At 45.9% G+C, this 71,469-nt stretch overlaps 4 protein-coding genes and 1 long non-coding RNA gene across 6 annotated transcripts; 2 read left to right on the top strand and 3 right to left on the bottom strand.

The window, feature by feature from the left end:
- Positions 1 to 17,360: 17,360 nt before the first annotated feature.
- On the top strand, positions 17,361 to 18,615 carry LOC123115632 (uncharacterized). The gene is made up of 2 exons (XM_044536746.1): positions 17,361 to 17,718; positions 18,120 to 18,615. The coding sequence occupies exons 1-2, from the start codon at positions 17,406 to 17,408 to the stop codon at positions 18,227 to 18,229; spliced, it is 423 nt and encodes a 140-aa protein (XP_044392681.1). The 5' UTR covers positions 17,361 to 17,405; the 3' UTR covers positions 18,230 to 18,615.
- A 17,919-nt stretch (positions 18,616 to 36,534) lies between these two features.
- On the bottom strand, positions 36,535 to 37,512 carry LOC123115631 (uncharacterized). Its single transcript, XM_044536745.1, has 2 exons — positions 37,190 to 37,512; positions 36,535 to 36,920 (listed from the first exon to the last, which is right to left on the bottom strand). The coding sequence occupies exons 1-2, from the start codon at positions 37,417 to 37,419 to the stop codon at positions 36,632 to 36,634; spliced, it is 519 nt and encodes a 172-aa protein (XP_044392680.1). The 5' UTR covers positions 37,420 to 37,512; the 3' UTR covers positions 36,535 to 36,631.
- A 9,820-nt stretch (positions 37,513 to 47,332) lies between these two features.
- Positions 47,333 to 50,017, bottom strand: LOC123110343 (uncharacterized). 2 transcript variants are annotated; one of them, XM_044530839.1, is made up of 3 exons: positions 48,644 to 50,017; positions 48,209 to 48,271; positions 47,333 to 47,708 (listed from the first exon to the last, which is right to left on the bottom strand). In XM_044530839.1, the coding sequence occupies exons 1-2, from the start codon at positions 49,932 to 49,934 to the stop codon at positions 48,222 to 48,224; spliced, it is 1,341 nt and encodes a 446-aa protein (XP_044386774.1). In that variant the 5' UTR covers positions 49,935 to 50,017; the 3' UTR covers positions 47,333 to 47,708; positions 48,209 to 48,221. The 2 variants fall into 2 exon arrangements, with proteins under 2 accessions (XP_044386774.1, XP_044386775.1); XM_044530840.1 differs by lacking the exon at positions 48,209 to 48,271.
- A 12,486-nt stretch (positions 50,018 to 62,503) lies between these two features.
- Positions 62,504 to 69,241, top strand: LOC123110341 (meiosis-specific protein PAIR3). The gene is made up of 11 exons (XM_044530837.1): positions 62,504 to 62,691; positions 63,402 to 63,482; positions 63,592 to 65,241; positions 65,359 to 65,506; positions 66,412 to 66,555; positions 66,631 to 66,694; positions 66,774 to 66,923; positions 67,062 to 67,120; positions 68,028 to 68,162; positions 68,658 to 68,749; positions 68,830 to 69,241. The coding sequence occupies exons 2-11, from the start codon at positions 63,450 to 63,452 to the stop codon at positions 68,896 to 68,898; spliced, it is 2,544 nt and encodes an 847-aa protein (XP_044386772.1). The 5' UTR covers positions 62,504 to 62,691; positions 63,402 to 63,449; the 3' UTR covers positions 68,899 to 69,241.
- Positions 67,761 to 70,402, bottom strand: LOC123110342 (uncharacterized). Its single transcript, XR_006453313.1, has 2 exons — positions 70,132 to 70,402; positions 67,761 to 69,904 (listed from the first exon to the last, which is right to left on the bottom strand). It is a non-coding gene; the product is annotated as an uncharacterized lncRNA (long non-coding RNA).
- Positions 70,403 to 71,469: the final 1,067 nt, after the last annotated feature.

Here is a 71,469-nt window from a genome sequence, read left to right as displayed (position 1 = left end):
AAGTGAGTTGGATGCACACCCACTTAGTTTCTTTTTGAGCTTTCATACACTTATAGCTCTAGGGCATCCGTTGCATGGCAATCCCTACTCACTCACATTGATATCTACTGATGGGTATCTCCATAGCGCGTTGATACGCCTAGTTGATGTGAGACTATCTTCTCCTTTTTTGTCTTCTCCACAACGACCATTCTATTCCACCTATAGTGCTATGTCCATGGCTCATGCTCATGTATTGCGTGAAGATTGAAATTTTTTGAGAACATCAAAAGTATGAAACAATTGCTTGGCTTGTCATCGGGGTTGTCCATTGTGTGACGAAGATAGAGCATAGCCAGACTATATGATTTTGTAGGGATAGCCTGCTTTGGCCATGTTATTTTGAGAAGACATGATTGCTTTGTTAGTATGCTTGAGAGTATTATTGTTTTCATGTCAATATTAAACTTTTGTTTTGAATCTTATGGATCTGAATATTCTTGCCATAATAAAGAAGATTACATTGATAAATATGTTAGCTACCATTCCACATCAAAAATTCTGTTTTTATCATTTACCTACTCGAGGACGAGCAAGAATTAAGCTTGGGGATGCTTGATACGTCTCCAACGTATCTATAATTTTTGATTGTTCCATGCTATTATATTATCCATCTAGGATGTTTTATATGCATTTATATGCTATTTTATATGATTTTTGGGACTAACCTATTAACCTAGAGCTCAGTGCCAGTTTCTGTTTTTTCCTTGTTTTTGAGTATCGCAGAAAACGAAAACCAAGCGGAGTCCATGACCTGAAATATTATGGAGATTATTTTTGGACCAGAAGAATCCCACGGAGCATTGGAGATGAACCAGAAGAGTCCCGAGGCACCCACGAGGGTGGGGGAGCGCCCTACCCCCCTGGGCGCACCCCCCTACCTCGTGGCTGCCTCGGAGACCCCCCTGACTTGTTCCCGACGCCAAAACCTCTTATATATACAGAAACCCCCAGAACATAACCTAGATCGGGAGTTCCGCCGCCGTAAGCCTCTGTAGCCACCAAAAACCAATTGGGACCCTATTCCGGCACCCAGCCGGAGGAGGATCCCTCACTGGTGGCCATCTTCATCATCCCAGCGCTCTCCATGACGAGAAGGGAGTAGTTCACCCTCGGGGCTGAGGGTATGTACCAGTAGCTATGTGTTTGATCTCTCTCTCTCTCTCTCTCTCGTGTTCTTGATTTGGCACGATCTTGATGTATCGCGAGCTTTGCTATTATAGTTGGATCTTATGATGTTTCTCCCGCTCTACACTCTTGTAATGGATTGTGTTTTCCCTTTGAAGTTATCTTATCGGATTGAGTCTTTAAGGATTTGAGAACACTTGATGTATGTCTTGCATGTGCTTATCTGTGGTGACAATGAGATATTCACGTGATCTACTTGATGTATGTTTTGGTGATCAACTTGCGAGTTCCGTGACCTTGGGAATCTATGCATAGGGGTTGGCACATGTTTTCGTATTGACTCTCCGGTAGAAACTTTGGGGCACTCTTTGAAGTTCTTTGTGTTGGTTGAATAGATGAATCTGAGATTGTGTGATGCATATCGTATAATCATACCCACGGATACTTGAGGTGACATTGGAGTATCTAGGTGACATTAGGGTTTTGGTTGATTTGTGTCTTAAGGTGTTATTCTAGTACGAACTCTACGATAGATCGAACTGAAAGAATAGCTTCGTGCTATTTTACTACGGACTCTTGAATAGATAGATCAGAAAGGATAACTTTGAGGTGGTTTCGTACCCTACCATAATCTCTTCGTTTGTTCTCTACTATTAGTGACTTTGGAGTGACTCTTTGTTGCATGTTGAGGGATAGTTATATGATCCAATTATGTTATTATTGTTGAGAGAACTTGCACTAGTTAAAGTATGAACCCTAGGCCTTGTTTCCTAGCATTGCAATACCATTTACGCTCACTTTTATCATTAGTTACCTTGCTGTTTTTATATTTTCAGATTACAAATACCCATATCTACCATCCATATTGCACTTGTATCACCATCTCTTAGCCGAACTAGTGCACCTATACAATTTACCATTGTATTGGGTGTGTTGGGGACACAAGAGACTCTTTGTTATTTGGTTGCAGGGTTGTTTGAGAGAGACCATCTTCAACCTACGCCTCCCACGGATTGATAAACCTTAGGTCCTCCACTTGAGGGAAATTTGCTATTGTCCAACAAACCTCTGCACTTGGAGGCCCAACAACGTCTACAAGAAGAAGGTTGTGTAGTAGACATCAGGCGTCGGAACATTGAGACTGAAAGGTCGAGCGTGAATCATATAGTATATGATCAACATGGTATGTTCACCATTGAAAACTACTCCATCTCACGTGATGATCAGACATTTTTTAGTTGATTTGGATCACGTGATCACTTAGATGATTAGAGGGATGTCTATCTAAGTGGGAGTTTGTAAGTAATATGATTAATTGAACTTAAACTTATCATGAACTTAGTCCTGATAATATTTGCATATCTATGTTGTAGATCAATAGGTCGCAAATAGCTTCCCCATTTTATTTATGATATGTTCCTAGAGAAAACTAAGTTGAAAGGTGATAGTAGCAATGATGCGGACTTGGTCCATGATCTGAGGATTATCCTCATTGCTGCATAGAAGAATTGTGTCCTTGATGCACCGCTAGATGACAGACCTATTGCAGGAGCAGATACAGACATTATGAACGTTTGACAAAGCTCGGTATGATGACTACTTGATAGTTTAGTGCACCATGCTTTACGGCTTAGAACCGGGACTTCAAAAATGTTTCGAACGCCATGGAGCATATAAGATGTTCCAAGAGTTGAAATTGGTATTTCATACTCAAGCCCGTGTCGAGAAGTATGAGACCTCTCATAGTACTTTGCCTACAAAATGGAGGAGAATGGCTCAACCAGTGAGCATGTGCTCAGATTGTCTGGGTACTACAATTGCCTGAATCAAGTGGGAGTTAATCTTCAAGATAAGATAGTAATTGACAAAGTTCTCTAGTCACTATCACCAAGTTACTAGAACTTTGTGATGAACTATAATATGCAAGGATGACGAAAGTAATTCCCGAGATCTTCGCAATGTTGAAATTGGCGAAGGTAGAAATCAAGAAAGAGCATCAAGTGTTGATGGTTTACAGGACCACTAGTTTCAAGAAAAAGGGCAAAAAAAATAGAAAGGGAACTTCAAGAAGAATGACAAACAAGTTGTCACTCCCGTGAAGAAACGCAAAGCTAGACTCAAGCCTGAAACAGAGTGCTTCTACTGCAAAGGAAATGTTCACTGGAAGTGGAACTGCCCCTAGATACTTGGCGGATAAGAAGGATGGCAAAATGAACAAAGGTATATTTGATATACATGTTATTGATGTGTACTTTACTAGTGTTTATAGCAACCCCTCGGTATTTGATACTAGTTCAGTTGCTAAGAGTAGTAACTCGAAACGGGAGTTGCAAAACAAACAGAGACTAGTTAAGGGCGAGGTGACGATGTGTGTTGGAAATGATTCCAAGGTTGATAAGATCACCATCACACACTCCTTTTACCTTCGGATTAGTGTTGAACCTAAAATAAATGTTATTTGGTGTTTGCATTAAGCATGAATATGATTGGATCATGTTTATTGCAATATGTTATTCATTTAAGTCAAATAATAATTTTTGTTCTATTTACATGAATAAAAACCTTTTATGGTCATACACTCAATGTAAATGGTTTATTGAATATCGATCGTAGTGATACACATATTCATAAATATTGAAGCCAAAAGATCCAAACTTAATAATGATAGTGCAACTTATTTGTGGCACTGCCGTTTAGGTTATATTGGTGTAAAGCGCATGAAGAAACTCCATGCCGATGGACTTTTGGAATCACTTGATTATGAATCATTTGATGCTTGCGAACCATGCCTCATGGGCAAGATGACTAAGACTCCATTCTCCGGAACAATGGAGCGAGCCACTAACTTATTGGAAATAATACATACCGATGTATGCGGTCCAATGAGTGTTGAGGCTCACGGCGGGTATCATTGTTTTCTGACCTTCACAGATGATTTGAGCAGATATGTGTATATCTACTTGATGAAACACAAGTCTGAAACACTTGAAAAGTTCAAAGATTTTCAGGGTGAAGTAGAGAATCATCATCACAAGAAAATAAAGTTTCTACGATCTTATCGCAGAGGCAAATATTTGAGTTACGAGTTTGGCCTTCAATTAAAACAATGTGGAATAGTTTCACAAATTCATGCCACCTAGAACACCACAACATAATGGTGTATCCGAACGTCATAACCGTACTTTATTGGATATGGTGCAATCTATGATGTATCTTACCGATTTACCACTATCGTTTTGGGGTTATGCATTAGTGACAGCTGCATTCACGTTAAATAGGGCACCATCTAAATCCATTGAGACGACACCTTATGAATTGTGGTTTGGCAAGAAACCCAAGTTGTCGTTTCTTAAAGTTTGAGGCTGTGATGCTTATGTGAAAAAGCTTCAACCTGATAAGCTCGAACCCAAATCGGAGAAATGTGTCTTCATAGGATACCCAAAAGAGACTGTTGGGTACACCTTCTATCATAGATCCGAAGGCAAGATCTTTGTTGCTAAGAATGGATCCTTTCTGGAGAAGGAGTTTCCCTCGAAAGAAGTGAGTGGGAGGAAAGTAGAACTTGATGAGGTAATTGTACCTGCCCCCGAATTGGAAAGAATTTTATCACAGAAATCAGTTCTAGTGATGCCTACACCAATTAGTGAGGAAGTTAATGATGATGGTCATGAAACTTCAGATCAAGTTACTACCGAACCTCGTAGGTCAACCAGAGTATGTTCCGCACCAGAGTGGTACGGTAATCCTATTCTGGAGTTCATGTTACTTGACCATGACGAACCTACGAACTATGAGGAAGCAATGATGAGCCCAGATTCTGTGAAATGGCTTGAGGCCATGAAATCTGAGATGAGATCCATGTATGAGAACAAAGTGTGGACTTTGGTTGACTTGCCCGATGATCGGCAAGCCATAGAAAATAAATGGATCTTCAAGAGGAAGACGGACGCTGATAGTTGTGTTACTATCTACAAAGCTAGACTCGTCGAAAAATATTTTTTACAAAGTTCAAGGTGTTGACTACGATGAGATTTTCTCACTCCTAGCGATGCTTAAGTTTGTCCGAATCATGTTAGCAATTGCCGCATTTTATGAAATTTGGCAAATGGATGTCAAACCTGCATTCCTTAATGGATTTCTTAAAGAAGAGTTGTATATGATGCAGCCATAAGGTTTTGTCGATCCTAAAGGTGCTAACAAAGTGTGCAAAGCTCCAGCGATCCATCTATGGACTGGTGCAAGCATCTCGGAGTTGGAATATACGCTTTGATGAGTTGATCAAAGCATACAATTTTATACAGACTTTCGGTGAAGCCTGTACTTACAAGAAAGTGAGTGGGAGCACTACAGCCTTTCTGATAAGTATATGTGAATGACATATTTTCGATCGGAAATGATGTAGAATTTTCTGGAAAGCATAAAGGAGCGTTTGAAAGGAGTTTTTCAAAGAAAGACCTCGGTGAAGCTGCTTACATATTGAGCATCAAGATCTATAGAGATAGAACAAGACGCTTGATAAGTTTTTTCAATGAGTACATACCTTGATAAGTTTTTGAAGTAGTTCAAAATGGAACAGTCAAAGAAAGAGTTCTTACCTGTGTTGCAAGGTGTGAAGTTGAGTAAGACTCAAAGCCCGACCATGGCAGAAGATAGAGAGAGAATGAAAGTCATTCCCTATGCCTCAGCCATAGGTTCTATAAAGTATGCCATGTTGTGTACCAGACCTATTGTATACCCTGCCTTGAATTTGGCAAGGGAGTACAATTTTGATCTAGGAGTAGATCACTGGACAGCGGTCAAAATTATCCTTAGAGGACTAAGGAAATATTTCTCGATTATGGAGGTGATAAATAGTTCATCGTAAAGAGTTACGTCGATGCAAGCTTTGACACCAATCTGGATGACTCTAAGTCACAATCCGGATACATATTGAAAGTGGTAGCAATTAGCTAAAGTAGCTCCGTGCAAAGCATTGTTGAGGGAGTCCCGGATTAGGGGGTGTCCGGATGGCCGGACTATGACCTTTGGCCGGACTCCCGGACTATGAAGATACAAGATTGAAGGCTTTGTCCCGTGTCCGTATGGGACTTTCCTTGGTGTGGAAGGCAAGCTTGGCGATACGGATATGTAGATCTCCTCCCATTGTAACCGACTCTGTGTAAAGCTAGCCCTCTCCGGTGTCTATATAAACCGGAGGGTTTTAGTCCGTAGAACGAACAACAATCATACCATAGGCTAGCTTCTAGGGTTTAGCCTCTCTGATCTCGTGGTAGATCTACTCTTGTACTACCATATCATCAATATTAATCAAGCAGGAGTAGGGTTTTACCTCCATCGAGAGGGCCCGAACCTGGGTAAAAACATCGTGCCCCTTGTCTCCTGTTACCATCCGCCTAGACGCACAGTTCGGGACCCCCTACCCGAGATCCACCGGTTTTGACACCGACATTGGTCCTTTCATTGAGAGTTCCTATGTGTCGTCACTTCTAGGCCCGATGGCTTCTCCGATCATCAACAACGATGCGGTCCAGGGTGAGACTTTTGTCCCCGGACAGATCTTTGTATTCGGCGGCTTTGCACTGCAGGCTAATTCGCTTGGCCTTTTGGAGCAGATCGAAAGCTACGCTCCTGGCCATCAGGTCAGATTTGGAAGCTTAAACTACATGGCTGACATCCGCAGAGACTTGATCTTCGAAGGATTCGAGCCACAACCAAGCGCGCCGCACTATCACGACAGGCATGATCTAGCTCTGCCGCCGAACAGTGCCCCAGAGGCCGTCACAGTGTCCGCTCCGACCTTTAGCCCGGAGCCGACTGCGCCGATCGAGGACGGATGGTTGGACACCGCCTCGGAGGCTGCAATTTCTACGGTGATCAAGCCGAATACCAGCCCTGTCCTTTGCGAAGCTTGTGACTCCAAGGTGCCGGACTCCTTTCCGGACTCCGAACCTTCCGCACCCCTGCCGATCGAACCCAATTGGGCGCCGATCATGGAGTTCACCGCTGCGGACATCTTTCAGCACTCGCCCTTTGGCGACATCTTGAATTCATTAAAGTCTCTCTCTTTATCAAGAGAGCCCTGGCCGGACTACGGTCGGCAAGGTTGGGATGCGGACGACGAAGAAATTCGAAACCCACCCACCACCCACTACGTACCCACTGTCGATGATTTAACCGACATGCTCGACTTCGACTCCGAAGACATCGACGGTATGGACGCCGATGAAGGAGACGACCAAGAACCAGCGCCTATAGGGCACTGGACAACCACCTCGTCCCATGATGTATTCATGGTGGACACACCTAAAAGAAACGACGACGAGGATCAAAAGGGCACAACGAGGGGTCGTTCCCTCGAAAAGCAATCAAAGCGGCGGCATAAGCGCCACGCCAAACCCCACCTCAACAGAGACCCAGCCGTAGAGCAGGGTGAACCGGCGGACGACGAACATGCCGTCGAGCAACCGTCCGAATAGGGCAACTTGGATAAACAAACCGAACAACCTGTCCCCGGCGAAGATAATAGTCTGGACGACCTCACGCCGAACAAGTTGCTGGAGTAGAAGAACCTCCACCAAAGGCTCGTCGCCACTGCGCATAACGCTAAAAAGTAGAAGCGGAAGCTCAAAACAGTGGAAGATGCACTCAGAATCAGATGGGGCAAAGTACTCAACACCGCACACAAGTACGGCGACAGTCACCACACAAAGAGCTATCCGAAGCAAAAATTACTACCAGAATTTGATGAGGAGGCCTTAGAGCCCCCACAGTCAAAAAACAAGGAAGCCACCGGGTCGGATAGACGACCCCACAACCAACATAGAGCGGCAAAGGGCGCCGCACTCAATCCGGCACGTGATCCGCACAAGGATTCGCATCAAAAAGACGGCCCAACCAGATCTATCTACAGGCCAAGAAAGCAAGCTCTAGTAAGCAATGCAACACAACGAATATCTGAACATCGCGGCACACCCAAATACAGGGGCGCCGCACATCCCCTATGTTTCACCGATGAGGTGCTGGACCATGAATTTCCAGCGGGATTCAAGCCCATAAACATAGAGGCATACGACAGAACAACAGACCCTGGAGTCTGGATTGAAGACTATATCCTCCACATACACATGGTTAGAGGAGATGACCTCCACGCCATAAAATATTTACCCCTCAAGCTCAAAGGGCCAGCCCGGCATTGGCTTAAAAGCCTTCCCGAAAACACCATAGGAAGTTGGGAAGAGCTCGAGGATGCTTTTTGGGCAAATTTTCAAGGGACCTATGTCCGACCTCTGGATGCAGACGATCTAAGTCATATAACTCAACAACCCGGAGAGTCAGCCCGGAAACTCTGGAACAGATTTCTTGCTAAAAAGAATCAGATAGTCGACTGTTCGGACGCCGAAGCCCTAGCAGCTTTCAAACATAGCGTTTGAGACGAATGGCTCGCCAGACACCTCGGCCAAGAAAAGCCAAGAACCATGGCCGCATTGACAAGCCTCATGACCCGCTTTTGCGCAGGAGAGGATAACTGGTTGGCAAGAAGCAGCACCAGCGACCCAAGTACATCCGAAGTCAGAGATGGAAACGGGAAACCGCGCCATAGCAAGGAACAGCGCCGGATCAAGGGTAACAGCCCGAAGAGCACGACAGTCAACGCCGGATTCAAAAGCTCTCGGCAGAATCAGAAAAAGCCGCCCCCAAGGATAATAGGGATGAGCTATCTAACCTCAACAAAATCTTGGACAAAATATGCCAAATCCATAGTACTCCCGGGAGGCCTACAAACCACACCCACAGAGATTGTTGGGTCTTCAAGCAATCCGGCAAACTCAACGCCGAATACAAGGGGCTCGACATACCAAGCGAGGACGACTATGAACCCCACAAGCAGAGCACCGGAGAACAAAAGAAGTTCCGCAAGAAGTCAAAACAGTAAATTCACTTCATGTGACGAAAGGGAAAAACAGAGTGGCGCCTATGGAGATACACGCCATACAGCCTGTCCCAGAGGAGCCCCGCCACTGGTTGTTACAACCAATCACATTTGATCATCAGGATTACTCTAGAAGTATCCGGAACGCAGGCTGGGTTGCCTTGGTATTAGATCCGATAATTGACGGACTCCACTTTACACAAGTCCTAATGGATGGCGGCAGTGATCTAAACCTGCTGTACCAGGACACAATCCGCAAAATGGGGATAAACCCAACAATAATTCTCCATGGCAACACCTCCTTTCAAGGGGTAACGCCAGGCCCAGATACCCATTGTACGGGTTCCCTCTTGTTAGAAGTTATGTTTGGCTCCCCCGACAACTTCTGAAGTGAAAAGCTAACCTTCCACATCGCCCCATTCATAAGTAGCTATCAAGCACTACTGGGACGCGAAGCTTTCGCCTGCTTTAACACAATACCGCATTATGCATCCCTTACACTTAAAATGCCCGGTCCGCGAGGCATCATCTCATTAAAGGGAAATATCGAGTGTTCCTCGAGCGCGGACGATGGTGCGGCTGCCTTGACAGCCGCACACTAAACCAACTTTACTAGTTAAAGCACCTAGACAGGTCGTTCAAGACCCCGGACATGGCTCGATGAGTCCGGCGTAAACATACAAAGGCTTACTAGCCGCATACCCCTGTACAAGGGGCTCCGTGCGTTTACACCAAGAGACAATAAAGCTCAATTCTACCCATTTTCTGTATTATACTTTGTTTTTTTAATATAACATAGATTTCTCGCACAATTGTTTTCAGCTAAGTTCCTCTCTTTTACAGATGAACACCGTGCTACACCCGTCCAGGATACGGCACAATGGAGACACAGGCGCAGACGTGCAGTAGGGACCCGTTTCAAGGATTCTTTTAAGATTAAGACCCTGTGTAAATCCTTTTTACTGCCTCTTGTTGATGACATCCCCTGGTTCTTTGTTATAACCGAGGAGGAGGCTGGCGTCTTGGCATGTGGCCACGCCAGAATTTTGCGCGTACCTAGACACCAGGGGCTTCTTACCAAGGGCGTTGTTCCGCCCGTTTTTATAAAGACCGAATACCTTAGGGAGTGTTCGGCGTCGCGAGTTAGGCCTTATATGCATCAGCTCCGAATCATATCTTTGGTCAAATGTTGGGTTTGCCTGGCTCCTGTGTTTTGCTGCCTTACGTTCCGCTCTATCGGCTAAGGCGGCACCAGGAGAACTACTGCGATTGTGCCCCGGTTCGGCCAGGCGAGCACCTCAGTAGAGAAAGCCGAAAATTGACTGTCATGATATAGCGAGAGACTGGTCAACCACTCGATGACTTGCCAGAATCTTTAGGATTCCTCTGCATTAACGAAGGGCCGTTTCCCGGTCAGGCACACACGCGCCCCGAATTCGGGTGAGCGTGGTGCCCCTAGGGGCTATATATTAGCCCCACTGTCAAACTCCTATGGCTAAGTGAAAGTGATAAAACATTATAGTCCGGTTGCCTAGTTTGCTGCGCTATCACCTCCTTTATAGGACCAAGACGTTGGATCAAGTGTGAAAATGTGCCTTCTGCGAACACCCCCGCATTACATGCGTGGGGGCTGAAGCCAACGACTGCCATCTTTCAGGTTATATACACATATACATTAACGGCCGCCACTACAAGAAATATGTCAACTTATGACCTTCTGTCAGTGACCCTGGAAGAATTGGTCATAGATTTATGACCATTTGAGACCAATTGGTCAAAAGCTGTTCGAGGGGCTCCAAACCCTAAACCATTGCGACCATTTTGGTCAGAAAGTTCATAATTTCCTTACATGAAATGGTCATAAAGCTAACAGCGCTAGTCCGCTGCCTTATTTCTAGTTGTGGTGGGTTGCTATGACTAGGCGCCACCTCATCAGTTTTGCCTATGTGTCATGTCCATGTGGCAGTTTTTGCCCTAGGTTGTGAAGCAACCTATATTTCTGTCATTCCCAAAATTCCCAAAAAAATCTCATAAATTCTTTGGGTCATATCTTCGTCAAATATGTAAAAACCTTCCTTGCCTAGTTCAAAAATAATTCAAAAATATTCATTTTCCTATTCTGTTCAGAGTAACAGTTTGTGAAGGAAGTACCACTTTGGCATGTCCAAATAGTATCCATTTTCTACAGTGCATTCCTATGCCCAAATAACCATCCTCCACCAAATGCCAGCTCAATCCATTCATTATTTTGAGCCGAGCTTCAACATTCGTATTTATGTCCAGTGTGGTGGTTTGCAAAGAAAGTACCACCTAGGCTCCTCCTTTTGAGCTGAAAATTTGTGAAAACGGTCTTCTTAGTAACTGATCATCCTCAGCCAAAACTCACGCCCATTAGCCATGTACATTTCCCGTACCGCTAATCAAACACTTGGCTGCTAATTCATGTTTGAGCATCGATTGGTCTCCTCGTGAAAATCTTATGTTGTAATTTTCTTCCTAGCACCAACCTGGGGAGTGCCCAACCCATTAGACATGCCTAGGCCGCCCAGAACACATGGCAACGCCACGGTCACGCGGTGACCACGCGGCAGGCATGCGAGTTTACGCGCTCTAGAGTTGGGGCCCTCGGCCACCGCCCAAACCTCGACGTATCGCCACCAAACCATGTATTTATGATTAAATAGGTCCTTATGTAACTAGAAATGATTTTTGGAAAAAATAAATAGCAAACTGTGAGGCAGCTGCAGTTCAAATTTGACCCGCTTCCAACTGAATCGGCAGAAATTTGTCTTTTTCACGAGAGGTGGATCAAAAAATTTTACACCAGACCATTTTGTCAAATGTGCATTAAATATGGCCTAGTATTTTATAAAAATGATTTGGTCCAATTTTGCAACAATTATTTGGTAGTTCCTTCACAAAAAAACCTCTTTTCGGGCACTCGAAAAATGGAAAATGGTTTTTCCGTCCAACGAAAATGAAAACTTCCTTAGGCAACATTGTTTGCTATTCCAATATGCACCCTTGTGCACAATATTAGATCATTTGAACAAACTATGCCATGAATGTGACCATAAGATTGATCATTTGGCTTGAAAGCCATGAATCTTCACACTTGATAGCTCATTTCTGAGAACATTTTTTTAAAATAATTACCATATTACAAGTTTATTATTTTCCCTGGAAACTTGGTCACATATAATGACACAATGCGAAGGTTTTCCAATTTTTTGATTTTTTTTTGAATTTTTTATGCCCGTTTCAAAATGCGGTCAAAACGGCGGGCTTGACCGTTCCTAGCTAGTGGTTGAATCTTGGAATTTTTTTGGTGTTTCTATGATTAAATAGATACTTATGTACCTAGAAATGATTTTTGGAAAAAATAAAGAGCAAACTATGAGGCAGCTACAGTTCAAATTTGACCCGTTTTCAGCTGAATCGACGACAATTTGTCTTTTTCATCAGAGGTGGATCAAAACTTTTTTCACCCAAACATTTTGTCAATTGTGCATTATATATGGCCTAGTATTTTATAAAAATGATTTGGTCCATTTGTGCAACAATTATTTGGTAGTTCCTTCACAAAGAAACCTCATTTCGGGCACTCGGAAAATGAAAAATGAATTTTCCGTGCAAAGAAAATGAAAACTTCCTTAGGCAACATTGTTTGCCATTCTAATATGCACCCTTGTGCATAATATTAGATCATTTGAACAAACTATGCCATGAATGTGGCCATAAGATTGATCATTTGGCTTGAAAGCCATTGATCTCCACACATGATAGCTCGTTTCTGAGAACACTTTTTTAAAATAATTACCGTATTACAAGTTTATTATTTTTCTAGAAACTTGGTTACATATAATGACACAATGCGAAGGTTTCCCAATTTTTTTGATTTTTTTTGAATTTTTTATGCCCGTTTCAAAATGCGGTCAAAATGGCGGGCTTGACCGTTTCTAGCTAGTGGTTGAATCTTGGAAAACTTTTGATATTTCTCTCATTAAATAGATACTTATGTACCTAGAAATGATTTTTGGAAAAAATAAATAGCAAACTACGAGGTAGCTGCAGTTCAAATTTGACCCGCTTCCAACTGAATCAGTGGGAATTTGTCTTTTTCACCAGAGGTGGATCAAAACTTTTGACACCCAACCATTTTGTCAATTGTGCATTAAATATGTCCTAGTATTTTGTAAAAATGATTTGGTACAATTTTGCAACAAATATATGGTAGGTCCTTCACAAAAAAACCTCATTTCGTGCACTCAAAAAATGATTAAAAATAGCTAGAAATATGAAAAATGCATACAAATTGGTCCTAATCCATAAAATATGGTCTTACTCTAGTGAAAGCTTGTGTGGTGCCCTTTTGCATAATATTTTTGATAGCTACTTCATAAAACCCCTCTGTTTTTAGTATTTGAAAACTATTTTACATCACTGATTTTCTGAACCAATCGTAACTCTGTCCACGGATCGATGACATGGCGTCCATCCATCCATCCATCCATCTCTCCATCCCACATCCATCCATCCATCTATCTACAGAAAAGAAGAAAAAAAGAAAGAAAAGGAGATCCCCCCCACCCGCAGCCCAAACCCTAGCTCAGATCCCCTCCCCCGTCGCCCCCTTCCTCCCTCGTCCCCATCTCCTCCTCCCTTCCAGATCGCCGCCGCCACCTCCTCCTTTCCAGATCGCCGCCTCCACCTCCCTCTGTCCGAGCTCCCCGACGGCCACGCCCTCCCCCACACCCTCCTCCTCTCTCCCATCCCCTTCCCTCACCGCGAGCCCTTCTCCCCCGCGAGCCCTCTCTCTCTCCCTCCTGCGACTCCTCTGCTCCACTCGATTCCGGCGATCCCCCTTCCCTGCCTCCGGCCAGATCCACTGCAACCCCCTCCCCGCTGCCTCCTCCTTCCTCTCCAACCTCTCGCTTCGCCGCCCCGCTCCCTAGCCGCCACCCACACCTCCCCTTGCTGCCACCCACCTCTGCCACACCTCCCCTCCCCATCTCAGATCCTCGTCCCCTCCTCTCTCTCCCACCCGACTCAGATCCAGATCCAGATTGATAGGTCCTTCCTCCCGGCAGGTCCTCCGCCGCCCAGCAGCCACGGCGTCGTGGTCGGCTGGCTTGTCGGCGTGCGCATCTAAACACATGGGGTCCAAGCTGGGCATGGCGCTGCCCGACCAAGCCCCCGGGCTGGTGAGTCGCTAGATCTTCTCTACCCCCGTTCGATTCGCTCGAGATTTCACGAGGCGTTATGCGTATGTGTGATGCGTATGTGTGTGCGGTCAGGTGATGCCCTTGAAGATGAAGACGGAGGTGGCTACGGTTCGAACATGCACGCGAGCGTCAAATAGGAACCACCCAGTGGCAGCACCGGCAGAGGAGGAGGAGCCCTCGAGGAGGAGGGGATGCTGCCGGAGGAGGAAGGAGGGGATGCTGTGGAGCGGGAGCGGGTGGCAGGGATGCGGGCGCGCGAGGACTGCCGCCTCCCGCCCAGGCGCGCGAGGACTGCCGCCTCCCGCCCAGGCGCTTCGCCAGCGCCGTCAGGGCCTCCGAGGTCCGTCCCCCTCCCAATTCTCCCACTCTGCCCGAGCCACCCATTTGACTGCTGGTTATGCGTCACTGTCAGCACAAGAACAGGAGCTCGCTACTGGTACCAGCTAGCTATCGTGTTTACATCAAATTATTTTGATCCATAAAGCCTGACGGTGTGCTAAATGTGTACTAGTGAATCAAATTAGCTGGCTTTGTTCATGGTGTAGTGCTCAGATGGTCTTTGTGATGTTGTCGGTTAGATCCATGCTCAGATTAATTACTTCTAGTAGTACTACTATTGACAAGGTCAAGGTGCACATGTTTGACTAAGTATTTGCCTTGCCTGCTAATCTTGCCCTTCTAGATTAGATCATGCTTATGAAATAGCTATGTGTCCTGCACAATAAGTGCTTGTTCATGTTTGGTTTCCCTAAACTTTGTTTGTATGCTGGAGAGCAAATTTAGTTGATTCTTTGATGGAGCACTAAGACTATGCATGGAACATTAGTTTTGAAGATCTAAAACTGCTCGTCGTTCCTGTGATGATGTAGTTTAGTAGATCTCAACTGAACCATGTATGTATTATGTGCCAGTGTAGCTGTACTGATTCTTTGGTTTTCATCCGTGCAGCAGAGGACAAGGGCGTCATGGCCAACCAGGGCGCATGGTGCTCGCAAGCGACGAGCGAAGGTTGTTTGACATCGGCACGGGGGAGGAGGACGGGCATGGACGGAGGACAGAGCACCTCTCTTCTTACAGGTTCTTCTCCTTATCTTCACTTAATGTATGTGCCTGTGTTGCAGCTCACCCATGGTCTTGTTTGTCTTGCAGGTTAGTGAGCAGCTTCAGGAGGAGCCCAAGCATGACCACCAAGAGGCACCACCGCAGCAACAGGTAGCACGTCCATCTCCACCTCCCTCTCCCTCTGCTCCCAATCCTTTTTATTAGATTATGTTGAGTACATTCTGAACCACCTGATGTGACACAAGTATATGCACATGCTATGATTTAAGTGTTGCTTGTGTATGGTAAATAGGTTGAGCACCCACCGCTGTTTGATACTATTTTGTTTAGGATTCTGTTCCTATATGCGTGTAATCTCTAGACCATGATCAAGCATACACACACAGTTGATTTGCATGGAACTATTACTACTAACTAAAGAAGGAAGCAGACTTCTTCACATAAAGGAAGATATGTCTGTTTTAGTAATATAAACAAATAAAACAAGATTGTTTGCATACAATCAGATCATTCTCACTTATTAGTTGAGTTCTAAGTACGTAGAATCTTTAGTTCTCTAGTTATATTATAGTCGGAATTATACTGTGTGACTGAGTTCTGTTGGGAGTGTGCATGATTTTATCCATAGCTGGCACTATCGATAGAGCTTTGTGTGTAATCTGGAGTTGTTCCTGTTATTGTTCTATCCATTTATTGGTGTTACATGTGTAGCCAGTAACCAGGACCTGCACTTGTGCCATGCATATTCATATAGTCTCTATTGTCTTGTATGAATATCTCATTTTAACTAGCTCGGCTAAAAAAGCTTGGTACTAGCTGAAATCTGTTTATCATTATATAAAGAATTGTCCTTTACTCCTTTACTACTTTTTTGAATGGAATGTTCATATTATATTGGCTCCAGTTTTTCTGATTCTTCTCAGCCGATTCATGTAACAAGGCGACTGTGGAAGGCATGTTGTATTTCTGTCAGCCATTTGATCGCTGACTATGTCTGTCCGTGAGTCCGACATTTGATCGCTGTTGAAGGAGCTCAGATGTTTTCTTTTTGTTCTCTTTTGAATGCTTAGATGTTTTGCATCAGCTTGTCATTGCTAAGGGAGAAGCGGGACTTGGAGAAGAAATCTTTCCATTAAGCAGATTACATGTTTGGTTGCTGTGAAGTACCAAATAGGCTAGTTCTATTTTTTTCATGTAAATGCAAATGCAGCAGCGCCATGCAAATGCAGCAGTGCCATGTAAAAACTTCCCGCAGTAGTAGGTTGGAATAGCTTAGGCTTAGCGTTAGGCTCAGCCAGCCAGCATCAGCGTTGCTTTGGAAATGTATCAAAACTGGGCTAGGCCCAAGATAGCTTGTGGTGTGATGTGTTGTAATGTCAATGGCATAATAATTTTTTGGATTTGATCAATTTTTTCGGAACTGGGCTAGGCCCAAGTAATATTGGACAATTAATTTTTTAGGGAAAAACATGAGAGGCCCAACAAAGAAATGGCCCAGAAAAATACATGATCAAAAAGAAAACCTGCTGTTAAAAGGGCCATGCAAAGAAATCAAAGGCTGAATTGTTGGGCCAGACCCATGTAGCTAATAAAAGCACAGGAAAAATATCTCTACTATTAAAGAGCAATCTGCCGTCGTCGTGATGGTTCGACCAGCTCGTGCGATCCCGCGAAAACAAGGCCCTATGCTTTCGTACGATAAAAAAGATCTGGCCCCGCACATGCAGTTGAGCGGAATACGGACGGGAGAAAGGGAAAATCGTAAAACAATCCCACTTGCGCATGCACGATCGGCCAAAGGGCAACTGCCGATCTGCCGCGATCCACTCACGCACGGCATAGACGCCCCTCGCCCCATCTCCTCCCAATTCTCGATCTGGATCTTGTCTCTTTGACGAGAAAGTCGCCGCTTATGTGCGCCCGCCACTCCGGCGCATCCACCACAACCTCCCCTCCTCTCTTTGCATGATGCCTCCGCCACCCGCGCCGCGCCTCAGCCTGCCCCATCTTCCTCCACCACGATGCCACCTGGCACCTATACCCGCCACCAGGGGCTGCGCTCGAATGCCCTGATGGCGACCACGACGACGGCCTATGCCCTCGGCAAGCTCAACCCCGACACCGCGTCACCTTCGTCCATTTCCTCCGCCGTGACGACTCAGGGATGGCAACCCCGTGGCCAGTTCCCCTTGCCGATTACCACATCGCCCCCTTTCACCCGCGGCAGAGACAATGACGCCGATGTCAGGATCAAGATCTATGCTTGCGACCGCGTCCGTCATGACCCGCAGTGCTCACCTGGGACAATTCAGCCGGTGGTGGCAAGGAAAAAAGGTGAACTCCATTCTGGTCCAGCCGTCCAGTTCAATGACGATCAGCCCCTTAATCTCTTCTCCCCAGCAAATTAATATCCACGAGGTTTTGAACCCCAGCAAATTAGTATTGCATAAGTATAATAAAAGACAATCTCAGACTGGACTCGTAGTTAGTGAAAAAGAAGCATTCGTCATTTTCAGGAAGGGAATACCTAGAAAATACACCATATCAATCAATCTCCCGGTCAAATGTAAGATGTTTCTTTTCCTTCGAGAGGATGTGTTTTTGAATGATCGTGGTATTTCAGCCATAAACTTTGATCATGGTGTAGTGAGGCAAGTCACAACATAAGGCTTGATGTTCATCTTGGAATGGTGTTTGACCTGTAGCTAATTGTTTATATGTTGGATTATGTGCAGGACAAGGAGCAGAGCATTTTTTTCTTTACAGCCTGGCTTCTTCTGCGAGGAATTTGTGTTCACTTTATGGCTGGTCGTTGGGGTGCTGGATGATGCGCAGGCATAGGTGAACGATGTCTTCTATGATCCAACAATGTATCATACAATTTGCAAGATAGTTAGTGGAGATCCTTTTCTGAATCACTTATTCATGAGCAGCCTACATATCCAATATTGTGCAGTTTTGATTTTTGTGTGCTAACAAATTAGAATGAAAATTCATTCATTGCAAGTGTACATTGGTCGAATATTAATTTCAACCAAGAATTTGTAGCATATATTATTGAAAATACAACGCCAAACATATTCTGAAGGTTACGTGGTTTGGTGAGGCATGTATCATTAGTACTGAATTGTCAGTGAGAGCTACCTCTGTACTGTACTATTTTTAACCAAGATATCGTTTTTGTTCCATTACCAACTAAACATGGGTTCATATGTTACTAGGAAACAAAGATGCAGCTGAAAAAAACAGGAAACAAATATGGGTTGATGAGATATCGTGACACATATATTGCTTCTGTATTATCTCCAAATAGTTTTATGATTTTAATGTATGCCTATGCCTATTTCTACCAGTGCCCTTCGAAGTTCTATCCATAGCTTAATCTAAAGGATACATGAAATGAGAGTGCTGTTGCCTGGTAAATAGGTATGTATCCTTCCCTGTATCCATGCATGTCCATGCTGAAAACAGGCTTCGAACGGATACATGAAAATTCACAGTATCCATGCATGTCTCAGCTGAATCCAGTATCATTAATTGGTTTGGACTTGGCCATATAATTGGATGTCAGGAAATATCCTTCCCATCGATCGGAATACTTATTGTTGACATGACTGTTAATATTACCGGTTTCTATTGTTTCTAGGACCTGAGCGGCGGTCATTCTGAAATGTCTAGGATGTACATTGTACTCTACGTAAAGAGGCAATACCTGACAGTGTTCCGATAATTCATTTTGGCCTGACCATGTATCCTGCTACCTGTTTTCTGAAGGTAAGACAATAATCTAAAGATGCGTTCTCGCTTTTTGCCTAGGTCAGGCTTACGTTTTTGTCCCTATGACTCAAGATTGTTGTAGTAGCCATCTGTAGATAAGAATGTAAAATGAATGTGCTGTACATGAAGGTGAAGCTAATGTTTGCTTGCTACTTCTTTTTTTGGCGAATGTTTTCATGCTACTTCGACAATGTGTTATGTAGCATTCTATTTAATGTGTATTCGTTGGAAATTTTTTATGGCACAATTTTTGTATTTTTGATCCTTATCCTACTGGACCAAATTATCTCGTCACTGCTCCACAATTCAGAACTTGTGATATGACATCAAATTGGAAAATGCTCAACAAATTTATGATCTCTTTTTCCATGTCTTGATTGGCAACAAAACATTTGTGTATTTCTTATTGGTATATTATGCTTGTGATACTGCGCATAGGTTCATCCTTCCAGTTTAAGCAAAAACAAATTCCTCTCTAGATGTATAATTCTTTCCGATAAATAAAATGTGAGATGACGAGGGTAGTGGAGCACAATTGTAAGATTTAAATGCTGCCTACGGGTGTGGTGTAGCAGATCATTGCCGTTAAATATCGTAGTGTCAATCTTGTTATCGTATAATGCTCATCTCATCGAATTGTATTTGTTTTCATTACATTGATGCATCAGGGCATTGCTAATTGTTGCCAAGTGACATTTATGATGCCAAAAGGCACTTGAAATTTGAGAAACGAAGCAAATAAAGTTGGACGAAGAAGAGACACGTCAAAGAGAAACTAGGACATGCACCACGGGATGGGGATATATAAGATGCAAGAAAAAATGTGAACATGCAGAGCGGGATGGCAATATATAGGATGTGATGAATAATTGCTTGATATAGCAGAGAGACGTGGAGTGGAGCGAAGCCAAGCGGTGAGCTGAGATGATATGTGGAAGAAAGATGAAGATTTGCAACCGAAAATAACATGGCATGATTTGAACTACACGTGCATGCACTGCAAAATGTAAACAACGAACTACTTATATATTGCACTGCAAAATGTAAACAACAAACTGATTATATATTTTATTGTCCGTGACAACACACGGGCATTCAACTAGTATATTAAAAAGGCCGAATTGTTGGGCTAGGCCCATGTAGAAAACCTAATTGGACCGGGCTGAATCTTGTGCCACGTCAGAATGTCACGCTGGATGCCTACGTGGCCCGGGGAGGTTGCTAGTGACCAAAACGCCACAGTAGACATATTTTGGTCATAAACATCTACGACCTTCTCACAGAGAAGGTCGCTATAGTCAGTTTACGACAGCCAGCTTTTGACCTTCTGTTTTTGTCACAAAAAGGTCATAAATGGAAATTTGTGACCTTTCAGTGACCAATAGTCAAGGTCACAAGTTGATATATTTCTTGTAGTGCGCACAAGAGGTATTCTAATTCTTGAAAGCACAAGTATAAAAAGCTTTTATATTCCATCAAAACATTGTTCTACAATAATGCACGTTATTCGAACATAACATCCTTCGAGCACTGCGTCTCTATTAAACGAGCACCCTGCAGAACTTCCTCAAAATAGTGCTCGGCAGGTACTCGGCTTTCGTCCGAATCTTGAGATGCAACAACACTGGCCTTCATCTCCGCCCAATATGTTGACATGGGTGAGCGCCATCTATGCGCCCTCTATGCACGCTGACCTCTTCATTGCATCAATATGCGGCACCGCACCAAGGAACTGCTGCACCAAGCTAAAATAACTCTTCGGCTCAGGCCCTTTCGGCCAGAGATGACTCACAACATGCTTCATGGCGAGTCCGGATAACCTATTCCGCTCCGCCCATGCGGCCAAACAATCGGATACGGAAAGTGGGCGCTCTGGATTGTGGAACTGTGACCAAAAAGCTTTTCCACCTCATGGTCATTTTGATCGCGGAAGTGTTCGGCCGCGTCTGCGGCACTCGCTGCCAAATCCAGGTAAGTATTCGCCGCACTCCACTTCCGGTCTAACGGAGCATATTTAGAATCCTCGAACTTCATCCGCAGCATATAGGGCTTTCCAGTCGTGATATCTCTGGCCTGACGTAGCTCCTCCTTCATCGCTCTCATCGTAGAGCGAGTATCCTTGGCCTCGGCAGTGACCTTCTCTAGGTCGTTCTGTGCCACCCTATCTTCTTTTTCAAGAAGCTTGTAGCGGTCAGCAGCAGTCTTCAATTCTACAGCCATCTTGGCCATTTCCTTCTTGCTCTGGCAGTGAGCAGCCTGTTCGACTTTTAGCTCTTCAGCCGCCTTTAAGGCAGCCGCATCGCTTTTCCTGGCCTGCTCCTTGGCTCGGGCAAGTTCCGCCCGAATGTTCTCCATGGCAGGGGCACCATCTGCATTAAGCACACATGTTATAAGGTACGGGCATCAAGCTCCTCTTACCAGATGTCTTCGGAGACATTACATACCTTGTGCCTCATCCAGTCGCTTGTTGACAAGCGTGATGTCGACATCTGCCACGTCAAGTTGCCGCTTTAGATCGGCAAATTCATCAGTCCGGCTAGCCACCGAACTCTAATCCACCTACATAGGAAAGGCGTCATATTAAACCTGGGATTATAATCCTCCACGCGCGGTCATTTTTGACAACGCACCGAGTCTCAGGGGCTACTATCTATACAGGGCGCATTTTATATATGCGGATCTGTCAAAAGGTACATCATTTCGCGTACCTCAAAACCTGTCAGTAAACTCCTGGCGGCCTCGTACAATCCGCTTTCCGCGGATGAAATCCTTCTAATCACCGTGTTCATCAACACACGGTGTTCTTCTGAGATAGACGCTTGCCCGAGCAGATCCTTCAGCTCCTCCGACCGTGCACCGGACGGTGCCGGACTCGTTCGAAGACCTTTTTTGAAGGCCGGATTCGGAGAAACCCTCCGAGACGACACCTCGGGGTCGCCCGCCTCGCAAGACGGTATAGCTGGGGGAGGCGTTCCGCTCTCCATCATCTCCGGACAAAGATCCCCTGAAGATGAGCTCTGCTGAGAAGGGTTGAGATCCGAACTGCAAGGTAAAATTTCGGTTATCTTCCTCAGAAATAAAACAGGGATGTCACTCATTTTAAAACCCCTCTCTTTACTTACGGCTCGGTGGAGAGCTGATCCCCTTGGGGGCGCAATGCGGCCGAGGCACCCTCCGGCGTCGGACCCTCTGACGAAGATTTCTTCCCCTGCTTTGAGGCCATCGCCTCCGGGTCTTCAGAGGCGGTCCTCTTCTTTCCCTGGTTAGAGGAATTCTCGATTCCTCCTTTCCTGACAGCCTCTTTCGCAGAGGCGGTAGCTTCTTGGTTCCCATCTTCGCCTTCCTCCGAAGGCGCAACCTCCAGCATCCTGGTTAACACGGGATTCGGCGTGGTCTCAGGGAGGGGGGCCGGACACTTGATAAGCTTTGCTTTTGCTATCCACTCCTGTTCGAAGGATAGCTCTTTTAAGGGCAATTTTATGATAAATATACGGATAACATGTCTGGGTACAGGGCTACTTACTTGAGTGCCCGGGCGATTGCAGCTCAGACCTGCGTCCTCGGACGAATCCGGACACGTTGCTTGTGATCCGAAGAACAATTTATACATCTCCGTGGGCGTCGCGCCCATAAAATGTTGGAGGGCTCGCGGTCCTTCCGGATTAAATTCCCACAGGCGGAGGGGGCGACGTTTGCAGGGAAGAATGCGGCGAATCAGCATAACCTGCATCACTACGGCCAGATTGATATCTCTCTCTAGGAGATCTCGAATGCGGCCCTGCAGCAAGGGCACGTCCTTGGACGGCCCCCAGTTAAGCCCTTCATTGACCCATGACGCTAGCCGTGGTGGGGGACCCGAGCGAAAAACAGGTGGAGCCACCCATGTGGTGCCCCTGGGAGCTGTGATATAAAACCACTCTCGTTGCCATAAGCCGAACTCCTCTTGAAAAGAGCCCTCGGGCCATGGAGCGTCGGCAATCTTGCTTATAACAGCACCTCTGCACTCTTCGTGCTGCCCCTCGATCGTCTTCGGTTCTACCTTGAAGGTCTTAAGCCACAATGCGAAGTGAGGGGTAATATGGAGGAAGGCCTCACACACGACAATGAACGATGAGATTTGGAGGGTGGACTCCGGAGCCAAGTCGTGAAATTCCAGCCCGTAATAAAACATGAGCCCCCTTACGAAGGGATCAATCGGGAAGCTTAGCCCCTGAAGGAAGTGAGACATGAACACCACGCTCTCACCAGGCTTGGGAGTGGGAATAACCTGCCCTTGAGCAGGCAGCCTATGCGAGATTTCGCCAGTTAGATACCTGGCATCTCTCAGCTTTCGCACGTCTTCTTCCATAATGGAGGAAGGCATCCACCGGCCTTGAAGGTCGGAGCCGGACATTGTCGAAGGTCCGAAGCGCTTGAATCTGGAGCTTTGGGTGTTGGAACTCAAGGCGAGGGGCGGATTTGATTGGAATTGAAAGGGAGGAGTCGAGCCTTGGTCTCTTTATAAAGAGGTTGAATTCCAAGAGCCCTCCCTGTGACCGTTTGGGACTCACTTTCGATTAAGGAGACATACCAATGGCACGGTTGGGTTACCCACGCCCGTATTGATGAGAATCCCGAAATAAGGGGACACGATCTCTGCTTTGACAAGACGTGCCAAGGAAACCGCCTCGCTAGACGCGCTGAGGTGGGATAGTAAAACGACTCGAGTAAAGGCTTGGCCGTGGCATGATGTCATGCTACGGAATACGTCAGTAGATTAGATTTGTGTAAATATTATTCTCTCTATGGTGGTATGTGGAACTTATTTTGCAGAGCCGGACACTATCCTTGTGTTCAAACATCTTCTATGAAGTATTCGGAGGAGGAACCCGCCTTGCAATGCCAAAGACAATTTGCGCGCCAGACTCGTCGTCATTGAAGCCAGGTTCAGGGGCTACTGAGGGAGTCCCGGATTAGGGGGTGTCCGGATGGCCGGACTATGACCTTTGGCCAGACTCCCGGACTATGAAGATACAAGATTGAAGGCTTCGTCCCGTGTCCGGATGGAACTTTCCTTGGCTGGAAGGCAAGCTTGGCGATACGGATATGTAGATCTCCTCCCATTGTAACCGACTCTGTGTAACCCTAGCCCTCTCCGGTGTCTATATAAACCGGAGGGTTTTAGTCCATAGGACGAACAACAATCATACCATAGGCTAGCTTCTAGGGTTTAGCCTCTCTGATCTCCTGGTAGATCTACTCTTGTACTACCCATATCATCAATATTATTCAAGCAGGAGTAGGGTTTTACCTCCATCGAGAGGGCCCAAACCTGGGTAAAAAACATCGTGTCCCTTGTCTCCTGTTACCATCTGCCTAGACGCACAGTTCGGGACCCCCTACCCGAGATCTGTCAGTTTTGACACCGACATGTAGACATAGAAATTTGCAAAATACATACGGATCTGAATGTGGCAGACCCGTTGACTAAACTTCTCTCACAAGCAAAACATGATCACACCTTAGTACTCTTTAGGTGTTAATCACATGGTGATGTGAACTAGATTATTGACTCTAGTAAACCCTTTGGTTATTGGTCACATGGCGATGTGAACAATAGAGTGTTGAATCACATGACGATGTGAACTATTGGTGTTAAATCACATGGCGATGTGAACTAGATTATTGGCTCTAGTGCAAGTGGGAGACTGAAGGAAATATTCCCTAGAGGCAATAATAAAGTTGTTATTTACATTTCCTTATACCATGATAAATGTTTATTATTCATGCTAGAATTGTATTAACCGGAAACTTAGAACATGTGTGAATACATAGACAAACAGAGTGTCACTAGTATGCCTCTATTTGACTAGCTCGTTAATCAAAAGATGGTTAAGTTTCCTAGCCATAGACATGAGTTGTCATTTGATGAACAGGATCACATCATTAGAGAATGATGTGATTGACATGACCCATCCGTTAGCTTAGCATAATGATCGTTAAGTTTTATTGCTATTGCTTTCTTCATGACTTATACATATTCCTCTAACTATGAGATTATGCAACTCTCGAATACCGGAGGAACACCTTGTGTGCTATCAAACATCACAATGTAACTGGGTGATTATAAAGATGCTCTACAGGTGTCTCCGAAGGTGTTTGTTGGGTTGGCATATATCAAGATTAGGATTTGTCACTCTGAGTGTCGGAGAGGAATCTCTGGGCCCTCTCGGTAATGCACATCACTGTAAGCCTTGCAAGCAATGTGACTATTGAGTTAGTTACGGGATGATGCATGACAGAACGAGTAAAGAGACTTTCCAGTAATGAGATTGAACTAGGTATGAGGATACTGACGATCGAATCTCGGGCAAGTAACATATCGATGACAAAGGGAACAACGTATGTTGTTATGCGGTTCGACCGATAAACATCTTCGTAGAATATGTAGGAGCCAATATGGGCATCCAGGTTCTGCTATTGGTTATTGACCAGAGAGGTGTCTCGGTCATGTCTACGTAGTTCTTGAACCCATAGGATTCGCACGCTTAACGTTCGTTGACGATATAGTATTATATGAGTTATGTATGTTGGTAACCGAATGTTGTTTGGAGTCTCTGATGAGTTCATGGACAAGACGAGGAGCTCCGGAATGGTCCGGAGGTAAAGTTTAATATATGGGATGGTAGTGTTTGATCTCCGAAAGGGTTTCGGAATTCAGCGGAAGGGGTTCCGGATGCTTCCCGAAATGTTTGGGTACGAGAACACTTTATTTGGGCCAAAGGGGAAAGCCCATAAGGTTTTTGGAAAGTGCAAAAGGAAGTTTTGCCGAGTCCAGGGGCCAGACGTCAGGGTCCCTGGCGTCTGGATCCAGACGCAGGGAACCCTGGCGTCTGGCCCTAGAGTCCAACAAGGACTCTTGCCTTTCGGGTGAAACCGACTTTGTGGAGGCTTTTACTCCAAGTTTCGACTCCAAGGCTCAACATATAAATAGAGGGGCAGGACTAGCACCCAAGACACATCAAGAAACACCAAACCGTGTGCCGGCAACCCCGACCCCTCTAGTTTATCCTCCATCATAGTTTTCATAGTGCTTAGGCGAAGCCCTGCGGAGATTGTTCTTCACCACCACCATCATCACACCGTCGTGCTGCCGAAACTCATCTACTACTTCGTCCCTCTTGGTGGATCAAGAAGGCGAGGACGTCATCGAGCTGAACGTGTGCTGAATGCAGAGGTGTCCTATGTTCGGTACTTGATCGGGATGGATCGTGAAGGTGTACGACTACATCAACCGCGTTGATAAACACTTCCGCTTTTGGTCTACGAGGGTACGTAGACACACTCCCCCCTCTCGTTGTTATGCATCACCATGATAGATCTTGCGTGTGCATAGGATTTTTTTTGGAAATTACTGCGTTCCCCAACAAATATCCACAAATATTTTCCCGCTCCGTCTGTAACGTTTAGCACTGCTATAGGTAACCCCCTAGCACATCATATTGCCTTGTCATGCATCATGATGCATTTGTTTGATTGGTATTTATTATTTCTCCCCCTTCTCTCTGGTAGACCTCGAGACCGATGCTGCTCCCGAGTTCGACTACACTCCTGACAACCAACCCTTTCAGCAGAGCTTCCAGGAAAGCAAAACCCCCTTGATCATTCCTATATCACCCATTCTTTCTCTCCCATGCTTGAATTAGATTTTACTATTGTATTTGATTGCTCCTAATATGATGCATATCCTGATTTTATAGTCTATTGTTGATACTTTACCGGTTGTCCTATATGTTTAGTATAGGCTTGTTAATGATCCATCAGAGGGCCTACACCCCTGTCCGTGTTGCTATGACTTGCCTCTAGATGTTTCGATCGATGTGCAGTCAGTTGTACGACTCTACAGAGCTACTATGGAGTGACGAGGGTGATACCTCCTACCTCACTCCTGATGATATATCTGTAGCATAGCTAGTTGGTTGTGGGTTACCGAGGGTGATTCCTCTTACACCACCTCCAATGATGCCTTTGCCATGCAACCCCTCAAGTGTGAACCCATCGAGGGTGATTCCTCCAAGTTCACCTTGACGGTTACATCGAGTAGGAATCCAACGAGGGTGATTCCTCGGATTCCCCCTTGATGTTATGGACACACGGATACCCTGTATTCACCTTAGTCCCTTGTTGAAGGCGGGTCGACCTCGAGGGGTACCCACGAGAGATGTGAAGTCGGGTCAACCGTGAGGGTACCCGCAAGAGATGTGAAGTCGGGTCAACCGCGATGATACCCGCGAAAGTTTGAACCCTAGGAGCCATTTGCTTGTGCTTCTAGACCTGTTTGAGTAAATCTTTGGCTAAAGGATGGACCTACCTTGGTTGATTGTTGATTTGACTCTGAATGTCCTACAAACACAACTTATAGGTACTTTCGGAGTCGCACTTCCCATTTGGAGTAATATCCCAGCAAATGATATCTGCACAATCATCTGAAATTATGTTAGTTTGAGTGATAATCAAGGCAATTCGTTATTGGAAGAGAGAGTTAATGAGATCATTATTCCAAAAAAGTTGACCTGGGACCCAAAGGTCTTTGACTGGGCAGGGTAAACGAAAGGAGCAGGCTGAATAATAAGGTGGCTGTAAACATCAGTCCACGCAGGACGCCGGGTGGAACTCCAAATTGAAACATTCCCTTGAGTTTTTTTTCGATAAAGGGCGATTTTATTATCTCAAATGTAGCATCAAGCAGATACAAAGCATTATGAGTAACACCCGGCCTCTGCATAACTAGGATGCACACGGCCCAATATGAAGGTCTGACAAAAAAAGATGAAAAAACCGACAAATCGGCAACAGTAGAGCCCTATAGACCGACACTATGCCTATGTCGAAGGAGGTGGTGGATCGATCCAAAGGTTATGTTGCCACCCATGTTGGGAAAAAACCTCCATAGCCACCTGCTCCAATCGCATACAGACCGCCTTGAACAGCGGTTGGTCCTCCGGTCGTTGTAACATAGACCACATACGTAGCAATTGTGTACAGCGAAAAATAACCTGTAGAGGAGAAGCATTTCTTCCATTAAAAACAAAATCATTTCTACATAACCAAAGCAACCAAATTAAGGCATACGCTCCCACCCTTATTAGTGTTTTGACCCTATTTGAAATACCGTCCAGCCAATGACCAAAAATATTGGCAACAGTTGTGGGCGGATACAAATTTGACGCTATTTGGATGACTGACCACGTAGAACATGCAAACTTGCATTGGAAAAGGAGGTGTTTAATTGTCTCGTCATGAGTACAAAAACAACACTTTTTACTCCCTTGCCAGTTGCATCGTGCGAGATTGTCTTTGGTTAACACAACCCCCCTACGAAGATACCACATGAAAATTTTCACTTTTAGTGGAATCTTGGACTTCCAAACTTTCTTGTTATTACTCACTGGTACCTCAGAATGTGTGAGCGCACGATACATAGAGTCTACAGTGAAAGACCCTGATGTGGTAAGGTTCCAGTGAAACACATCCCGGCCTTGTGTCAGGTTAATCAAATCCAGTCAGGATAAAAGATTATGCCATGACACAAGTCGGGGGCCAATCAAATCCCGCCTGAACGAAATATTCGGCGGGAATGAACTAAGCACTTGCACAATAGTATTATTCTTATCGTGAACGATGTTGTATAAGCCTGGATATTGTTCTCGAAGACTGGCATTGCCTAGCCAGATGTCTTCCCAAAAACGAATCTCCGACCCATCCTTTATCGTGAAAGACCCAAAGCGAAAGAGATGTTTCTCTGCCGCCATTAGGCCAGCCCAAAAGTGTGAATCGCCAGGTTTCCAAAATGCCTGGGACACCGACTTTTGACCTAGATACTTTTTGTGCAGCATGGTTTGCCAAACACCATCCTCAGTAAGAAGTTTGAACAACCATTTACTGAGTAGGGCCTCATTTTTGACCTGCAAGTCATGAATTCTGAGACCTCCTTGGTCTTTCGGCCTACAAACCACGCTCCATTTGGCCAGCCTGTATTTTTTATTTTCACCGTCTCCTTGACAAAAGAATCTGGATCTGAAATAATCCAGTCTTTTTAGGACCCCTTTTGGAAGTTGGAAGAAAGAAAGCATATAGAGAACCATATTTGTGAGGACAAAGTTAATCAAAACCAACCGTCCTCCAACTGAGAGTAGTTTTCCTTTCCAACTACTCAACCGTTTCTCTAGACGCTCCTCTACATGCTTCCACTCCGCAATGGTGAGGTGTCGATAATGAATCGGTATTCCCAGATATTTAATCGGGAATTGGCCATGTGCGCAACCAAATAGGTCAGCATAATCGGCCGCCGCCTCAACGGCTTCTCCAAAGCAGAACAATTCGCTTTTATGGAAGTTTATTTTGAGACCCGTCATTTGTTCAAACGCTAAAAGCAAGAGTTTCAGGTTTCGAGCCTTGTCCAGATCATGTTCCATAAAAAGAATTGTGTCATCGGCGTATTGTAAAATAGAGAGGCCACCATCCACAAGGTGTGGCACTACTCCTGCAATCTGGCCGTCCTGCTTGGCGCGCTCAATCAGAATCGCCAACATGTTAGCGACAATGTTAAATAACATTGGGGACATAGAGTCACCCTACTGTAGTCCTTTTTTTGTCTGAAAGTAATGACCTATATCATCATTGACTTTGATGGGCACACTACCTCCAGTTACAAAATTGTGGATCCACTGGCGCCATTTATCGGAGAAACCTTTCATCCTTAGGGCTTGCTGAAGGAAAGACCACTTGACCTTGTCATATGCCTTTTCAAAGTCAATTTTGAATATCACTCCACTCATGTTTTTTCGGTGCATCTCGTGGACGGTCTCATGCAGGATTACTACACCATCTAGTATATTTCGTCCTTGCATAAAGGTCGTTTGAGATGGACGGACAACACGGTCAGCTATCAAGTTTAACCTATTCGTAGCCACTTTTGTGAAAATCTTGAAGCTAACATTAAGGAGACATATGGGTCTGAACTGCTGAATCCGTTCAGCCTCCTTAATCTTCGGCAACAAGACAATCTCGACAAAATTTATTCTGAATAGATCAAGTAGATTGGCATGAAGACAATTGAACAACTCCAAAAGGTCAGCCTTGATGATATCCCAGAAATTCTGATAGAATTCTGCGGGGAAACCATCAGGGCCTGGAGATTTGGTGTGTTCCATTTGGAACACCGCCGCTCTCACCTCCTCCTCTGAGAAAGGTGTTGTGAGGATATCATTCTCTTCTGCCGTGACTTGTGGAATATCATCTGTTCGGGTCTCGTCAAGGGTGACATTTCCTTCATCCGACGCTCCGAACAGAGATTTGTAGTAGCTGGTGATATAGTTTTTGAGCTCCCTTTGACCTTCGATCCGCCCCTCGTCTTGTTGGAGACTATGAATACATTTCTTCCTATGTCGACCATTGGCGAGCAATTGGAAGTATCTTGTATTACTATCTCCCATTAGAATGAAGTCAGCTTTGGACCTCTGGTAGTATTTGATCTCCTCTTCTCGCAGAAGACGGGCAACCTTCTCATTAGATTGATTTTTCAATTCAATCTCATGTTGAGATAAGGTGCGGGTCTCTGCAATTTTGTCGAGGTCATCAATGATGGTACAAAGGCGCTGCTTTTCTTTTTTATATAACCCATTGATGTGTTTCGCCCATCCAGAGAGGTGTTGCCTCATGGCCCTTATTTTATTATTCCATCTCTGAATTGATGTACGACCAATGGCTGGCCTCTCCCAAACTTTCTTGATTATTTCTACAAAATCTTCCCGGTGCAGCCATGCCAATTCAAATTTGAAAGGGTGGCGGGAAGAATGGCTCGTAGAATTAGAATCAAGAATGATTGGTGCATGATCCGATAATGCCTCGATTCTCTCTAGGGCTCGTATGGTTACCATAGGAAATTTTAGCTCCCATTCAGTATCCATGAGTACCCTATCGAGCTTCTCGTACGTTGGCACAGAACGATTATTAGCCCAAGTGAACTGCCGCCCCGACATACAAGCCTCCCGAAGGTCGAAACTATCAATCACAACATTGAATAGGAAAGGCCAGTGAGCGTCGAAGCGGTCATTATTTTTTCCCTCCTGGTACCTAAGGATATTGAAATCCCCTCCAATAAGCATTGGGTACGGGTTATCCTTAGCCAGATTCACTAGTTCACGAAGGAAAGCGGATTTATGCTCATCTTGGGCGGCCCCGTAGACTGCAACCAGGCTCCATGTAAAATTATCAGCCCTGTTTCGTAGGTGAAATTTGATATGAAATTCACCGGTCAAAAAGGCCAACAAGTCCATTGTCGTGGTCTGTATCCCAAGAAGGATTCCTCCGGACCTTCCACGAGCTGGTAGACTATGCCATGTGTAGTCGAAACCACCAGATAGGTGATCGAGGACGTGCGGGCGGAAGTCACATTTACCAGCCTCGGAAATTGCCACAAAATCCAATTCGTGTTCTCGCACACAATCACTGACGTGCTTATGTTTAGCCAAGTCTGAGAGACCTCTGCTATTCCAAAACATGCCTCTCATGTGGAAACTCGGATTGGTGTGGAAATTTTCGCCTTCTTGGGCGGTTTTTGTTTCTTTTTAGAGGATTGTGATTTAGATTTCCGCAAAGATGCTGTGAAGTCACAAAACATGGACCCAGATCTAGCGTCATCCAAACCAACCTCGGTAATATCACCAACCAAGTGGGAGACTAGCGGACCATTATATTTGGCATCCGCTTCATCATCCTCCTCGGTTTCGGGGTTAGATAGGGTGTTATTACACTTCGGAAAAACCTTTAAACGGTCAATCTCCATGTGTTTAAGTGCCCCAACCGACAGTTTAACTTCTTTATCGTTCTTTCCCATAAATACACCAACATTATTTAAGCTATTAATGCGAGTATCTGAAAAAGAAAGAAAAGATTGAGCGGACAGGGTACCTGGCGTGGGGTCCAAATTTCTCACGGCTTGGCGGCGCATCGCCTTCGCTAGAGAGTGCTCATCAGTCGTAGAGGAACCATCGGCAGAGGTGGCATGACGGTTACTACGTCAGAGAGGCGAAGCAATCCCTCCAGACATAGTCGCCGTCGGTGTTGTCAGCTTAGCCGTCGGGGTCCGTAATGTCCCAGATGTCGGTGAAGAGGGACGCGCCGACGGTCCAACCGGAACGGTAGCAACGGGCGTCGTGGCAGAACCATGCGCACGAACCGCTGCTGGACCGAGTGGAACCACAGCGACCGGAGAACATGCTGGTGCAGTCGACTCAGACAGTGTCGGGGAACCTCGCACGCGAACCGAGATAGCCGCAGCTGCGTGCCCTGTTGGCGTCGTATCCTTGCCCATAGCTAGCTGCCCGAGCATCGGGACTGGGGTTGCTGCATGCGTTTCATGCTGTGCAGGCGCGCCCCCAGCCACATGCATGTGAGCGACGGGCTCATGCACCGTGCCCACGGCCAGCTGGCCATGCACGGAGCTAGCCATGGCCACTGCATGCTTCTTCGGTGCACATGCATCCATGAGCGAGCTTGCAGCACACACAACCGTGGCTGCCTCTCCCTCCGGCTCCACAGACCTCTGGATATCTTGACCATCAGTGTGTTCTGCATGTGTCATACTCGGAAGGACTGCATCAGGGTGTTGCACAGTACTAACAGTAGAAGTTTGCATAGACACCACATTAGCGCCATATCTAGCCCCTGACGATGTATTGCCACTATCATTTTGAGTGTTTTTAGCTCTCTTGGTAGCATCCCTGTCCGGCATATCCTCATCTCGGTTAGCACCGTCATCATGTTCATCATGGCGCTCCCAAATACGAGGTACGAAGTCAGCATCCGGGACATAGTCATCCTCCTCGAGCACATACCGGAATTCATACCCATTTAGCTTGACGTAAACATCAGAGGAGACTGAAGCTTCATTACTCCCATCCTGCTTGGCGAAAATATCTTTAGAATGCACAACAACTTGGATTCGCACAATACCGTGACGCCGCAAGCATAACAAGTCAACATCCTGTGTTGCGCCAATAACGGATCCAACCGCCCACATACCAAGGAAGTGGCGGAGAGGGGGTGGGACGCCGGTGGCATGAACCCAAACTGGTTGTAACGGATGTAGGGATCCAGCCTCCTCGACTTTCCATTCACTAAAAGAGATCTTCACATCATGTGACTTGACATTGTACTCAAAAGCTGCAACTCGCTGCAAAACCTCTATGGAAGGGAAAGACACCAAGAAAGAATCGGTCCCATGAGGAATGGCCTCCCACTTACAAGAAGTCTGTAGGGAGATGATCTTAGCGACCTCAGCCTCCACCACAGCGGCAGTCAAAGAACCATCAGAAATCTTAACCAAAGCTGTCGGCAAAGATGGGGGTGCAAGATGTTCCTTGAACAGTGAGTCCGGCAACTGAACAAACATAGCATTGAGTATTCGTGTCCACCGAGCGATGCGCAAGGCCTAGGTTGCTTGAGTACAGTGCAGCGGTGGAGGGGATGCTTGTAGTTGTCACATATATAACAGTAGGGAACCGTTGTGCAGTCCTTGGACATGTGCTTGTCGCACCTGCACTTGAAGCACCAGAAACCGGTTCTTTTACCTTTCACAAGCTTCCCTGTCATAGCACCCGTGGCTGTAGAGCCAGAAACATCAACCGTGGAGCCTTGAACTTGATGGGCCGGCACAGCCGGCGCTGCCGCCGGCGGAAACACATGCGTTGGGAGCGCAGCCGGGGGGACTGCAGTGGCAGCAGCGGCATCGCGGCGACCCCCCTTGCGCTTGCCCTTGGAACGGCGAGAGGCCCCTTGTGCCAGCTGGTATCCGGCGCCGAAAGTTACCAGAGCTTGCGCCGAAGCTGCGGCCATTGGAATGGCTGACGCAGCCGCAGATGCATGGGATGAAGGCGCGCCAAAACGGAAAGGTCCGGCGGACGCACCAAAGCCAGCGGAGCTCCCCGGTGTTGATGCAGCGGGCGGAAGAGGAGTTGGCTGTCCCGAGCCCTTGGGCGGCTGATTCGGACGGCCGGACATGGTTGACGATCTTCCCAACGGCACTTGGGCGAAGGAAGGCGGCGGCTCGGGACGAGTAGTGTTGGATGATGTGGGGGCAGCAGACACGGTAGGGTTACGTATTCCTGATGGTCTCCTTGTTAGATCGATCCATCACATTGTACGGCCCAGGCGCAAGGCCGGTTTTGGCACGTCCAACACCTTGGGCCCGTCCCCATATGGTGGCGCAATTTGATTTTGAAACCCGTCTCCATCTTGATCCGGAATCAACGCTGTCCAATCAGCCACCGTCGCCGACGTCGATTCCGGGAGGAAGTCAGCAAGTGCCACCGGAAGCAGAGGTCGCGGCCTCGGCAACGGGCCCTTCCATGGGCGCAACTGCACTCCACGGGAGGCCGTCCGCGCCGGCGGCCCGATAGCGAGGCGCTCCGGTGAAGACCTGCAACCAGAAGATTCGACATTAGAAGAAACTGGACTATCTCTCACCTGCCTGGATTGGGACGAGGTTGACGACGAGCCTCGCTCCCAAAACCGCGACGCCGGTGTGGGATACCCGACATCCGCCCAGAATTCTTCCGCAATCTCCTCCTTCGTCTTCCTCCTCCTGGATTTCACAGTAGACCATTGCCCACCTTCGTCACGCTCAGCACCGGAGAGAGCCGCGTCCGCAACCTGACTCGCCAACACCAAGCAATCCGCCTCCACATCCACTTCCGGTTCGTCCCCTTCGACGGCCAGAACCTCGAACCGTGATCCCGACCTTTGCGAAGTCGACGCCGGAGAGAGAGCCTTGGGCGATAGATCACCCGGCGCAAGGGTGAGCCGGCGCCGATCCGGGTGCACGCGGTGACCAACGTGCACGACGCAGTCGAGCAGTACCATCTAGGACCCCGGCGCGACCCATTCCCCATCGCGAAGCAACCTTCCTTCCTCATCTTGCCGTCGACATTCCTCAGGAAGAGGAAGTTGTGGGGGCGATCGAGCCAGAGGGTTCCGGGACGCCAGTCTTGCCTCGTAGTAGAGAACGTCGCCGTCCACCGCAGCGGAGGCGGAGTCTCCGGCGGTCTCGGCATGCAGCCCGACGAAACCGTAAGATCATTCCCTTGAGTGATGTGATAGAAAGATTAAGCCCTAATCTTAGGAAGCATCTTAAGAATGGAAGCCCTAAAAGGCTGATTTTGGAACGTTTGAAGTGGTAGTACAAATGGAGGTGTCATAGAAATATTTGGATTTAAGAACAAGGTGTAAGTGAGAATTAGGAGAGTTTGCAATTCTCCAAGCCCAGATAAACTCGTTCGCTGCTTTTAACTTGGAGAGCTTATTGAAGCGATCTTAGTTTTATCCTGTTGATTTCCAATCAACACAACTGATGGAACTTGATCATGAACTTCGGATGTACATTGACAATGCACAGCCAGACCAAAGATTTGCTAATTTGGATCGCATTGTTGGTCTTTCTAAATTGTTCGCCGGCAATAAGAATGATCTATCTTTTTGCCTTTGGTTAAACTTGTAAAGTTGGTGCTTATTTTGCCAGCTGCCACAAAATCAGCGGCGAGATATTTTTAACAACGAATATTGTCCAAAGTGTTTGCATCGAAAATGAGGTCATGAGTAATTGCATTATTTGCTATGTGAAGAAAGCTATATTTTCTACCATTACTAGGGATGCCGTGATTGGTCCCTTTAAGAGGATAAAAGATCGATGGAAGTTATAAAATGTGACTCTCATGTCATTCATACTGTCGCTTAATGATATTTTTATTTGTACTTTTTATTAGATTCCTTGTGAATATAGTGTGTTCTAGTTTTTATCCTTTCTAGGGATTTGCAAATTGAGTTCTGAAGTTATCTTTTTTCACTGTGTTTCTTTTCCCGGATAGATAAACAGGTGATTTTATGACTTCACTCAGCCAATAGTCTGTATGATAATCTTTGTATAGAATAAAAAATATATCATAGGTTCATTGCATATTTGGTTTTTATTACTCTCTGAATTTATTTTTTGCCATGTCATAGTATATAGTGGCTGACACTGGTTCCCCTTTTTCTAGCTCCGTCCCTGGCTACAGAACATTTTATAATAATTTTTTTCATATATATTGCAACAACATGCCAGGTACATTTTTCATTTCCTGATGCTATATATCATTTCGTAACGATTTTCCTTGTCTGATCTGTAGCAAGACCTACAATATACATATACAATCTGTAACAATGTTTGCGCTGTTGTACAAAAGAATCCATTCTGATCAAGATATATCCACCATGTGAATGGATTATGATAAATATCACCGTATAATTAACTTATGATAATTGAGACGTGCATTTGCACGTGCACGCCTATTATAGTTGGCTGATAAATATAGGATTAACAGATAGATAGTGTTCAAAAAAAATTACAGATTGATAGAAAGATGCATGAATGGATGGATGAATTATTTATTGATTAATAAAATAACAAGAATTTATCTACCAGCTTTTGCTGACCCTCCACGTTGAGGTACCTTTGGATAACAAAAGCCTCGAAAAGGCCGCAAAGAAATACGCCAAGGTAGAAGAGCAGAAGCATGAGGAGGCTCATGCGGGGATTGTTGTGGTGGTCGACCAGACATGCGATGCGAAGAAGCGAGATGCCGGCGCAGCCTATGAGGCACGTCACTGCCCATCTGCTACGCTCGTCGGCCTCCGGCACCTCCAGCTCCACCTCCTCCTCCGGCTCGTCCGCGGCCACAGCACTATATTACATATTTCTTAGTCAAACAAACAAGACACGCATATGGATCTAGCTAGTGTGACATTCAATAGAGCATCGATCATGGATAAATGCTTGTCTCAAAAATTGTGGACAAATGTATAGTTGCCTGTAGATATGTACGAGTACTTAGATGGATGCATCGACGGATGAGTGGATTAATTTTTGTTTCTTTTGAGAACTGAGTGAATAAATTAATAGAGCAGCAAGAATTTATCTACCAAGCCTTTACTGTTCTCCGGATAAAGGTACCTGTCGTTCATATAAACCCAGGCAAGGTCGTAAAGAAATACGGCGAGGAGGCCGAGCAGAAGGATAAGGAGCGTGAAGAGCGGGTCGTCGGTGGCCAAGTGGCAGTAGATGCAAACAAGCGAGACGCCGGCGCAGCCCACAGGGTGCCGCGCTATCCAACGGCTACGCTCGTCGGCCTCCGGCACCACCAGCTCCTGCTCCTGCTCCTGCTCCAGCTCGTCGTCGGCCATCGTCGGTTCAACCTCCGTCAAGCGATATATCGATCTACTTGGAATTTTTCATTTCAGGGTGGCGTTGGGTTGGGTTGGTCTGGTAGTGCGTTGTACAATGATCTGTTTGTTGTGATCCATCTTTATTTCAGGGAGGTTTGTTTAGGATCCATAGTCCAAGACTCCAAGGGGTGAACCCGTGAAGAGATGATCCCCACGTCCGTAACTCGAGCCCGTGGCCGTGGGCGCCGCTGCACTGGCCTGGCCCAAGTCACTCGTAGCTAGTCCTGGCCATGGGAAGCCCGGCCCGGCCCGACCCGGCCCGAAAAAGCCCGACCCGGCCCGGCCCGACGCTGCCCCCGGGCCGGGCTCGGGCCTAGTTTTTTAGCCCGAAGACCGGGCCGGGCCCGGCCCGGGCCCATCGTTTTTGCCATTTTCTAAAGGTCAGGCCGGGCCGGCCCGAAGCCCGATAGGCTTTTACGTGCTCGGGCCCAGAAACACAGGCCCGATGGCCGGGCCGGGCCCGGCCCGGGCCTGAGTTTTTTGTGTCGGGCTTGGCTAGGCCCGGCCCGAAGCCCGGCCTGGCCTGAGGTTTGGCCAGGTATACTCGTAGCCAGTAGCAAATCATGCATGCCGCCTAAAAAAATACATGCCGCTTCAGTGACGCGTACGTAGCACCTCGGCCTATTCGCCGGCGTCGAGCGTCCGAAGCTCTCGCTGCTAGCTCAAATAGCCAAGGTGCCCATACACCCCTCCTGCACGTATCGGGTTATCACTGTAGCTCCGGGGGAAACCCTTGGTCTTGTGTGATTGAACGATGGCGATGCATTGGTGTTGTATTACCTCTTGGGGGCTTCATCTTTGGAGCTGGGCCAGTGAAAGGCAGCAGTGTTGGCTTTGAGTCTTCTTTGGCAACTAAGATGCGACAATGGTTAAGGTTGTTGGGTCTTCTCTGGCGTGTCCGCGGGATTGCCTCGGCTGGTTTGTTCGTGTGAAGTTGAAGTTGCGGTGCGGTGTCCCGGTGGTAGTACTATGATGAGCAGTAGGTGCTAAATAAAGAAGACTTTGTGGTTAGCATGTTGTTATGGTAGTTTACTGTGACAGATTGGGACTGTAATATTGTAATGTAGTCAGTATATATTTCTCGGTAAACTCCTTTAGAAATATATTTTTTTGAAAAAGGAGGATGACCCCCGGCCGCATGCATCGCATCTGGGAGAGCATGCGGCCATTTTATTGATTATTCTCGAGGACCTTACAAAGTAGAACAACAATTTGTCTGAATCTGTCATCTTGACAACATCTACCGCTACTCCTATCTAAATGATGAAGGGGTGCAAGCTGGGCCACATACCCAGACCTCTCACCTAAGCCTAACATCTAAATTCGGGGGCCCCGACCGAGCCATCTACCGGGTCCGGGGCTCAAACCGGTCCGACGCACTCACATGTGTCGTCGCCACCATCTTCCACTGGTCCATCTTCCACTGGTCCATCTTCAAAGCAGATTGAGGTGACAACCTTGGCAGGTCCTCCGTCATCGAAGCCACCACGAAGCCAAACGACGACCTCCACCTACGTGAGCCTTGGCAGGTCCTCCCCTTGACGTCACCACGACGCCAGCCGACGACCTCCACCTACGCGAGTCCATCTCCAAGCAACGGACGTAAATCCATGCTAGGATAGGGCCGCACTACCGCCGTCGCCCACCACCCACAAGCGCCAGCCATCCCCAAGGTTCCCAAAGCGGTGCCTTCAAGAAGGGAACAACGCCGTGAGCGCCGCCACCACCCAACAAAGTTAGGGCTTTCGACCGGGAAACCTAGAGGAAGGTGAAGTGAGGAGATCAATCCATATCGACGCCTCCAAGGAGGGGAACGGCGCCCTCAGGCGTCACCGTCGGTGCGGCCGGTCAGTTTGCCATGCTCAGTCTATGGTAGTTGGCATGCTCAGACTTTGTGCTTGGCATGCTGTTATGGTAGTTTACTGTGACAGATTGGGACTCTGTAATATTGTGATGTAGTCAGTATATATTTCTCAGTAAACTCCTTTACAAATAAAATGAAACTAGTTATGTCAGGTATATTTAGAATAATTTACTTGCAGCATGGTTGATAGTTTTTCATTTCTGTATAAGTTCCAAATGTATACATGTAGAGAAATTTTGCGCAGCTGAAATGGTTTGTTTGTTTAGAAATTTTGCACAACATGGTTGATAGTTTTTCATTTCTGTATAGGTTCAACTCTGTTTTACTTGCTTGGGAACTGAATTATCTCTTTCAATATATATGTCTCTCTCAAATAGATTAGATTACACATGTTCTCTGCTGTGTCACAAAAAGTGCCAATGACATTATAGGTTGCTCTTTACTAAACACCGCCTTATCAAATCAACAACAACAACAAAGATCACACGGGCCTCGACCTGGTGCCGCATGCTTCAACAGTAGTATAGAATAGATGTTATGTTAGATAACCTAAAAAAAGATGTTATGATAGATCTAGTGTGGTAATAAAATACAACATTGACTGATAAATATGAAATTAATTACATATAGATAGATGGAGGAGTGGATTACTAGAGCAACAAGAATTTATCTACCACCCTTTGTTGACCCTGGGGAGTAAGGTGCATGTCGACAAGAAAAATCATGAAAATACCGCAAAGAAATAAGCAGAGTCATCCGAGTAGGAGCACGAGGAGCCTCATGCGGGTGTCGTTGTCTTGGATGACTATCCAGGAGAAGTGAATTATTATGATTGAGATGCCGGCGCAGCCCATAAGATACGTCACTGCCAATCTGCTACTCTCGTCGGCCTCCGGCACCACCACCTCCACCTCCACCTCTAGCTCGTGGGCGGCCATAGCTCTATATTACTTCTTAGAGCATCTTCGACAGCCGCCCAACGCACCGCGCGTCTAACGTCTGGTTTGACGCGGCGGGCAGCGCTGGCTCCAACAGCCGCGCTAAAATGCAGCACGCATAGCTCCAGCAGCGTGCAAAAATGCAGCGCGCGCGACTCGCCGGCGCATGCCATATGTTGCATTTTGCACACAAATTGGATTCAAATATTCAAAATGTAATGAACACGGCATAATATAATTTCACACAAACAAGTTGATGAATAAAAGTTCATGCCCACAAGTTCAAATTCATGCCCACAAGTTCATCCAACCAAGTTCACGACACAAACGGAAGATACATCAAGTCTCGTCCTCATCGTCGTCCTCATCTTCCTCTGATTCATCCGACTCCTCCGAATATAATTCTTCCTCCTCCTCCTCATTATTGTCGCGCACCGCATCACGTGAAGCTCGGACGGTGTTGGCAAGATCTTAACGGCATCTTAATGGGAAGGTATGCGAGGCACACCGGAAGACATTCCGCCCATGGCGGCCGGAGGTGCACCCAGACGCAAAACTCATGCCTCCCATGCCGGCCATGGGGCCGGGAGGTGCTCCAAATCCACCCATGCCTCCCATGGTCTCCATGGTAGCTCCAAAGTCACCCATGGCATCCATGCCGCCCATGGTAGCTTCGAAGCCATCCATGCCTCTCATGGGACCAAGACCACCGCCACCCATGGCACCAAGGCCACCGCCACCCATTGCACGAATCATGGCTCTTTTTTGGATCAAGACTTCTTCACGGGCAAGATTGACATACTCCTTTTGCACCTCATTGAGGATAGATGTGTCCAAGAAGAACAAGTGCTTCTCCCAATCCAACAATCTAATTCGTTCCTCATTGCTCACCTTCCTCTCCTCGAATGCCACCTTCGGGGCATATCCTGGAACACATTGTGCGCGTCGGCCGCCGGCTCAACAAGTGAGCTCGCCGGCGCTTCGGTAGCCGCCGCGCCCGTCACACGCCCTCCAAGCTTCTTCCTCGAGGCCTTCGAGGTGCCGGAGCCGTTCGCCTCCTTGTTCTTCTTCGCGGACGTCTTGCCCTTCTTCGGCCGCGCCGCATTTGGGAGCTTCGAGGGGGGGGGGGCACGTGGCTTCATCATGGTGGGCGCCGGCGCGACGCCACCCACCGCCGAGGTCATCCGCGGCGGCATGAAGAGGCCTCGTGCGAGGCCGATGCTCGGAGGAGCTTCGGCGGAGGCGAGGCCAACGTTCCCGGCGCTAAGGTTTGCGGCGACGGCGTGCGCGGGGCGAAGGTGGCGCGGAGGAGAGAGTGTGGCGCGAGCGCTCGTGTGTGCCGCGCGCGGAAGCGGGCGCCCCAAATACACAGTGCACGTTGGCGATTCGGACTGCACGCCCAACTCTATATGCCGCGCGCGCGATTATTGCGCGCCCGCTGGAGCCACTCTACCGATTGTGCGCGCGCTAAAATGCAAATTTACGTCGCGGCGCTTGTTTAGCGCGGCTGTTGGAGATGATCTTAGTCAAACAAACAAGACATGCATATGTTTGCCCGAAAAATGCGGAGTATATATGGATCTAGTGTGACATTCAGTAGAGCATCGATTCACAAATGTATGATTAATTGTACTATCTCTATCCCAAATTACTTATCGCAGAAAAATAATTAGGGACAAAGGGAGTAGATACCTGGATGGATCCCCGCAAAAAAAAAAGATACCTGGATGGATGTATCGATGGATGAAGGAATGAACTAAAATTTTCTTTCTTCGAGAAATGTATGAATAGAGCAGCAATAATTTATCTACTAGCCTTAATTTATTGTTCTCCAAATTAAGGTGTACCTGCCGTTAATAAAATCCCAGGCAAGGTCGTAGAGAAATAAGCCGAGGAGGCCTTGAAGAAGCTTGAGGAGCGTCAAGAGCGGGTCGTCATGGACGACCTGACAGTAGATGCAAACAAGCGAGACGACGGCGCAGCCCACAAGGTGTCTCACTGTCCATCGGCTACGCTCGTCGGCCTCCGGCACCACCAGCTCCTGCTGCTCGCCGTCGGTCATCGTCGGTACAACCTCAGTCAATCGATTGATCGACCGATCTACTTGGAAATTTTCTGGGGTTGCGTTGGGTTGGCTTGGTGTGGTAGTGGGTAGAGTACTTAGTAAAATATGTTTGTTGGGATCCATCTTTTTTTCAGGGATGTTTGTTACTGTAGGAGACTAGACTACGGGTGAAGAGCTGAGATCGACTGTGTGTTCCGCACGTTCGTACCCTCCCTTCCCTTTCGGTCCTCCTCGCAGTAAGGCCAACTCTAACTCGTCGACCCAAAGGACGCGGATTTGATCCGCTTTTTGTCCATTTGAGTTGATAGTAGGACGGTGACCCCGTCCGTATTTTATTGATCAGCTCGCCTAATCGGTCGATGTATTTCGTCCGCGCGGCCAAAACACGGCAATAGTTTTTGACAATTTTTACCCATCAATCTAAACATTACTCAAAGTTCTTAAATCACATACTCCCTCAATCCGAAATCATTTGTCGCATAAATGGTTAAAAGTGGATGTATCTAGAACTAAAATACATCTAGATACATCCATTTCTCCTACATGTATTTCCGGACGGAGAGAGTAGTATTTATTACATCACACCAATAAATAGTTTACAACCAAATAAAAATCTCAAGATTTACAAACCAAATGAAATTTAAATGTCACAAATACATTGAAAGAAAAAGAGCCAATACATCTAGTCCCTCCGTCACAGTTTACTAGTGCACTTTGATTCTCATGCATTTCCACAACCGGAGGGAATTTAGGCATGTTTGGTTTAATACCCAATTAATTAGGTTGTGGTAGCTGCAATCAAGCCCATAATTTTTTTCTCAATGCATGTGTGTGTACGTAGGATGGAATAACTGCATGCAAGTGTGTAGGCGGGCCATGCATGTGTGCACGCGGGATGGCGGCTCGTTTAATGGCCGTGGGGGTTACTGCATGTTAATTTCTCCAGTAATTAGGCGTTATAACCGTCGATGCTATTTTTCAGTTCAATCGCTAATCACCTTGCTCCCAAAGATTGTTGAAGCGCATCCAGTAAACTGTGATGGAGGGAGTACTAGTTGCCGAGATGAGTCCACATATGCTCAACCAAATCATTTTGGAGTTGAATGTCAGTTGTCCAATCACGCATTTCATGATGAAATTAGGTGACCTCTGCAAATGTTGTCAGCCCATACTCAGACACAACATTTTGACCCTGAAATTGAAACCCTTGGTCGAAGATTTGGTCCACACACTCATCCTATACGATCATGTTGTGCATGATCACACAAGCAGTCATCACCTACCACATCTTCTTGGAGCTCCGTGTTCTAGCAGCGTACCAAACGATAGCCCATCGAGATTGAAGCACACCAAAAGCACGCTCGGCATACTTTGTAGCACTCTCTTGTGCTTGGGACAACCTAACCCTCTACTCGCCTACTAGATTGAAGGTTGTCTTCACAAAAGTTGACCACCGAGGATAGATTCGATCAACTAGGTAGTATCCCTTGTTGTAATGTTAGCTATTGATCTCAAAGTAGACTTCTGCAAGTCTTTCGAACACCGGAGAGCGTTGAAGCACGTTGATGTCATTGTGATAACCATGCCGAGAAAAGAGTGCCAAATCCAGAGATCTTGTAAAGCCAAAACTTCAAGTATGACAATGCAACCTTTAACATACCCCTTATATTGCCCCTACAAAGCAGATGGATAGTTCTTCCACTGTCAGTGCATACAATCTATGCCACCAATCATTCCTGGGAAGCCTCTATCCTTATTGATTGCCAACAGCCGGGTTGTATCCACAACATTTGGCTCTCCCAAGTACTCCGGGCCAAACATTGCTACCACGGCCTTGCAGAACTTGTACAACGACGCAAGGCATGTGGACTCACTAATGCGGAGATACTCATCAACAAGATCACCGAGAATTACATATGCAAGCATCCGAATAGCTGCAGTGCATTTTTTATAAGAGGAGAAGCCAATCTTTCCAAGGGCATCCTCCTTGCATATGAAATGCTCATCATACGCCATCACTTCCTCCCGAATATGGTTGAACACATGTCTCTCCATCTGGAAGCGGCGCTAGAAAAACTTGGGGGTTGAAGAGTGGGGATGTGCACTGAAAGTAATCGATGAAGGGTAGGCAATGGTCGCTCTCTCTGTTGTGATTCAACGGCAGAGCATGGCCCGGGATTTATCCCCTAAACCTCGGCCGCTACCTAGCAATGTGGTCACTGACGACCATAGTCGCAACCATAAAATCTGCATCATCCGATGAACACATGAAGTTATTGAAAAAGAACTCATCCCCACTATCCATGGTACCTTGCGGGAAAAACGCCGAACACCTTGCAAACATGGTGGAGTAGTGGCCGATCAAGAGCCCCGCGCCTCTTCCCCGTACAGGCAAAAAGCCTGTGAAAGTGGAGGCGACCGTGGAGCGAAGCCGGTGGTCATGGAGGCTAGGGGGTAGCATGGTCGTGAAGGTGCTATGACGGGTCGGTAGTGGCGAAAAGAGACCACCAATGCCGGCAAGAGCCGACATTGGATGTGTCGTGAAGGTGGGGAAAGAGCATGGATGTGGGCGGCGGCTTGTGCAGTGTCCAACCGGCCGAAAGTGGGTGGCGGCAGCGAGGAAGGCATGGCCGGTGTCGGATGTTGATGAGGGGAGGAGAATGGCCAATGTGCCACCACGGGCGGGCCAGGGGGAGGACAAGGGCGGGCATCACACGCGTACGCTCCGACGCAAACCTGGCCCAAATTTGGGATTGAAATGGGTCACGGGCGGCCAAAAAATGGACGACCGCCCATTTGCATCTATGCGTTGCCACGCTTTCTGTCCATTTCGAGCAAAACAGACACACGTCGGCAAAATGCGTTGGCGCATTGGAGTTTCCCTAACTCTCGCTTGATCCATGCAGAGATCATGGTGTCCGCATCCACTTCCAGGCTTGCAGGGGAGCGCGCTGGCACTGGTCCTGCCGAAGTGCTTGAGGTAGTGAGGAGCTCGAGACTGTGGCGCCGATGCACTGGCATGGCTGGGAATAAATAACATAAAAGCAGTGAAAAACATGCAACCTGCTGTTAGAAATACTAGCACATATGTCCGTGCGTTGCAATGGGAGAGAAAAATAGTGTGCTCCGCTGCGATGTGAAAATTGATTGTCATTAAGCAGGATTGCTGGGTTGAGGATAAGTTTTATGATGACATAAATGCTGAATCAATTGACAACTTGATTATTTATATTATTTGTTTATAAACTGTTCATGCATTCGTACCTGTTAATTGCTCTCATAAATTTTGATAAGTGTATCAAAAAGCAATCTGGCAAGGGACTACATCTAAGAACATGACAATTATATTCTCTAAAACATGATAGCTATATAAAAAAATCACATAGATGTAGCTGCAACAAAGAACCTGTTTTTTTTCTTTTTTGAATGGTAAGATAAAAGAGGCCCTAGGGTACAATAGCAACACATGCTCATTAGTCAACGTGCAAGCTGGTGGCCAGCGGATGATGGAAAGGAGGTAGCAGAACATAAATTACTTAAGCAAGCTAATGTTAACAATCGACATTCAGTTCACGTGACGAGGAGAGAGCATTAGACAGCGGATTAACTTGCGGCTCACTGATACGATACTTAAGATGAGGCTAGCAAAGTGACACAGAAAGTTTGCATCGGAACGTCGTTCCCATGACCGGTTCACGATCACGGATCACACGGCTCGTGGTGCACGCTGCCAATGACAACAATAGGACGATATACAATGTCTATAAGGTCGGCGGTATCTAGATGAATTGATGGGTGCGAGTAATTGAACATTTTCTCACTGACCACAAAGTAGGCTTGCGACAGTACGCATAGATTGAATGGCGAAATTCGTCGTTTATGATATACGATTCGAATGGATTCTTCTCGTCGATGCAGTCCCGGTGGCGCGAGGGTTCGGCCAACAAATCTCTTCTGCATAGGGGATGATGATCGCGTCCGTTGGCCATGTAAGCTGGCAGCTTAGGGCAGGGAAATGGAACCTCTGCTCATGTGCATTGATATTTTTTTTAAGTATAGATGGTCGTTGTGCATCATTTTACAAATTCGTCGTCCACCATATACGATTCAAGTTCCTTTTTGTCTGAATGATTCTTGTCATCGATGCGGTCCCGGTTGCGTGAGGGTTCAGTCAACAAATCTCTTGTGCGTATGGGATGATTATGGTGTCAGGTTGCCATGTAAGGTGGAAACTTAGGGCAGAGGATATGTGCGTGAACGGCACCTCTAAGGGTAGGGCACTCTTGTGTCCAATTCATGTATAACAACCGTTCCAGTGGTGTGCCTCAGTTATCCTTTTTGAAGTATGAATGGTTAGAGCATGGTTAATAGTATAGCCAACTGCTAGCTGTAAACATTGTCATGTCGTATATAGTCCATCTTATAGTCAATATGTACAATAGTTGATTAGAAAAGTGTACTCCTTTTTTATTATATGGCCCACATTTCAATCTCACAAAGTGCCTAGGAGCACGTGCTAGAGCTGGCTCTTCACCAAGAGCCCGCTTACCTTCTCTCTCCTCTTCTCTTTCCTCCAACTAAGCAAGAATATACTATTTTATTTCTTATAGTCAGCTGACTCAGCTCTATTGTACTTGCTCTTACATTATGTGCGTTGGTGTGCAAGCCTACGAAGAGGCCCAAAGTGGGCCAACAAAACCCATGTCAGACGGACGATGGACATGCCCAGCTAGGCCATGACGTACAAATTGACAAGAGGGCCCCCAAAAGTGAAGAAACAATCTTTTTAATATTAGGTATAGATATGGATATAAATACTACTGATGCGTTGAAACATTTATCCATTTATCATGCCGCAGCGAGAGATCATGGATGCATCCATCATCCATGTATCCCTACAAGAAGATGACCGTATTTTTTTTCTTTTAACTTGATGGGCACAATGTCTTGCAAGTAAGCAGAGCACGCATCTTGTTCTGTGGTAGTCCATTGCTACATGCATGCTGATTTAATCATGTCTTCTGGAATTTCCATTCCTAATGTGACCGCTGAAACAACTGCCATATTTTCCTTCTAATAAACGAGATAGTAATTCATCAACGAACTAGTACAACGAACCCAAACTTCTCCAGACTTCCTCCAAAATGAGACTTTAACAAACTGCCGCCAGCTTCCTTCCTAGTACTACTAATTTAGTTCTACTGAATCTCCTAATCTGAGCGCTGAAACCACAGCCAGATTTCCATCTAAACCAGATAGTTCATAGATAATCAACTAGAATAAATCCAAACTCATCCAGATTTTCTCTCTAAAATGAGAGTTCAAACTACTGCCTGCTTCCTAATATAGCGCAACCCCTGCATCCATTAGTTCCAGGAACCTGAAAAGTAAAGCAAAGAAATATCAGGGACGTTTGACTACCCAACATGGAAAAGACTGACTCAATGTGGAAAATGGAAAAACCGCGTAACCACAATCGCTATTATAGCGAAATGGGAAGTCAGTTATCATCTTCACAACATGTTTACTTCATACCACAAAATTTCATCATTAACATTTGTTTGGAAATAACAAGCTTAATTCACTTTCAGATTATATCAATTGTCGATTATATATTTCATAAAAAGACAAGAGCAATCATCACTACAACATGGCAAAATAAAACTTCTTCAGTCCTGACAATGTGAATGGATGACTAATAGTGGATGGTCAGCAAAGAAGTACTCCCTCCGTTCCGAATTACTTGTCGCAGGTATGGATGTATCTAGATGTATTTTAGTTCTAGATACATCCATTTCTGCGACGAGTAATTTGGAATGGAGAGAGTATTAGATTAAAGAATAGACCTAGAGATGCATAAGCTGGCTGCAAGAATCATACCCAGTCAGCACTTCTAGACGAAACTAAACAGATCATCTGTCGATTCCAAGACATCCATCTTGCCTGAAAAATGGTTTCCACTGTCAAGGTACAATAACTAGAATAACAAACGCAATGCTAACCCAGACTATGGGTTGCTACTTGCTATGAGCATACTGATAGTAGTAGTTGTGCGAATAGATATGATTCGGTCTAACTAGATCAATAGTACCAATCCTAGTATGTACCGTATATGATTGCAATTCCTGTTCGGATCTTACTGACAGCGTCAATTCGACATCAAAATTCATTCATTTTTATGTTTCCACATTATAACCCATGAACAATTCGCAATCTTCTATCCAAGCACAAACCAATCAAGCAATGCAAGAGTAAAAGTAAAACTTGAAATCGTAAGGATATTGGTAACAGTAAAACAAGCAGGTGATTACATACCTGCCGCTGCCGTGGGGATCCGGCTTGATCCAAGCCACGCTGGAAGCACGCATGGTATGACAGAAAAGTACTCGTCTTCAAGCCGAGAGGCCCCGATCACCTTCCCATTGTGCATGTCCACCACGACGAGGACGTGCTCACCGACCTTGATGTAAATGACACTGGCGTCGAGAGGGTCAAGGACGGCGATCTGCGGCGACGACTGCGCCGAGTTCTCCTGCCACGGGTAGCCTCCGTCCGCCAAGACCTTCCTCAGCGACACCTGGTGCTCCAGCTTCCAGCCGCTGCCCTCGCCGTCGTCGAGCGCATATGAGCTGAGCAGAAACGGCCCGCCCGGAGTCACCTCGGCATAGCGCAGCCTCCCCTCGCTCACGCCGATGCGCCGGCGCTTGGCCAACTCCATCATGGACAGAGCCCGTTCCTCGACCTTGCTGAGATCTGTTTCGTGAGCACATGCAGGCGCAGGCAGCACGCTGCCGCTGGGCAGCTCGACGAACCGGATCTCCGGCCGGTCGGCAAAGGGGTCGACGGAGACGGCGCCCAGGGTGAGGTCGACCCACCACAGGCGGCCGCCGAAGGCAACCGTCTCCTGGTTCATCTCCATCTCGCGCGGGAGCAGCGGTCCGCCGGGCGAGCCCATCATCACCGTCTTCCACTTGCCTTCATCGGAGAGGAACCGCTCAAGGGCCCCGTTATAGACGAAGTCGGCGACGGCGAACCTGTCGGGCGGCCCGCACCCGGGCCCTCCGTCGGCCTGGGTGAGGAGGCCCATGTGGTGGACGACGAGGATCTTCCGGCAGCCGCCGATGTCGGGAAGGCGGAGCATCTCGCCGGTGAGGGGGTTGCAGACGAAGCGCTGGATCTCGGGGTTCCCGGTGAGGTCCCAGTTGGTGCAGGGGCCCTCCGCCCGGAGGTCGTGGTAGCTGAGCAGGAGGTGGCCGTCGCCGCTGGCGGCGCCGACGTGGCCGAAGAGGACCTGGACGACGTTGCCGCCGAGGTATTGGACCCTGCCGCCGTCCGCGGTGGGGCGTGCGGTGGGGTCGATGAGGTGCGCCGGGGCGGAGATGCTGGAGACGCCCGGAGGGCCCACGGGGCGGAAGCACGCGGTCTGGGCCGACGACGACCGGTCAACCTCGGCCGAGTGGTCGATGATGGCCCATGGTGGCGGGTGCGAGGAGGCGGCGCCGGTGGAGAGGGAGCGGCGAAGGCGGCCGGAGACGGCGCCGGCGGTGGAGAGGTAGCGGCCGGAGACGGCAGCGGTGGAGAGGCCCAGGAGGCGCCGGAGCGACATGGTGTGGTCCGTCCGTCCGTTGGAGTGGTGGATGTTTGGGTGACTCCTGTAGTCCTGTCGACGGTGTGCAGTCTTCCCTTCCTGACAAAAGAAAAAGGTTGCAACTTTAATTCCAAGTTCAAAAAACCAAGTACAGTTTGCTTTTAATATCGGAATTGTGGTAATCGTACTTATTTTCGGGAGCTCCTATTGGGCGCCACAGGTTTCGAACTCTTGCAGTTCCACTAGCGTACGAGTTCTACTAACCACTCGGACTACTTGCCACCAATTATACGTAATGTGCACAAATTATATAATAACAATGTTTTCTCGCTATTTTATTGCACAAGACGGTACCAATTACTATTTTTTGAATTATTTGACAAAAAAATCGTGAATTTGGAAAGCCTCATAGATTTTGAACAAAGTTTATCAATTTTCAAGAAATGTTCAGAAACTTGAAAAAAAAGTTCATCAATTTAAAAACAAAAAGTTCATCGATTTTGAAAAGGTTCGTCAAATTTGGAAAAAAAATCATCAAATTTGGAAAAAATTCATCGAAATTGAAAAAAGTTCATGGATTTTCAAAATTAGTTCATCAATTTTCAAGAAAAGTGCACAAGCCTAAAAAACGTTCATCAATTTTCAAACTAAAAGTTCATCGGTTTTGAAAAAGTTCATCAAATTTGAAAAAAAAATCATCGAAATTGAAAAAAGTTCATGGATTTTCAAAATTAGTTCATCAATTTTCAAGAAAAGTGCACAAGCCTAAAAAAAGTTCATCAATTTTCAAACAAAAAGTTAATCGGTTTTGAAAAAGTTCATCAAATTTGAAAAAAGAGTTCATCGAAATTTAAAAAAGTCCATGGATGTTCAAAAAAATCATCAATTTTGAAAAAAGTTCATCGGATCTAAAAAAAGTTCATTGAAATTTAAAAGGAATTCATTGATTTTGAAAAAGTTCACAGAATTTGAAAAAGGATGAGGAAAAAAGAAACAGAAAACCCGACCTGACATTGACAAATAAATGATTCAACTGAAGTATCTATTCAAAGAACTGGTCCTGGCCTCGTGGCTAGAGCCTTGCGCTGTCAGCGACGTGGTTCCCGGTTCGATCCTTGGTTCGCACAATTTTTTGACGCTAAATTGCACTGTAACGGACGCCTGCAGTGCCAAATAGGAATTGCCCTTATTTTCAGAGTGGTTTCGTGGAGATATTTTTTTGGCGCCTGCTAGGCGTCATCCGGATGTAGAACAGCGAAAAACATCCGGCTTCTAAATCATACGATTTGAACTTCCCTAGCTGTCCGATAGTCAATGGCTCAATTCCCTCTCTTTCTTCTCATCACATAACACTAGGCATACATCCTCGCTTGCGTAGCCATATCCGGTGTCCGGTGACATCGAAGAACGACGGGCACCAACTCACAGCAACTCCGGTGGCCTTACATCACCATCTCGCAGCGCGGCGGGGCCGTCGTAGCATCTCCGGAGCAGCCTGAGCCACCGCCGCATCATCCCCGGAGCAGCCTGAGCTGCCGTCGGAGCAGCCCGAGCTGCCGTTGCAGCAGCACCGTCGGAGCAGCCTGAGCCGCCATCGCAGCAACGTCGTCAGGGCCAAGATGTTGTTCATGGCAGCGCCGACTTGCAGCATGGTGGCCATGGCAGCACCGCGGCGCCGTCGCAGCACGGCCGCACAGATGCATCACCGGCTCGCAGCCCGGCGACGTCGCAGCACTGGCTCGCAGCATGATGATGCCGTCGAAGCATCGGCGGAGCCGCCCTACCCGCCGTCGCAGTAGCCCAGATCCGTCGCAGCATCGCCGTAGCAACCCGGTCGCCGTCGCAGCTCGCAGCAGCCAAACCACCGTCCTCGCAGCACCCCTCGCATCACTTGAGAAAAAGCTCCATGGATGCCATCCATGGCGGGTGAGATCTCCGGATGAAGGACAAGAGAGATGGGGGAGAAGACGGTTTGACCCAGGATGTGGAGAACGTGTGGCTGAAATAAGAGGGTGTTTGGTTACAGGAACTTATTGGTGTAGGGACTTAAATAAGTCCTTTTAAGTCCTATCTAAACCAAACAGAAGGGACTTATAGGGACTTAAAGTGGGCATTTGGGACTTATGAAATAAGACTCTTAAGGAGGGACTTACAGGGATTTATAGTTGTAATGGTCTTTTAGTCCATGTTAAGTCCCAGGAACCAAACAGATAGGGACTTATTAGGAACTTGGAACTTATAAGTTGGGACTAAAAAAAGTCCTAGGACTTATGAACCAAACAGGGCCTAAGACAGGGAGAGAGGATAGAGCGGTGGGTCAGGTCCCACAGAGACCACGCGACAGCATGTCCACCATACGATCGGGAAGGATCGAACGGCGCCTAAACCAGTCGCTCGACCGGATGCCTGCATCCGGATGGAAGGAAGCGTTTTCCATATTTTTTCTGCTCTGACAAAAAAAAGATACTTTGACTGCTTTTACTCTTATTGTGGGCCCGTCACCATGCAGCAGTAAACATAGGCATGGGGTGGGGCTGCGGCCGGAAGGCTGGCCAAGAAGTTTTCAATTTAGTTTAAAAAAATTGAATTTCATTTATATTTCCTTATGGGACGGAGGGAGTAGTATTATATGGAAAATGGGAATTAGGGCCTCTTTGATTCACAGTATTGCAAAAATATAGGAATAGGAAAGACGTAGGATTGGAATGGCATGTCCATTGGATCCCTATAGGATTTGAGTTCGTTTGATTGTGTCATGGAAAAAATAAAGGATTACTTTCAAAAGGTTGGAGTAGATGTTAGAATTCCTGTGAAATGTAGTACAAATGATGAATCCTTAGGAAAAAATTCTTCGGATTCAATCCTACGAATCAAACAACCAACGTAGGAAAAATTCCTAAGGATTCTAATCCTTCTAAAATCCTTTGGATCAAAGAGGCCCTCAATGGTTGTATAGCGAACTCTTAGGCAACCTGAAGCCTCCCCATATGCCGTGATGTATGCTTGCACAACAACATTTTGAAAAACAGAATTTTGCATCAGATCATAAATAAACAAAAATGCTAATGTACCACCGTTTGGTGGGAACGATTTTCAAGTGAACGATCAGTGGACCGTTGCATTAAGTGCATGAATCTTCGTAAACGACGCCTCGCCACCTCATTATCGAGCAAGCATTCGCTCTTGGGGGGGGGGGGGGGGGGGGGGGGGGGCTCGTGAACGGGCCAACATAGTGTTGGAGTCCCATCACCCCACACACTCGTCGTGTCTCAACCCTCCCCCCCCCCATTGCCTCTTTTCACTCTCCCGATGATTCGGTTGGTGTCGTGTGCAATAGAGAGAGACGTTTGCAACGGCGCAGTGGTGCAGTAGGGAGTGGCGCTGGCGGCTAGGACGCGGGGATGGCAATCGATCCACTCACCCACCAGTCCACCACCCATCTCCCTCCACCAGAGATGGGCATCTACCACTGTGAACGTCCTCATGGGGGGATGGTGGCCAGCTGAATATGTTGTTGCAGCCCCGACCGTCGGAGCTTCGTGGTGGAGTAGTGGTGAGCTCCGGTGATGGCCATTGCCGCGGGGTGGCTGTAGCGGGGAGACCGATGACATAGGGGCTCGGAGGATGCTTGGCCAGGTCCAGGCGCATGCGAGGTGCATGGTAGGCGCTGCCGACGGTACCCAACGAGGTAGCGGCGGTAGGGAGCATCGTCGGGGTCTCGGATGCGAGGGCTGCCGGTAGCACACACGTGGAGGGCAGCATCATATCTCCATCACGGAAGGAGATGCGGCACAAGGAGCTATCTTCGGGAGGGGCGGAGAAACATAGGTACTTCATTTTACCTTGTGCAGTTTTTCCATGACTTGCCTCTCATGCTCTACCTGTTTAATATGCAGATCAATTTTCAGTCAACACAATGCACAACCGGCAAACTAGACATGACAATTAGTTTGCCTTTTTTTTTCTATGTCAACTTTTCATATTTTCTGATACAAAATAAATAAAGGCAAATTATGATGTGTTCGTGTGGCAAATTATGTTGATGAATGGTGAATTAAAATGTGTTTGCCATAGCATCTCCAATTTTTTCGCCATGGCAACTTAATTTTTGACCCATGACAATTAGTAGTTCTTTTCATGTTTTGTCACATGGTGGCTTAAGATAGCGGTGGGGTTGATTTTGTTGATTTTTTTAATTGAAGTAGGCGCCTCGTGCAGCTATTGTGAGCAAAGAAATAGTTTGTACTAGTCTGGTGGCAAATACAATTCTCGATCCATGACAAATTTTACAGCATGGCCAAAATAATTGTTCTTGGAAACTTTTGCAGGGTCATGCCATTTTTTTTGTTTGCTCTACATAATGGACTTTTAAAATAAGTTTTTGTTCTTCTCCTTGAAACATATGTAAAACACATTGTTCTATATCATGGCATTTGCCATGACCTATATAGAAATTTTAAAACTTGCCATGTTTATTTGTATTATATTTTTGTTCCTATATTGCCATCATGTGTACTACTCACGTACCAAAACTTAAATTTTTGTCTCTCTACAGCTGTCATTGCAAATTTACAATAACAATGTTTGTTCTAGCTACCCTACTGATGTGACCCCTTTTTTCAAATCCTCTACTTTTGCCATATCACCAATCCATTTTTTTCCTCATTTCTCATGACCTATATAGCTTCATCTAAAAAAAACTTGTCATTTCAATTTGTACTATGTCTATGTCATTTCAATCCATAAATCTTGGCAATTTCTTTGTGTTTTTTGTATGTTTTCTTCTATGTATGTTTTATATTGTTTCAGTACATATGTAATGGCAAATTAATCGTCACAACAATGGCAACTATTTTTCATGGCATTTTACCATGCATGATTTTTGTACAACTGTACTAGATCACAACAAATTATTTGTACATAGCATGGCAATTAATTTATACGCACCATGGCAATTTTGTATATATCATGGCAATAATTACTACACACATCATTGTGAATTTTCTGATTTTGTATATAGCATAGTTCTTGGACACTTTTCACTGTTTATTCTCGAAATAAACTTCCGGAGGTGTGAGAGGGTAGTGGTGCTTGCAAATATTTCTCACAGATCAGGCCTTGAGGGAGAAGAGATCAGGCACACATTAATTTTACACGGGCAGATCTCCCCCTTTTCCAGTGGCAATGGGTTTTTGTGGGGAGTGAATCACCTCCCGGGTGCATTTTTCAGGGATTATTCAGTTTTACCATTGGATCCATGGGAGACGTGATGCAGGGTAGGAAAAAAAAAGACCAACCCAAGGGCTAACCCATGCATAAACTAAACCAACAACTAAGATAAGCACGAAAATCAAAGCTTTGATAAAAACGGATACTCGTTGGCATTTATTTATAGGAGAAACTCCGTGAGCACCACGTGTCCAAGCCGGGACTTGAACTTGGGTGGGCTGGCAGCAACCTCAGCTGCCCAGCCAACGGGTCGACGCCCCGTCCTTGATGCAGGGTAGGAAGGAAGCCGTGGATTTGGGTGCTTTTTTACCAAGGAAGAAGGCTTGGAGAGGGAAGGGGGTGGTTACACGGATGGGCACAGCCGCACAGACTCGCTTTTATGGCTGTTTGGCAGCGAGAACAAAAGCTTTTGCTTTGGGACTGTACAAGAAGCACCGTTACAGCAGGAGGGCCTTTTTATCCCTAGCCTCCCTCCCCACAGAAAGAAAGGAGACCGATCGGTCCTCCCGGTGATTCTGTGTCTGCGAAAGAGAAAACGGGCAGCCTTTCCCTTTGTTTTCCTGTCCTTTGTGTTTCCCATGCTGAAAGTCTCCAAGTGTGTTCACCGCAAAAAGAAAGAGAGGTGTGCCCAGTTGGCCGAAGACTTCCGGCAAAAATCAAACTAAGAGCATCTCCAACAATGGCTGCAAAAAACGCGGTAAAATACGATTTTAGCACACGCGGGACGGTTTCGTGCACTCCAGCAAAGGCGGGACTCTCGGGCACCCGAGAAACGATTGCGCATGCGGGAAAAAAACGGTTGGCCGCGCGCTAGATTTGGCGCGTGGCATCCGGCGCGCCTATAAAATGCAACGCCCGCCACACGCCCTCCCATCTCTCTCCACCTCGCCACGCGCCCTCTCCCGCACTCTCTCCCGCTTTCTCGCCTCGCCACTGACGTGCCGCTAGGGAGCTTCTGGCTACCGCGGCGTACGTGTGCCCCCCCCTGATATCGACCGAACCTCGATGGCGAGATCCGATCTGTTGTTGTGGCCCGACCTTTCACGACACTTCACCTTCAGTAGTAGCAACCTCTCGCCCGCGCACGCGATGTACACGAAGTAGAGGGTTTGAACCTTACGGCTCAGCACGAGAAAACCAATCTCGACGACGGTACTCACGCACAAAACAATTTCCACGAAGAAAAATCGCAACATAGAGGTTTTCTAAAGCTTCCTTCAAAACTTAGGAATTTTTAGACAGCTTCCCCCAAAACTCGATACCGGTATTTACCCTAAAAACACATTGAATATAACCTGCTTTTACATTGAACGCACAATGGCTATTTATAATAGCCAGACACAAGTTTGACATATGGCCGTCACGCACGCACACGCCTATAACAAATCTAAGCAAACAACCAACTTGAATTGAAAAACAAACGACAACTAGACACCGGCCGCAGAAGTTGTTAAATAAAACTTAACTCTAATCACGTAGGTCTTTCTTGGTGGGTCCCATCCAATTTCCTTTAAAAAAATAATCTCCACCACTGAATCCTTTTAACATGCACAAGTATCTCCGGTGGGCTTGAACGTGAGAAGTAGTAGCCGAGTAGGATTCTTGGATTAGAAAACATATCTCCTGTACATGCACGAACGAGTGTTTCTTTTCGTGGCTAACCTTGCATGCATGCAGCCAAAACTTCTTTGATTGATCTGTAGCTAAGCCATGCAACACATCAACATGCATGCACGTAACTTCAAGTAGCTCATGGACCTCTTCGTATTTCTGCCGTAGATAGGTTGAATACATCGCCCACTGTGATTACTAATGGCGTTGCAACAACTTGATTCTGACTATTACCTTGTGCGTCGTCATTGTCGTCGGTACACTTAGAACCGGTCGTATCACCCCCGCTGGCACGTTCTACGCCGAGATCCGGTCTGGCGACGTGCGCCTCGGCCTTGACACCTTCGACACCCCTCACGAGGCCGCACGCGCGTACGACGCGGCGGCGTGGCACCTCTCGAGGCCTCGCGCACAGATGAACTTCCAGGACGTCTGGACGGGCGAGCAGGCGCAGGACCTCGCCCCTCTGCCGCGGCTAGTAAGTGACGCCGACCGTCAAGAACACCGTCGGCAGCAGCGCCGCCTCCTCATCGCCGAGGCGAACGAGCGAGCCATGGTGGAGTGGCGCCAGCGCCATCCAGAGGACGTCGCCAACGATAACGCCTTCTAGTCGGAGAGGAGGGCAAGGCGGCGCGTGGAACGGGCGGACAGGCATCGTCGGAAGGCATTGGCGATATCGCAGTGCGATCTGGGACAGGCATCATTCTTCTCTGAGGATGATGATCGATGGGAAGACGCGTTTCTTCATATGTCGGACGACACAAGCGAGGAGGAGGAGGACGGCAACTCAGAGTAGTCCTCGTAGTTTCTAATTTGTGATGTTTGGTTGAACTTTGCTATTTATATCGGACTAGTTTGTGCTGTTTGGTTGAACTTTGCTATTTATATCATTGAATTTTATCTATTTGGTTGAACTAGTTTGTGTTCTGGTTGCTCGCGCGCGCCGTTTTTTTTACAGCGTCTGTTGGAGCGGGTCGCGCGCGCAATATTTTGCAGCCCCTGCTGGAGCCAGCGCCCTGACGCGCACAAAAAACCCGCTATTTTCACGCGAAAAAAACTGTTTTAGCGCTTCGCTCGTTGCACGTCTGTTGGAGATGCTCTAAGAGAATTTATCCACGCGCAAAAAACAATATAATGTGCAATTGTTTGAATTTCATGCGGCTAGGCTAAAGAATTGAGAAAAAAATTACTCCTCTAAATATAGGGAATCAGCTAGGTCTGGCCACCTTTAGAGGATTAAAATTCTACTCTTCTAAAGATACTCGGCCGTTTACTGCTCTTACAGTGGATAGGAAGTCGACTAGAGTTACCCTTGGCTATATATTTGCATCAACCATTCATATGTGTATTCCCACAGCTGTTGTATACACTCGTCTAAGGTTCGACAGGACAAAACCATATGACATTTTGAAATATGCATGTATCTATTATATTGTGAAAGTGTTGATCTCCATATAACATAAACTGGTCTTCTATCTACTGCCGGCAGCTTGTCTCCATGTATAGTTTAGCAGGTGAAATCAACACCTGAGGCCTGCCAACTTGGAACAGAGATAGTTTTTCTTTTTATGTTTTTCCAAGTGTGGAATGTGGTATATTGATATGTAAACGGATAATTGCGCGTTCACCATCTAATGCAAAATCCTGCTTTCAGATACTCTTGATCTTTGTAAAATAGATGCAGTGGCAGTGCATGACGATGCTACTCCCTCCGTCCCATAATATAAGAACGTAGTGTCAAAAACGTTCTTATATTATGGGGCGGAGGGAGTAGATTGCTAGTACATCTCAGTGGCTCCAACTTGGTGAGGTATATCAAAACAAATTGTGTGATGTGCCCGATATCCTTGGTTGCTATGGTTTCGAGTGTGGATGAGACATGCCATGCATATGTGTATGTTCTCTTTTTGTGGTTCAAGGAGTGATCCATTCCATAATGGTGAAGGGATCACAGTCCAGATCGCATGATCCTTGCCTAATCTCAACTAATCCACTCGCATGATCAAACAGGAATTCAGGAGCAGAGCTTATCAAATAGGAATTCAGGAGCAGAGCTAATCAAACAGGAATTCAGGAGCAGAGCTAATCCACTCGCATGATCCTTGCCTAATCTCAGTAGAAGTTTTAGCACAGCATTTCCTCTGCTAAGAAGAATGAAAGAAAAAGTGATAAACTTCATAGACAGCTCCTTGATGTCAGATCGATAAGATGGCAGCAAATTCACAGCGGTGAAAATTACCTTCATTCAACAAACTCGGTGAAGATATATGAGAGTCACTTCCGTGAATGTAACAGCTGCCAGATTTAATTTAGTTCTACTGGGATGCACTAATGTGGTGGCTGAAAGAGCTGCCAGATTTCCCTCTAAACAGGATAATAATTAACCTACACACTGCAATAAACCCAAACTTCTTGAGATTTTCCAAAAAATGAGGGTTTCTAGCAAGTAAGCGCAGCACTCACCATGTTACGTCGTAACCGTTATATGCTGATTTAAATTAGTTCTACGTGGCGTCTGAAACAGCTAGTACCAGATCTCCCTCTAAACAAGATGTAGCAATAATCAACAAACTACACGAAACCCAAACTTCTGCAGACTTGCTCCAAAATGAGAGTTTGACAAACTACCGGCAGCTTCTTTCCTGATATAGCACCACCCCTCCTCTATTAGTTCCAGGAAACCTGCAAAGTAAAGAAAAAAAAATCAGGGACAATTGACTCAACATGGAAAAGATACACCCATATGGAAAACAGTAAGCACAAAGTGCTACTACAGTCCATCTAACTCACCTCCAAAAATGAAATAAAAAGTGAGTAAGAGGCTCAGTTAGTTATCATCCGGACATCATTTACTTTGGAGCACAAAACTACATCATTATCATTACTTTGGAAATAACAAACTTCAGTTTTAAATTTTCTCAATTGTTGATTTCATGAACAAGAAAAGAGCGATCATCACTACGACAAGGAAAGATAAATCATCTTCAGTACTGACTATGTGAATGGAGTACTAATAGTGGATGATCAACAAAGAAGCATTATACTTCCTCCGTTCCAAATTAATTGACCTCCATTTGTTTAGACACGGACGTATCTAGACACTAAACAAGTATAGATACATTCGTATCTAGACAAATGAAAGTCAAGTAATTTAGAACGGAGGGAGTATAGCAGAATGGTACCCAGAGACGCACATATAAGCTGGCTGCAGACGTCCCCTGTCACTGCCGCACAGCTGTGCAGCAGGTATCTGACTCCTCCTGTAGACGAAAGAAAAAGAAAAAGGTTGCGTGCGCGCATTCGAAAGTTAAGACCGAGAATCCCTGGTTTCGAATTTCAAAACGTGGATATACTTCAGGTTGCTTACTGTGGTCAAAACCACTGTTTTGACCTTCACCGATAAGTTTAAAGAGATGATCCTAGAGAAAATGCCTTTTGGAGCTCCGCCTCCATGGAGGCCGGTTTTTGAAAAACACAAAATTCATGAAAATTCATATTTTTACAATTCAAAAAAATGTGAAAAATACAGATATATATGGAGGCATAACACACATGTGTAAATTTTTAGGACAAAATATGTTGAAATGAAGGCTGCGAAAAAATGACAAATCTGAGGCTTTTTATCACATGATATTATTCATCCTCAAAGTTCAGAAATTTGTTTTTTTTTGTATAGGTCTCATTTCAAAGTTAACTGGTAGCTGCTCGGTCGGTTTAGGAGTACGGATTAATCGGTGAATCGGCCTATTAACTGGATTAATCGGTCGACCATTAATCGGTAGATTGAATAGGAACTTGCCAACATATATCTAGATTCTTTTATGTACTATACCATACTCTTATGCTCCCAGCTATGTAGTATACCAAAACATGTTGTTGTACACATATGAAAAGCATAGAGAGGAGGTAAAATTATTAATCCTAGCTATTAAGGAGCGGGGTGGGGCTGGAAGGGGTTACGGGCCAAAAAATTGGTCTTTGTTTGTCCACTGGTTAATGGGCCAGCTGGGATTAATCGGCATGACAACTGATTAATCGGTCTAACTGACCAATTAATCGGCCTGACAAGTTAATGTGGCGAATAGGTGTTATTCGATTCGGTCATGTTGTGAGTAGCGATTAACTGGCTCGTTAACTGATTAATCGGGTGAATTCTTAAACAGTGATTTTTACACACACATACATCTCATCCTTGTATAGTTGCATATATCTTTTTTAGAATTTTTTGAAGTTGAAAAGTTTGTATTTTGAATTTTTCAAAAATAAAGGTCTCCATGGAGCTCGGTCACCAAAACGCCCTACTCTAATCCCAGTTTGAAAGTATTTCATGATCTGACTCTTTTGCTACTGCCACACGCTACCGTCATAGTCATCAGCCGCCAAGTATGATGGCATGGCATGAGGCAACCACCGAATGCGGTGGTCGTAGCCTTCGTACGCCACCGTCTCTAGAGGGTCATCGGGATGCTCCGCCGTCAAGGTGCCAGAGCCCTGTGGTAGCAAGCGCGTGGTTTTCATCTCTCATCTCCCCCGAGGTATGGGATTTCCAATCCATTTCTCCTAGGTCTTCTTTATTTCTATGGCCTCTAATTCCACCGTCTTGCCCCAAATTCCATTCTCCACATCGTCTGCCTCTTATATCATACACGAGCCGACGCTACGACCACAACGCACCACGCAGGAGCGACTGAACCGGCCCGACGCGGGGTGAAGGCGCTGATAGGCGGGTCAGGCTAGACTATTGCGTGCGCGTTCCACGCGAGAGGGCCATCGTGGGCGTGCCCAAAGCCGCCCAATGATAGTGGCCCCAGGTGCACCCAGCGGTCCACCCTTCATGGACCGCCCAGACGAGTCGCCTGGGTGCGGGCCTTCCGAGCAAATCGGACGACTTGCATTGCCTAGAGAGCCTCCGGCACGCCCCGCGGTCCATCCTTCATGGACTGTTCAGACGAGTCGCCTGGGTGCGGGCCTTCCGAGCAAATCGGACGGCTTGCATTGCCTAGAGAGCCTCCGGCACGCCCCGTGGTCCAACTGTCATGCACCACCGAGCCGGGTTCTCCCACATGCAACGCCGTGAGAAAGGCCATGTGAGGGCGCCCCTGACGTGGCCCAACGACGGTGGCCCCTCGGCACACTCACGCGGACCACCCGTCATAGACCGCCCAGCCGGGTCGCCACTGTCCGAGCCGTCCGGGCAGATTGGAGCCCCACGGAGTAGCCCCTACGGCAAGGCACCGCGGGATGAACGGCCATGGGCTCTCTCCACCCACGAGCAGCTCATGAAGGCAGGTACTCCATCATCCTTTATAAGCAATATCCATGTTAATGCAATATAGTTTGAATTATTAAATTGGGCTATCGATATTTAAATTTCTGTGATTTTTTTATAGAAATTAAATTTAAAAGTTCAGCGGGGAACTTGTTGAGCGGAGTTAATATAAAAATACTACCCTCCGTTCCGAAATGTAAGACTTTTTTGATGGAGGGAGTAGTATATAAGGTATAAGTGCCGTTTAAGAGGCTAAATTGACAGCTTTGCTCTTGGTGGTGAGGCCATGGCGGTCCTCCGTGACGACTTAAAACGTGTCTCGCACCATTTCTTTGACTGACACGCGGGCCATGAAAGCGTGCCTCACATGACGCAATGGCTTCTGCGACCAGTTCCCCAAAATTTCAAAATCCCCGCCGTCTTCCTCTCTTCGACACCCTTCTGAAAATTCGCCCCGCGACCCGCCCCCTCACGAAATCCCCCCCTACGGCCCTACCCTACCGCCACCCCCTCGCCCCTCTCTCTCTCTCTCTCTCGCTCGCGACCTCTCCGGCGACCACGGCGACCGAAGCCTAGGCCCTCCCCGCCGCCGGTCGCCGCCCCTGGTCCACCTCGCCGCCGCCCCTGGTATACCTTGCCGCCGCCGCCGCTGCCGCCGCACGCGAGGTATTAGGGTTTACGGGTTGGAATTAGGTGCCCGCCTGTGGATTCCCTAATCTACATGTTCTAATTTCACCTCGATTGCACGCTTGTTGTTGCCATTTCGCTGTGGTTTGCTCGGTTCCGATTCGTCGCTATCAAACACCTGATACTCCCCCCGCAAAAAAAAACACACCTGATACTCCATGGATCTTAATGTTGGAATGCTTCTGTACACGCGGTTAGCTGCCGCAAGTCCTACAAATGTGTCGGTATTGCGTTCCCGAGTCAAGTTATTTGACCTAAGCTGTATTGCTTGTGGAAGACGGTCTCTGGATGCTGAGACCGCGTTTAGTCCGGTGCTCGGTGGTACAGTTGCACCTGTTAATTTTGGTCTTCTATTAATTCGATGTGCTTAGAAGGGGCTGGTCCTCGAGATTTCTCAGAGTAGGCTAAGTCGATCTGGTTGGTATTCTATTACTCTCAGCAGCCTGTTCGATTTGACTCATTTTAGTACTGCATAGCAATTCAGACCTGGCATAAGTTACACTTGAGAAGAATATTTTGCACAGTTCTGTCTTCTGTGGTACTGTTCATCTCTAATTTTGGTCGCAGACATGGCTTATAGTCTCATATTGTACTATTTATTTATACATCCGTGGAGTTTAATTTGATCCTAAATGATGCTTTAACATTGGTGGAACCTTACCTAATTCTCTTGTTCTCCTGTTTATCAGCTTCAACCTCAGTTGATTTGGTCTATTATCATTATCCCAGAAGCTGCAATGACGGAAATTAAGCTGCCGAATATCCAGAAAGTGAGTAACACCAACTTCCTGTGATAAATTGTAGGATGTGCCTCCTGTTTCGGGTTTAGCTGTTCTTTCACAGCAGTATTTAATAACTCATGCATTATGATGTGTCCAGGCTGCATCAAGTGATTACTGGAGTTTGGCCAGCAGCCAGTATCCATCTGGTAAATTTCCGAAGGTATCAATTGGCATCCCTATTCCAAGGACAGGAAGCAGAGATGCTGCTGCTGCCCCTGCATTCGAGAGGAACCCGTCTCAGGGAACTGATGGAAGATCTAGACCCCCGAAAGGCTATAATGCTTCACTCCGGGTCTCACAAGAAGCTGCAAACCATGGCGGATCTGCTACAGAGGCACCTGAAGCCGCCCCTGTTAAGGGTTCTCTGTCACAACCTGATCACCATGCGCCTGGGCAAACCGGAACCTTTTCCTTTGGAACAAGAAAAGAACAAGACAGCCAGCTGGACCAATCGCAAAATACACCCTTCTTAAGTTCACAAGGAAGGCGCCAAGTGGAATCTGCAGATAAAACCAAACCCAACAGCGAAGTTCTCAGGATGAAGCTCTGGGGGATCCTTGGTACGTCACAAACCAAGCAGGCTGTTGCTTCACCAAACCCTGAAGACATTGGGACACCTGACCAACCTAAAAGTTTAACTGCCAATGGACCATCTTCAGGGAACAAGAAGGTTTACACGTCACCTTTTCCTGATAATATCAAGACACCTGATCTGCTGAAGTGTCAAACAGCTACCTATGCAAAGAGTAAACCATCCTCTGATCCAATTGAGTCAGATTCTGATACTCCACAAGTAGTTGAAATAAGGCCTGTTACTCGCACCTTGGGTCGCAAGAAAGCACCAGCAGCCTCCAAGAAGCAGGATAAGAGCCAGAGTGCAAAGAAACCATTGTCTACTAAATGTTCTGCACCCAAGCAGAAAACACTGGACAATGTGTTTGTTTTTGATGAGAAATGCACACCCAAAACCGCGGGCAAATCTGCAAACGGTAACTCTGGATGCTTGAGAAATCTTAGAAGCTCAAATAGGAAGGCTAAAGTAGAGCTTCAGAAGGTCAATTGTTCTAGCATGATTTCTGACAAGATCACACCGGATGGTAGGGAAGGACGGCTATCTTCTAGAAATGCACCATCAGAGAATAAGGGAGAGAAAACCACCTCCTTTTCTTCTTTGTCCCGAACTGGAAAAACTGCTGAGAGCTGTTCTAGAAGCCCTACTAGGGAGAAACGGCTGAATGGAATGGCTAAAGTTGAGCCTCAGAAGATGCAGTCTTCAGAAAAGTTGCTGTCCACGACACTGAATGAAGGTGAAGATAAGCTCTCTTCTCAGAATATTTCATCAAAGAGCAAGGCAAATTATTCTTCATTGCTGCACCACAAGGAGAATGCTAATTTGAGCAAAGCTTCAGACAGAAACCCTCAGGCACATAAAGCAGCGGGAAATAATTTTAAGTCGCCACCATCTGGTGCTGCTAGTCCATCACCTGATCCGAAAATGTACCCATGGGACAATGAGGCAAGTCCCCAGATAAATGGTAAACTTGGAGAGAAGTTTGCCAGTCCATTGGCAAACAGATTTGCAGACATGCAAGATGAGTTTGTAAGTCCTACTTTTGCAACTAATGTAAATGGCTACCGCCACAGAAGTAAAATGCTACATGATGACACATACAGCCCCAAGTATCCAAAAAGTGTGAACAGGTCAAGATCAAGTTCCTATGCTTCTGATCCAGGGTCTGAGCCATTGGTAGGCTTTCCAAATCTATAAATCATTTCCCAGCCATAGTAAATTTGTTTTGTATATACTCATGTAACAGACTAACTCTATCTGTTTGTCACTCATTCCTGTACTGTTGATATCCAGGACCAGATGGATAAAACCGATGAGTTACCTAACAGTGAATCTCCTAATTCCCCAGAAGAAAGAGAGAGCAAAAAACAACCAAATCTTTCACCCATTGCGCCAACTGAAGATGAAATGGCTCAAACTTCTATTCCAAGCTTCGGGAAAGGTCAGAATACTGACTTTGCAACTTCCAGTGCACATTAATACTTTGTACATGCAATTCAATAGTTTTCTAGAGTATGTTTTGTCACTTTCAGATTTAGTGCTACATTTATAAACCAAAGGTGACAGTGTTAGTTTACAGAGTACTACCCCATCTGTTCTGCACGAGGATAATACTCTTCTAGAACACATTCTTCTTTATGTATTTGCACATATAAATTGACTTTCTCTATGTATCTTCTAGAACCAGTTAAAACTATTGGCAGAGCTCCTGTCCTTTTCCTGAAAAAAAGTTAAACATTGGGAGTCAGAGCATCCAATAGCAAAGTTTAAAAAAATGCTAGGTGTTAATTGCACATTCTGCCACATGCTTGCACTTTTTGAACCAAAGCGTAATTATGCAGACATTAAGCACTAGGTGTGTTTTACTATCACCTAGAGCCTAGGCATGTTTATTTTTCTAACTATGTCTGATAGTCCTACTTTTATTGCATCAGCTCTATTTCCACAATTTTTTCATAGCAATCATTGATCAATCACTATCAGTGGCAGAGCATCCAATAGTCCTACTGTGGCTTTAAGGTTAAGGCTCTCCAAAACATGATCCACTCACTCTTTAACTATTGTATGAAGTGCTTGCTCATGACAAGCCATTCAAATGGAATAGAAGCAACATGTGGCATATTCTGTCATGTGCATTCATGCTACTTTAAATGCGTTTCATTATTGTTTTTTGCTAAGTGTTTTAAGTTTAATATTTTGACACTTTAGTTCTGGAAAATTAATAACGTGAGCCAAGCTTTTCCCACATGCTGTTGGAGACGTATAAATTACACTATGTCATATATTTATCCAAAAATTGTTTACCTGTGAAGTGTTACTTATCTATAACTGGTTCTTCATGTGTAGGATATAAATCTCGCAAATGGCTTTCAGATGTAGACAGCCCTGATAAATCTCCTCCAGAAAATCTGGATAGGAAATCACATATGAAAGATGGTAAAAGAGGCAAAAAACGGCGCTTACCTTCGCCTATTCCTTTTGTCACTTCAGGTAAAGTTGATTACCTTCTTACGTTCAACTAACGGTTGCAGTTCATAACTGATATGTCATTACTAATTCATTCAGGAACACAAGAAACTATAATGTCAGACAAAGAACCAGTGCAATGCCCAGATGACTACCTAACCAGGTCCGTTTTGTAGATTGTGTAAAGAAATACATATCTGATATTGTTGGTTGATCCAATTTTGTTTCTTGATTGTAACCAGGGCTTTTGATCAGTTACTGGTGGTGCTGGGAAGGTTTCAAACCAAGATCAAGTCTGAAACAAGAAACAAAAGTTCTGAGATACTGGCAGGTACTGGGGAGATAATACGCCAGCACCTTGAGGGAGTTGAGGTGCAGATGCAGGATGATGTGTAAGATCTTTGCCGGCGCTACCAAGAAACAACATCTTATCTGCATATACAGACCTAGTTGTATATCTAGGCTTGTTATAAAAGTATCACATATATTAGAGGTGCAGCTATTTTTGACACATTCAACTGTACTTTCAGGGATAAGCTGGTCAATGCAGGAAAATCTAAAAGAAAGCGACTAGAATCAACATTTGAAGGTACAACCTATATTATGTTACTGCAGAAATTAGTTTTGTGGTCTGTTATTGTGAATCATGAGTTTTATGAAGATTAGACCCATTAGTCAGAATCCGTCCAGAAAGCTGTATCTATAAAGATATGATGTGTACTAGTATTCTGATCCATTGTGCCACTCATACTTCAGCTATTTGGATTATTCAGCTCGAGCAATTTACATAATCTTATACTTCAGTAAGTTGTAGAGTATTCGTATAGACATATAAAGTCATGATCTGATTCCTGTATGTTATGTAGGTCCAGCGTATCCTAAACTTAGAAAAACATAATAAGACGAATGTTGAATGCATATAAAGAATCCCCAAAAACTAAGCTTAAATAGGTTGATTTTGTTCTTGAATCACTTTCATCGTCTGAATGCTGAAGCATAAAATCAGTGCCATGAAAGATTAATTTGAGAAAAATTAATGTACCATTTCTTTGAATCTGCCTGCACTTATCCACTATAGTTTGGTTATTTCTTATTTACTAGTCCCTCCGTTCACTATTATAAGATGTTCTACTTTTTTCTGATTTGGGTGTGTATAGATGCATTTTAGTGTGTTCACTCATTTCTGTCCATATTTAGTCCATATTGAAGAATACAAAACATCTTTGGAGTATCTTCTACCCTTTGGATTTTTTACTGTGTATGCATATATTTAGGCTTAGAGCCTGTTTGGTTGGTATGCTAACCATGCCACACCAGAAGTTAGGTATGTTTGACCAGGCTAGTCGCCTGTTTGGTTAGCAAGGCACATTTGTCGCAAGATTCCTTTGGGGAATCCTTATACTTTACCTTGTTTTCTTGCATGTCTTCTGTTGTTTCTCTTGAATAAACGTTAGTTACTCAAATGATATACCTGGTCCTATGTCTTCCTGTTTCAGAGCAACAAGAACAGTTAAGGGTTCTTCATGAGAAGTTTAAGGAGGAGGTTAATCAGCAGTTGCTTGGTTGCAAGAACTCGCTTGAGGAATTTGAAGCCTATCATGCAGAACTTAAGGGAGCAGCTGACAAGCAAAGTAAGTTTAACTTGAAACCATACACTTGCAAAATGCAAATGCAATATTTTACTTGCTGGACTATTTATTGCAAACTGATACTGCATGAACTCCCAAAAATGTGGAATCATGTTAACCTTTGTCAAAACGGAGCCTTATGAAGTATCACCATTGGAGCAGTTTGATTACAGATTGCAAACTTTATGTCATCTGACCCAGGCACATAAGATTCCAACATTGTAAGGTTTGACGTTTGTTGCTGAATAATGTGGTTAAATCAGATGGTTTTTAATTGAAAAAGAATGATCGTCCAATCTACATTGGCACATGATTAGAAGAAATAGTCAGCAGTGAAGTAATTATAGTTTTAGCTCACTGTTATCATTTTTAAGAGGCAAATGGAATATATAACCATACAGCCACTTGAAGAAATCTGTTTAAATGCTCTGTTTTTCTAACCGTTTGCCACCAGGATTACCACTTAACCATGGTGTTGTTTTATGATTGCATCAACAGGAGCATCACACAAGAAGCTCCTCCAACATGCCGAGAGAACAGTTGATTCTCAGCTCAAGGACGCCGAAACCAAAATCTCGGAGGTTCAGAAGGTAAGTCAAACATCATTCCTAAACCCCAGGGATGCCAGTATTGATCAAATGCTAACCTTTTCCACGGAAATGGTTCGCAGAGAGCCCGGAAGAAGATGAGTGGCCTAAAACAGGTACTCAAGGAGCTCATCACCGAAACTGCAGAGTGATCAAGCTCACCTGCACTACACCATAGATAGATAGCTAAGGCGGAACCAGTAGGGTACCACATCACAGAAAGGTCTACGGCTCCATTTCACAAAGGGTATAGAAGGATGGCGCCAGAACGCATATAAGGTTCATTTGCTTACAGTTCAGCTTGAACTATGTCTAGGAGCATAGCATCGTGTTACGATCTCTACCACTTTGAGTCAGTGACTCGTTAACTTACCATCCGCGCAAGTTCCCACAATTCTTGAATGAATCGTGTCGTGGGTCAAGTAATGTAACGATCCAGTACAAAATCGCAAAAATGCTTACGTTGAATTTGCTGCCATGTGAATGTGATAGTTAAACCAAGTGTACTCTTCTTCTTTTTTTTTTTTTTTGAAGTTACCAAGTGTACTCTTCTGGTGGCATCTTTGATTCTTTTTGTCAATGCCCTTTTTTTTAGCTTTTGTGCATCAGATTTGGATCAGAAGAAATTAGAGGCAATGTATGTCTGGCCTCAGAGGCGGAGGACGAAAAAAATTTAAGGTGTGGCGAAGTCTTAAGGAAAGAATTCTTTTGATGCAAATCGAAAGAGTCAATACAGATTACAACCGAAAAACTAAATACAATAAAAATGTAGGCATGTTTCAATAGGAAAACAACTTAAAACATAACGATAATAAAGCTTTCAATGGCGGCTCAATGACCCAGGCAATGGCAATGCCCTACCCTCATTTCTGAAAATCTTTCTTAATTTTACCAAGACCAATACTTTTGAAGATCTCTCGCTCAATATAACAAACCTCAAGCCATTAAGCCAACCATCGGTCATCTTGCTGCGCAACTCAGTCTTGATGATTTTCATTGATGAGAAGGCCCTTTCAATTGTTGCCGTCGCTACCGGTAGAAAGCATAGCCAACTCAATGAGAAATTACTACAAAATTTCAGAAATTACCTCTTTCCCTTTTCTTTGGATTTGCTAATCCATTCCCCTTTCTATCCATCTTCTAGTAATCTGGACACAACTGCACTAGTTGGGCATATTATTAGCTTGCACGTATAATCATCAAAAAACAAGAACTTGTGCTTACAGTACACAGTACACTAGCATGAATGAAAAATATAAATAAACTTTCCACCCTATTATTGTACAATGTCACTACATAAATCTTCATCTGTTATATTCAGAATTACTGCAGTTGATTCGGAACTTCAGATCCTGGAGAATTGACAAAAGAAAAATCGCCAATACCTAACAAAGTGGCTGCAATTAGTCCTCTGGTTCGGACCCTGGGTAATTACCAGGAAAATACCCAACTGTCGTCGCCCGCTGGAGCTTGCTGCTTTCGCTGGAGCCGCCGTTGGAGCTTGCTGCCGCAGCCCTCTAAGCCCCAGCCTGCTGCCGCCGTCGTCGATCGCTCGCCTGGTCCTCGCGACCTGGCCAGGCGCCGCCGCGCTAGCTTAGGGTCGCGTCGCGTCTAGGTGGAGCGTGCGTGTGCGTCGTTTTTTTTTTTTTTGCCTCGTGTGGGTGGGCGCTTGATCGAATCGATCCTTCCTGCGTGGTATATCTCCACCGGGCACCGGCTACTGGCCCAACAGCCCATCAGTCCAGCGCTGGCTGCGGTCGAACGAGTCCAGAGTGTGCCGATCGAGATAGATGCATACGTATAAATTCTTTTTTGCCCAAAATCAAGGTATGGCGGCTGGCATACCCTGCCCACCGGAGCGCTCCGCCAGTGTCTGGCCTGGCTGTACTCGAATGGTAAACATCTTTGGTCCTTTTTGCCGTTATTCCAGCTTTATGTACGTCTGTCCACACACAAGTTCTGGCACAGTAGATGGAAAATGGGAACCTACCATGCCCTTTGCAGATAACAGAACTGCAATGTGAGATATTGATGCATCTACAACTTCTAAATAGTACTCCCTCCGTTTTCAAATATTTGTCTTTCTAAAGATTTCAACAAGTGGCTACATTCGAAGCAAAATGAGTTAATCTACACTCTAAATTATGTCTATGTATATCTGTATGTTGTATTCCATTTGAAATGTCTAGAAAGACAGATATTTAGGAACAGAGGGAGTATATTGTAGCCATGTGACATCTACCGAAATAATGGCCAGCTAGCAGGATGCTTATAATTACAGTAGAATTTAAATAACTCTCCTCCTGGACACGTACGTACATATAGGCGCAAAAGGAAGAGGTGATAGTGAGTGGGGTGCAGAGAGTATAATGATAGTGCCAAAAGACTAAAATTCAGACGTCGGATTTTCTGACATGGCAATCGAACGTCTTTCATGACAATTTATATTTGCGCGAGGATGTCAAACTTAGTTTTACAAGCATGACAAATTCCTGGTAAAAATAAATAAATTGAGGCGGATTTCCTGTGCTTGCCAACTAAAATTAACATCCTCAGTGAACGCAATTTGGCAGAAAAACTATTCGTTTTACCATGCCTAATAATCTGGCGTTTGTTGGATATTCGGGTCCTATATAACAAAGAAAGAAACAGACACATATCGAGCGAGGAAACCTTTCCTTTTGGAGCTCTAAATTAACTTGTAGTGTGGATTTTTCTTTCAG

This window comes from Triticum aestivum, chromosome 5B (assembly GCF_018294505.1).
Source record: "Triticum aestivum cultivar Chinese Spring chromosome 5B, IWGSC CS RefSeq v2.1, whole genome shotgun sequence".
Classification (NCBI taxonomy): domain Eukaryota; kingdom Viridiplantae; phylum Streptophyta; class Magnoliopsida; order Poales; family Poaceae; genus Triticum; species Triticum aestivum.
This window is presented reverse-complemented; position numbering and strand designations above follow the sequence as displayed.

Excerpts from the sequence above, each read along its gene's own strand:
- LOC123115632 (XM_044536746.1), top strand. The coding sequence starts at position 17,406 with ATGCCACCTGGCACCTATACCCGCCACCAGGGGCTGCGCTCGAATGCC. Across the intron at positions 17,719-18,119 it reads GGTGGTGGCAAGGAAAAAAG|GACAAGGAGCAGAGCATTTT; the intron begins GTGAACTCCATT and ends GATTATGTGCAG.
- LOC123115631 (XM_044536745.1), bottom strand. The coding sequence starts at position 37,419 with ATGGCCGACGACGAGCTGGAGCAGGAGCAGGAGCAGGAGCTGGTGGTG. Across the intron at positions 36,921-37,189 it reads TGGGTTTATATGAACGACAG|TGCTGTGGCCGCGGACGAGC; the intron begins GTACCTTTATCC and ends TATGTAATATAG.
- LOC123110343 (XM_044530839.1), bottom strand. The coding sequence starts at position 49,934 with ATGTCGCTCCGGCGCCTCCTGGGCCTCTCCACCGCTGCCGTCTCCGGC. Across the intron at positions 48,272-48,643 it reads GATCCCCACGGCAGCGGCAG|GCAAGATGGATGTCTTGGAA; the intron begins GTATGTAATCAC and ends ACCATTTTTCAG.
- LOC123110341 (XM_044530837.1), top strand. The coding sequence starts at position 63,450 with ATGACGGAAATTAAGCTGCCGAATATCCAGAAA. Across the intron at positions 66,556-66,630 it reads TATTCCTTTTGTCACTTCAG|GAACACAAGAAACTATAATG; the intron begins GTAAAGTTGATT and ends TAATTCATTCAG. Across the intron at positions 66,924-67,061 it reads GTGCAGATGCAGGATGATGT|GGATAAGCTGGTCAATGCAG; the intron begins GTAAGATCTTTG and ends CTGTACTTTCAG.